The sequence below is a fragment of the Pyrus communis genome, chromosome 15, assembly GCF_041283825.1.
Source record: "Pyrus communis isolate YQ-2024b chromosome 15, ASM4128382v1, whole genome shotgun sequence".
NCBI lineage: Eukaryota > Viridiplantae > Streptophyta > Magnoliopsida > Rosales > Rosaceae > Pyrus > Pyrus communis.
The window spans coordinates 9725535-9797189 of record NC_142579.1 but is presented as its reverse complement, the minus strand read 5'-3'; the positions used below and the strand labels follow the sequence as shown (position 1 = coordinate 9797189).

At 36.0% G+C, this 71655-nt stretch overlaps 6 protein-coding genes and 1 long non-coding RNA gene across 22 annotated transcripts in view; 5 read left to right on the top strand and 2 right to left on the bottom strand.

Annotated features, from left to right (window-relative positions):
- Nucleotides 1–1662, top strand: part of LOC137736146 (uncharacterized) — a 1730-nt gene extending 68 nt beyond the window's left edge. Inside the window, exons 1-3 of the mRNA XM_088684933.1 lie at nt 1–228; nt 320–628; nt 936–1662. The exon at nt 1–228 is cut by the window's left edge and continues 68 nt beyond it. Coding sequence (XP_088541059.1) covers nt 1–228; nt 320–628; nt 936–1617 — 1219 coding nt within the window. The 3' untranslated portion in view covers nt 1618–1662. The remainder of the gene's footprint in view (nt 229–319; nt 629–935) is intronic.
- Nucleotides 1663–8513: 6851 nt separating this feature from the next.
- LOC137714420 (uncharacterized protein At4g08330, chloroplastic) lies at nt 8514–10648 on the top strand. Its single transcript, XM_068453645.2, has 2 exons — nt 8514–8935; nt 10065–10648. Exons 1-2 carry the CDS (start codon nt 8844–8846, stop codon nt 10465–10467), a joined length of 495 nt encoding a protein of 164 aa, XP_068309746.2. The 5' UTR covers nt 8514–8843; the 3' UTR covers nt 10468–10648.
- Nucleotides 10649–11571: 923 nt separating this feature from the next.
- On the top strand, nt 11572–20540 carry LOC137726108 (esterase-like). Its single transcript, XM_068464982.2, has 5 exons — nt 11572–11839; nt 16793–17002; nt 17423–17592; nt 19645–19909; nt 20275–20540. The coding sequence occupies exons 1-5, from the start codon at nt 11575–11577 to the stop codon at nt 20538–20540; spliced, it is 1176 nt and encodes a 391-aa protein (XP_068321083.2). The 5' UTR covers nt 11572–11574.
- A 5493-nt stretch (nt 20541–26033) lies between these two features.
- Nucleotides 26034–40556, top strand: LOC137745096 (esterase). Of its 2 annotated transcripts, none has more exons than XM_088685757.1 (7): nt 26034–27359; nt 28401–28898; nt 35676–36343; nt 38235–38444; nt 38893–39062; nt 39169–39433; nt 40076–40556. In XM_088685757.1, exons 3-7 carry the CDS (start codon nt 36073–36075, stop codon nt 40330–40332), a joined length of 1173 nt encoding a protein of 390 aa, XP_088541883.1. In that variant the 5' UTR covers nt 26034–27359; nt 28401–28898; nt 35676–36072; the 3' UTR covers nt 40333–40556. The 2 variants fall into 2 exon arrangements, with proteins under 2 accessions (XP_088541883.1, XP_088541884.1); XM_088685758.1 differs by having other exon boundaries at nt 26035–27359; nt 28401–28848.
- On the bottom strand, nt 33333–34943 carry LOC148690504 (uncharacterized). 15 transcript variants are annotated; one of them, XR_015956711.1, is made up of 6 exons: nt 34619–34943; nt 34142–34173; nt 33988–34050; nt 33720–33833; nt 33568–33611; nt 33333–33451 (listed from the first exon to the last, which is right to left on the bottom strand). XR_015956711.1 is itself a non-coding variant. In XM_088685763.1 (5 exons), the coding sequence occupies exons 1-5, from the start codon at nt 34699–34701 to the stop codon at nt 33422–33424; spliced, it is 252 nt and encodes an 83-aa protein (XP_088541889.1). In that variant the 5' UTR covers nt 34702–34942; the 3' UTR covers nt 33333–33421. The 15 variants fall into 15 exon arrangements, 6 of the variants coding, with proteins under 6 accessions (XP_088541889.1, XP_088541890.1, XP_088541888.1 ...); XR_015956712.1 differs by having other exon boundaries at nt 33333–33407; XR_015956713.1 differs by having other exon boundaries at nt 33742–33833.
- A 12938-nt stretch (nt 40557–53494) lies between the features above and the next one.
- LOC148690503 (esterase-like) lies at nt 53495–56776 on the top strand. The gene is made up of 5 exons (XM_088686687.1): nt 53495–54001; nt 54461–54670; nt 55119–55288; nt 55394–55658; nt 56296–56776. The coding sequence occupies exons 1-5, from the start codon at nt 53731–53733 to the stop codon at nt 56550–56552; spliced, it is 1173 nt and encodes a 390-aa protein (XP_088542813.1). The 5' UTR covers nt 53495–53730; the 3' UTR covers nt 56553–56776.
- Nucleotides 56777–70436: 13660 nt separating this feature from the next.
- Nucleotides 70437–71655, bottom strand: part of LOC137717283 (uncharacterized) — a 1733-nt gene continuing 514 nt past the window's right edge. The window contains exons 1-3 of the long non-coding RNA XR_011065768.2: nt 71181–71655; nt 70794–71027; nt 70437–70544 (exon numbers count right to left, since the gene is read on the bottom strand). The exon at nt 71181–71655 is cut by the window's right edge and continues 514 nt beyond it. This is a non-coding gene — a long non-coding RNA (uncharacterized LOC137717283). The remainder of the gene's footprint in view (nt 70545–70793; nt 71028–71180) is intronic.

Below are 71655 nucleotides of genomic sequence, written 5' to 3'. Positions count from 1 at the left end.
TATGGTTTTATTAGAGTTGAGTGCAATTTTCAGACAGTTATGTAGTAAGAAGGAGTCTGAGGAAGGATTTAAGCAACTGAATTCAAGAATTGCCTTGACATTATGTCAACTTGAAAAAATATTCCCTCCTGCATTTTTTGATATAATGGTGCACCTCCCAGTTCACTTGGCAGATGAAGCAGCTCTTGCAGGGCCTGTTCAATATAGATGGATGTATCCAATTGAACGGTAATGAATAAATTTTTATAATTTTTTTACAATTGTAGTCATAACTTTAATTAATAATTATAATAATTTGTATTTCGTTTTATAATTGTAGGTATTTGCAAACACTGAAGCGCTATGTTCGTAATAAGGGTCGTCCTGAAGGTTCTATTGCTGAAGCATATTTGGTGGATGAGTGCTTGTCATTTTGTTCCATGTATCTTAGAGACGTTGAGTCTCGTCGTACCCGTAGAGGCCGAAATGAAGATGGTATTGGACGTGGAGTATCTGGTGGGTTATCAATTTTTGACTCGAAAGGATGTTATATGGGTTCAGGAGAAAATGTGGAGCTCGATCTAAATGTTCTTGATCAATGCCATAGATACATTCTAAATAATTGTGATGAAGTTAGCCCATTTAGAAGGTAAGAACGTTTAATCATACATCTTAATGTTTTATTGGTTTTCTTAACTTTGAAAATATAATTATCTAAATTGGACATAATTGTGTAGGCAACATGAAGAATTCTTGAAAACTAAACATCGTCGAGAAAGGTTAACTATGCGACAAATTAAGGAGCTAAGCAAGAAAGAATTTCCAGAATGGTTCTAGCAACATGTGAGTTGATATAACAATCATATTATTTATTTATTGTTTTGCATTTTAATTATAACATGTTTATAGTTATTCTGTCAATTTTTATCTTCATACTTATTACAGATGAATTCAAGATATGATGCTAATGACACATTGATATCTCAAGACTTGCATTGGCTAGCTAATTATCCTAGTAGGGTTGTGAGTAGATACAAAAGTCACATTGTTCATGGATTTAGATTTCGTATAAAATCTGTGGATGATAAGCATAAGAATCAAAATTGTGGTGTCTTTGTCCCTGCAAATGTTCCTGGAGCAATTGGGCAAGTAAATTGTTATGGCAGAGTTGTAGATATGTTCGAGGTCAAATATTGTGGTCCTACTGAAGCAGGAGATAGGGGTCGAGCTGTGATGTTATTTAAGAGCGAATGGGTTAATAGTGAAAGTCCACGAGGAATGAAGACTGATCAATATGGATTTACTATGGTGAATTTCAATCAATTGGGATTTAAAGAGGATCCTTTCATACTAGCATCACAAGCATTACAGGCATTTTACGTGGAGGACACGATTGAAAAAGATTGGCATGTAGTTGTTCGAACTCAGCCAAGAGATTTATTTGACGTATTAGAGGATAGTGATGCTATTGATGATTATGCCATGCCGAACTTGGATGATCGAATTCTTGATAATGAAAATTTCCATACAAGGGTTGGCGTGGAAGAGACTCCCTTTCTTGAATCATTAGCGTTGCCTACCGGGTTCGTTAATCATGCCAATACCGACGATGAGCTAACAGATGATGACAGGGAATAAATATATTAATTATTTTTTGTATTAATTAGACTTTGTTTTATTTTGTATGCTATGATATCGTATCATAAAATTATATTTCTGTTTTTTTTTTTTTCCTTGTTTCCTGTCGCTTTTAACCGACGGCATATTTCATGTGTGTCAGAATTGGCGTCGGTTTTAACCGACGCAATATTAGACTATTTCGACGCAATGTTAACCTTATGTCATGTGGGTCAGACTTGGCGTCGGTTTTAACCGACGCAACCCTAGCCTATTTCGACGCAATGTTAACCTTATGACATGTGTGTCAGACTTGGCGTCGGTTTTAACCGACGCAACCTTAGCCTATTTCGACGCAATATGAGACTATTTCAACGCAAGGTACCTGTTGTGAATCATATGTATTAATGCGAAATAAGGACGATTATTTTTTATTATTTGCAGTTTTATACCCCTAATAATAATAATTATATATTAATTTAACTGTTTTACACCCCTAAAAACTATAATAATTATATATTAATTTAACAGTTTTACACCCCTAAAAACTATAATAATTATGACACACCCTGACCGAGATCAGGGAGTGCTGGCCGTCACACGGAGGTGACGTAACCATGTGCATGGTGCGGAAGCTAATAAAATAGTAATACAAATAGTACGAATAAATAAAAACTAGCAACATAAAGTAATAAAATCAAGTGCTAGCGTAAGTGAGACACAAGTTCAGAGCGTAAGCCTACAGCAGTCCAAAAGAAAATGATACGACAACAGTACACCCGAAGGTGACCCTACTCTGGTGATCGTCTGTCAGAAATGCCGGGAAAGCCCTCTGGGAAACCATCGAACCTGTTAGACAACTAGAACCTGGAGGGGCGCAAAACAAAAACGTGAGTGGGCAAAAACAAAGCTTTTCAAAAACCATTTCAAAAACAAGATTCTAACCCCTCGCCGTAAAACCTGTATACTTCCCAGAAAATGAACATATGTACGTATGTATATAGATATGCCAATCATGCTCAAGAATATGCCATGTCGAAACCCCAGAATGAAATGCAAGTGCTCAGGTATAAATCATATCAATAACATATAATCTGGCAGCCGGAGTCACCTAACGTGACCTGTACGGTTGCATCTAGAGCTCAAATCTCGATATCAATAACTAAACCTGCCCACGAGTCGGAACCACCTAAAGTGGTCTGTACGACAGGCCTGGGTGTAATACATATAAACGCTCTAGTGCTACGATCACGTGAAGGCTATGCGAATAATCGCGGGTCACCTACGAGTCGGAACCACCTAAAGTGGTCTGTACGACAGGACTGTGCACCTAACTTGGATCCAAGCTGAGCGTGTGGTGCAGGAGGTGAACATCACGTGAAGGACTGTGCCCTACTCTGGGCGGGAGCACTAACACCGGGGGTGCAGGTTAAGAGCTCTCTAAGCATCTCGAATCGCTACTGAAATATAAATATGAATAACACTTACCTGGCACTTACTTGTGCGTCCACAACACCCAATATGCATATGTATATGTATGCAACTAATAATGTGACTAATGGTGCATAAACAACGATAATATAATGCATGGCATGAAACAAATAACCCTTTCAATCAATTTCTGGGAAAATAAATGTATATAGGTATATACGGAAAACCAAAAGCCCACTCACTGGTATGTGGAAGGGTCGTAGCCCCCCTGCCTCGAGTGACCACGCTCGTCCTCGGAATACGTATCACCTATATGCGAAACAACTACAAAAACGTTAATTTTAAAGCACATAACCAACTTTTTGAAATAACTTCTCATACATTGCTCAAATTGGGCAAATGAATATACCAACGTGCTCTACTCGACCTCAGGAACACACACAAATTTTTAGAAAAATTTTCCACCGCCGCACGCGCCCCCACGCGCCGGCCAAGGCACGGCCACACGTGCCTGGCACGCTGAAGGCGTCAACTGACGCCGTAGGGAATATTCCGTCAGTTTTGACAGATTCCGTCAACGGCGTCAGGAATATTCCGTCAGACTTGACGGAATATTCCGTCTCCTTCTCCGGCGAGCCTCTGGCGCCGGAAAACTGGAAAATTTTCAAACTTCAATATCTCCTTCGTTTTTCACCCAAATTTGACAAAATTGGTACCAAATTGAAGCTTGGAACTAGAGGAACACAATTATACTACTTTTAAGGGTAAAAAATCACGAAATCTCACCTGTCAAAACAACTCAACTCCGGCAACTTCGAAACCAGTGATCCCGACGTCCAAAACCTTCAAACGAACTACTCCGAGCCTCCTTGGGACCTCACCAAGCTACCTACGAGCTTCAAATTTCCTAAAACGTGAGAAATCACGTGTGCATGAATAGTACCCAAATCGGACTTCGTGGAATCGACGTGAAAACGTTGATGTTCTTACTTGAAAATGGTATAGCTGCACTCCTCCCAGCCTCACGAGCTCGAAAATGGTCTTGGTTCCCTCGATCTGTAAAGGTTTGATAGGTTTTGGGTGTGTGTCCGTACGCTTTCAAGGAAAATGGGAGGAAAGGGGGCTCGGGACAATCACAGGGAAAGGGACAGAGGGGTAGGGAGAGTGAGAGTGTGAGTGTGTGGCCTAACACATGCCAACACAACACAAAAACAACCAATAGACGTAAAAGAACGAACTAGGGGCAAAATTGTCCTTTCACACGTGCGTTAAAATGTTTCCGGGACGGGCTGGCACAAATTATATATATAATTATTATACGCATTCTACAAAACTAATTTCAACGATGCAACCGTCAAACATGTTTGTATATAATTCGAGATCGTATTTCAACGATGCAACCGTCAACGAAAAATCTTTATACTAGTGGATACCAAAAAATCTTACGTTATACTTAATGAAAGTATGAATAAACTCTTAAGTGTTAGTGAATCTATCGTTTTGATGGGATACGCATTCTACGAAACTAATTTCAACGATCCAACCGTCAAACATGTTTGTATATAATTCGAGATCGTATACGAAAAAAATCGCAATAAACAAACATTCTGGGATGAAATAACGGGACAAAAAATTTCGACGATTATGTAGTCCCACTATAACTAAATTTTCTGTAGTTACTTATGTAAACATTGAGAAATTCTCTAAATACATTTAACTTGGTCGCAGAATCTCTACTATGATATCATTGTCAGCCATCACAATGCAAACTGGCTTACTATCTCCATTTTTGGACAAAAACGGTGCGTTTTTATATATAAGATAACAACATTTCTGTCTTCCACCCTTGCGTTCATGTCCTGAGGTCCTCATCTTATAATTAATTCGCTCGCACACAATTATATATATGTAGGTGGTCAAAATGTTACAAGTTCATGACCCTGACAATCTTTGAGTTAATTAATTGACTTGATTAAAAACTGATACAACAAGTATTTTATGATGATTGGAGTTCTATAAGGTAAACATGTGCTTTAGGTAGACATCTTATCTTACATATATCTTATAGAATAATTAACAATAACATAATTAGTACAAATGAATAGGCTGCGTTTCCTGAATGTTACATTGCACTTGATCAATATACGCACGCCTGTATAACATGCATGTAATAATCTGTCTCGAGATATGCAGACAACAATTAAACTGGTTTTATAATGTTCCATGCATCACCCACTCCTAGTTTGTTTCATTTGCCCTCTTTAATTAGTCATGATCAAGTACATTTCCTCATTGCATGTGCTACCTTCCAGTTTCGATCAAGGCTTCAACAACCACTATATATATATATATATATATATATATATATATATTAGTTATTATCAACTATATTAATTACAATGGCAACTGTAATTTAAATAGGAGGTTTCTTTGGGAAGCTCCAAAAGCAATTGATCAACGTTATATACGTCTTTGCAAGGTTTTTTTTTTTTTTTTTTAACTTTATAATACTAGGGACAATTTTTTAGATTATCAAACACACTCTTTCATGTGTGCCGAATATTCAAGCTTAAGACCTTGACAATTTAACAAGATAACATGAAGCACATGTGTTAGTATACATAGGAGAATCTGATTAGGATTCCAAGTCTTCTTGGGTTAGATTTTTCGTATTCCCTATGAACTTAGTTTACTTGTACGCCAAGTCACTATTATGCTCTAATATTATGAATAAAGTTGAAGCGATAAGTAACAAGAGAGTGACTCAACTCTTCTAAGCCTTCTAGGGTAATTAACTTTCCGATATGGAGCAACTCTACATATCACCACACTTCCAACTTTGATTTGGGTTCAATGGTGCTTAATCCATTCTAGTAAATAACAACCAAATGTTATCAAAGTTATCAAAATAACAACAAATTAAAATAACAATTAGAGTGCAAAAAAAATTAATTTAACATAATATATTCTTATATTCCTAAATATTATAAGTTTAGGTTATATTTAATATTGTTAATTTAACATAAATGCTTATAAATATTATTCATTCCATTTTCTCATAACAACTCAAATTATGTTCATCTAATCCATTCTAGTAAATAACAACAAAAAATTATCAAAATAACAACAAATTAAAATAACAATTACAGTGCAAAAAAAATTGATTCAACTTAATAAATTTATTTATTCAAATATTATATGAGATAACATAACTAATTATTTTTTAATTTTGGGTTAAACTTTTTTATTTTTTTTTTGTTTTTGTTTTTATTATATTAGATAACATAACTAATTGTTTTTGTAAGTTAAAACTTTTTTTTTATGTTGGGCGGGAATTTTCCCGGTTTTTTTGCACGGGGGAATGGGTTGGAAGAGTTTGTCAGTCATTGGCATGTCAAATCATGCTTATATTGGTTTTAACCGATGCAAAATTATACACTTTCGAGACTACTGCTACAATGGATTTTCTGTCAGAGACAATTCTTATTTCAACGCAAATTTTTTCATATTTCGACACAAACTTGCTCTTATTTCGACGTTATGAAAATCTGTCAGGCTAACGTCGGTTAAAACCGACGCAATGTGACCTTATTTCGACGCAATGTGACCTTTGAGTGAAAACTATGTCAGGCTTTCAGTCAAAACTATGTCAGGCTATAATGATAGGTCGAATCAGATATAGTGGCGGTTTTAAGCGACACAAACTTGTTCTTATTTCGACGCTATGCAAACTAACGTCGGTTTTAACCGACACACTAGGTCCTTATTTCGACGCTATGCAAGATAACGTCGGTTTTAACCGTCGGTTAAGACCGTTACTAGATTTTATATTTTATTTATTTAATTGTTATCTAACGTCGGTTTAAGGGATATTTTATTTATTTAATTTTATTATAATGTCGATTAAAAGCGACAGTAGGGATATTTTATTTATTTAATTTTATTCTAATGTCGATTAAAAGCGACAGTAGATTGTATACTTTACAATTAAATAGCTGATGCAGGTGTAAGTATGCGTCGCTTTAAACCGACGCTGTGTTAGTGTCGCTTTAAACCGACACTGTGTAGTGGCGGATTAAGCCCAAAAAGCGACACTGAAGCCCTTTCGCGACGCTAGCAATAGTGTCGCTATTCCAATGCGACATTACATTGTTTAATGTCGGATTTGTGCCAAATTTCCGACAGAAATTTGATTTCTCGTCGGTTTTTCCTCCGCCGGTGATAGCATATATTGTAGTAGTGTAAACACACACAACATAAAAATAAAAATAAAATTTGAAATGTTATTTCCCATTGTTGGAAATGTGCCCTAAACCTAATTTTATGATCATACATTACAGACATTTCACATGTTAAACTAAGCTAGTTTAATATAAGAGCACATATTATTGTTTAAAGCCGGCTCATATAAATGTTATACGCTTAAACAATAAGTCCAACGAATATGTAATTAGGAGAATGTGATTTAAAGAACTTAGGTTCATAAGACCATTCTCTTTCGTACACATATCCTAAACGTTTCTGATCATATGATTGCCAATTGGCATTGATGATCCTTTAAGATCAGTGCATGTTATGTCTTCTTTATTGGAGAGTGATTGGTCTCGACTCATTGCTATGATTGATATCAAGACAAGTATGTAGGTGTGAGTCCACTAAAACATAGAAACATACTTCCCCCATTTAATCGTTAAATGCATGTATTATGTTGCTTAATGAACTTAGTTTTTCAAGAATTTTCCTTCAATTTCCCCACCACTATTATTCCTAAAATTGAAATTCTCTTTCTCCCACAACGAAGTCTTTTCAAATGATAATCTACTGGTAAATGAATGACCTCCAATGTTTTGCTACTATGTGATTATGCACTCCAATAACTACCATCAATATCCCATTACCCTCAATTGCTAGCTTCTAATCCTTTAATTGGAAAAGGCATCCACACTTTATCATTCCATAATTCCTTCTATCCTCCTACTTTATGTCTTTTTTGCAAATTTGGCTTGCATATTGTTCATTCATTTCACAACCTAATGTTAGATTAATTGTCTTCACTTATAAGTGAGAATTCCTATTCACTTTCACGTGAGAGCTCTTCTATTCGATTATCATAAAAAACAAATTTAGAGCACATTATTATTAGTCCATTATAAAGCATAACTCACTTCTCCATCCCTCTAGAATAAATATTATCGTTTGTTAAAAAAACATCGTTTTATTCATTGCCTTGCAAATGCTCATTATCTGGCACTGCGCCATCATAGTCATGCCAACCTTTACAGAAAGGGCTGATAATTGATAGGCAATCAAACCCAGCCAAAAATAAATAAAATAAGGACACGTGCAACATAATTACGTACAAAAAATATTCGATAACCTGGAAAAATTCCACTGTTACTATTATTTTTAATTTAAATTGAGAAATAATTAATCATATAAATACAAGTGCCTCCTTGGTGCCGTTAGGGTACACGTCAGCACAAAGAAAACTATTCACAGAGAGAGAGAGAGAGAGAGAGAGAGAGCGCGTGGTCTCTTTAGTCTGGAATTCGTCCCTCTCAGCTTTCTTCTTTCTTCGTTCTTATTTCTGGACACGACACCTTTTTGATATCTACGCGGCATCGTTTCGGATCCAATCCCAGCTTCAACTGCCACTGTTGGCGGTAAAACTCCCCCGAATCAGGCGTGACACGTTCGTCACCAACCCACTTATCACATCTCTCTCTGCCCACAACCGTAGTAGTTTCAAAACGGTCGAATTTTCAGAAAATTCTCCCCCACCGCCACCGTGTCAGCCGTTGGTTTCATCGTCTTGGATGGAGAAATCGAATATTTACAGAGGCAGTTACACCAACGGAGCTTACCATCCAACCTTCTCTTCCTCTTCTCGTGCCGATGTCAGTTACAGGTGACATCTCTCTCTCTCTCTCTCTCTCTCTGAAACTATTCTTTTTATTTTTTATTGGTTTGAATTTGTCTTTGTATTTGATACGATCGCAATAGAAATTGGATCTTTGATCTCTTGGTGCTTTTAATAGTTGATTATATTTAGTTAATTAATAGAGGAGGAGTGAAAAATCGAAAGAATTGGCAGGATTTATTTTGTGTTTGTTGGCGTGGAATTGTTGAAATTGATTGGGACCAGAAATTCTTTAGACTAAACAAGTAAGGAAAGATTTTGAGATCTGTGAAAAGGGTCCTCAACAAAATTGCAAAAATGGTGTCAATTGGAAGAAAAGGGAAATTATCATAGACATTCTTTTATCCACAATATAAATGAAACATTCTTGCGGTTTTTGGTATTTAAATTTCAGTTCTTAGAGATTGCAATTGCTTAATTTGTTTCTTGTTGGGAATAGTCGAGTGCAGTTTTGCTCACTTGCCACCCATGGCCACCGCATTGATTCTAGTTACATGAGTGTGATTTAATCTCAAAATTTAAAATCAACTCATGACAATCTATGCGGTGGTATCGTCACCACGTAAGAGTGATGGCGAGCAACAATATTTTTGAAGGAGTGCAGGAAGTAAAGAGAAAAAAGTAGTGTTAAGATTACTGGCCAACATTTACGATCTACCTCTCGTTTGCTACTTTAAGTTTTGTTATAGTGGATTAGTGGTAGAGCAATTGCCTCAGCTTACTCCAACCTAAGCAGAGTTCTACATTCTAAGACATTGTTATTCATGATTAAATAAATAGAGTAACAATTGAGGATAATTCTTTGTGCGGGACACTCTTTTTCTCTTTGTCCCGGTTGAAATTCACGGCTAGGTTTTAATTGAGTCCCATGTATGCACTCTATCCTCATCATTTTTGTTTGTACGTATTCCCTCTCGTTTCAATGAATATCGTACTTTTCTCAAAAAAAGTCAGAAGTGCTAAGAGCATGACAAAATTTTGTTTTAAATGTTAAAAGGACTAAAATATTTCAAATTTCTTTCTCTCCAAAGTCTTTGGTCATTTCTATTTAGTTGTCTTTAAATCTTCATGAACCAATTTACAGAGCATATAATATGGAAATTGTTTTTTTGTGCAGCTGTGGCTCTTGTGGCTATGAGCTGAACCTAAGTTCCAACAACCGGAACACTTCTACAATTGGCTCTAATAAGTATGGAAAATCTATAAAGCGGGGGATCATATCGTTCTTTAACATCGATGAGAGCAGATTTACTCAGGTTGATGAACTTAAGTGTAAACCCCATTTCTCTAAGCGTTCATGGGGTTTGTTCAGCCGGAGAACTAAACTTCTTTGTCGCAAGTGTGGTAACCATATAGGAAACGCTTATGATGAGTACACTCCATCTTCTTACCCACTTGTGTTAGATGGATCAGATTCATCATCAGGCCATGAAGTTACCAAATGCAGAAAATTTGATGTTAGAATTCGTGCTTTGCAGCCTTCGAATTCTGAAGAATGTGGCACTTCGTTTTTAGAATGACATTTGCTGAGCAAGCATGCTTGTATGAGGTTATACTCTCTACGGATTGTATCGGTTTTGTGTTTTACCCTTTTGTTAGAAAGTTTGCCTGTATATATATAAAAGTTTAGTCAGCATTGAAGGAATTGTGGTGTGGAATTTTTGAAGTGCTTTGAATGATTGAGGAAAGTTTGTTAGAACATACCATTGCTAGTCTCTTCAATTTCTGGGAGAATATAATTTCTGAACAATTATTTTTACCGTTAACCTTATCAACGGATTTACTTAGTTTGTTAAGAGTTATCATTTGAAGTAAAAGAAGAACTCCTCATTGGACATGTAAACAATGATCCTTTCGTAACATACTATTCACGACTCTCGCCATCATTTATCCAGTGAAAGGTTTTATAAGGGTGCCCTATCCGGCAGCTCTCTCGCGCTATGGTTAGACTTGAGCGAGCTCCCGCCTAAGGCAGCCTTACTGAAAAATTCTCCTCCTCACTGAAAACAATTTACAAAATATAATAAATTATACAATATAGAACAAAATGGCATCTGAAGATTTTTTTGTTTTTTTGATGAGGGGAGGTTCAGAACATTGAGTGTCAAGAATCAAGACACTTACTATCTGAATTTTGATACCCAATCAATGCTTTTTTTACTAGGTTTGGACTATACAAGTCACGGACAAAAATGTTGAAAATGTCCACCGATTGGTCGGCTTACAGATTCTTCATCGAGAATATTGCAATTGTATTTACCTTGGAAATGGCATTTCTATAAAGGAGAATGTGGCTCCCTTTATGTAAGGATTCGTTTTTCTTTGCAAACAAATAACAATTTAACACGTTACTTATTTATATGTGTGACTATATTATTTATAGGTAAGGAAGAATATCTCTTTAGTTGTAAGGAGCTAAATGATGTTCTTCTACTAGTGCAATACTTTGGGTACTGACTTTCTGATATGATCTAATTAAAAAATGTCACGCGTTCTTTATTTATTAAAGCCGAAGAAAAATTCCATATCAGATGTTCTTTGCGCTATATAAAACAAAGAGTAGTTCCTTCTTGGATTTTCTTACATATCATCTATAAAAACCTTTTGGTATGATTATTTTCTCCATTATGGAGTCACCAAGAATTGCTATGAAAGTTATAATCACTCTGTTTTGCTCTTGCATGCTTTTGTCAGAGTCACATTTCACCACTTTTACTGCCTTGGCTTTGGAAGACTGTGAGTTTCCCGCCATCTTTAACTTTGGAGACTCTAATTCAGATACTGGTGGATTGGCCTCGTCCCTTTTGGAACCACCCCCTCCTTACGGCGAGACCTTTTTTCGTAGGCCGACTGGAAGGTTCTCCGATGGCCGCCTCATAATCGACTTCCTGGGTATGTATTCGGTCATCTCTTAATCTTCTCACACTAAGAGAAACTGCTTTTTGTGTTATTCCAACGCTCTTCCTATTGAACATGTTCACATAGGCAGCACACATCATATACTTTGTTCTGGATTGTAAATCATTATCTTTTTCTGATTTTAAGAAAGCCAAAATTATGTTTTTTTAATTGTTTCGAACTTGAAATCTCTTACTAACTGTAAATTAAGATTTCCAGGAGGAATGCTATCTTTATACATGTTTATAAAATTCAAAGTAGAACATTATGGTTTGAACCCGTGGAGCCAATTTCTTTTCTGTTGTTGAATCCCGTAAAATTCAAGGTAGAACTTTATGGTTTAAACCCTTGGAGCCGATTTCTTTTCTGTTGAATCCAACATCATAGTTTTCTTGGTGTGTTCCATGTTAAAAGGATCCAATGAACTTTGTATATGTTTTCCAATAGTTACTTCTCACGGATTGGGGAGCAATGCACTGGTACAATCACTATAAAAAAAATTCCCTTTCCAACGTAATAATTTCGTCGGGCCTACTAGGGTTCCATCGCCTTTTATTTTGCCCGACGAAATATCGTTGTGCAACGTCTGTTGTGTAAAACTCGTTGCTCAAATGCTTACCCGACAAAATATAATACTTGGTCAGGTACGTTATGTTTACTTGACAAACATCAAGTAAAGTACGTTGACTACTTAGCCCGAGACATCTTTTCCTCTGGCACATGGAGATAAAAAATATATATATATATTTTTCCTGACGGAAATTCATCGGGCAGCTAATTTAAAGAAAAATACAAAAAAATACAAATACATGCTCGACAAAATAATTCGTCGGGCAAAATTTTTATTTTTATATTCATAAATTAAAAAAAAAATAGTTTTAATTATATTAAAATAAAAAAAAATCACAAAAATAAAAAAAAATATGTTTAATTATATTAAAACTAAAATATTCGTACAAATGTATGTAAAATATCCTAAACTAACCACTCCTAGGGTGGCTGGACGGATGGCGGCTGAAGGTTGATTGGAGGATTGAGGAGGCGAATGCTAAAGGCTACCATTGCCTAGGCCATCCCAACAATGTAGCGCTTCAACTCCTCCTCTCTTTGGCCTTGTGCTTCATTTCGCAAGCGCATTTCTTCTCGAGCTTTTTCTTCTCGCTATTGCAGGGCCACTAACTCCATCTCCAACCATTGGAGTTTGGAAGATGCCCCGCTTGTAGTCTGAGAGCTAGTAGTACTTGTAGTACTTGTTCATTGCCCAAACTCTGAGGGTGGATCAGTAAAAGCCTCAACAGAAGATGCACAAGTCTAGTAGTACTCGTGCAACTTGTACTTCCACTCCTTTACTATCCAATCCACACCCGCTTTAAGTACCCGAACATACCCAGATGTTCCATGTCCATGGAGAAGTTGACATGAAATACACACCAAAAGACAAGTGTATAAGTTAAAAATATACATTAAATAAGTAAAAGTAATAAAAATAATAAATTAATAAAATTTCATACTTACCGAGATTTGTCTCATCATCTCATCCAACCTGGGGGAGAGCCACTCCCATTAAGGGGCGAGCAGGGGCAGGCCTGGCCCAACCTCGTGTCGTCCCGATCTGTGAACATGCCTAGCAGATGGGGGCACTCAGCATATGGAAGTAGATGTAATGGGGCCAGCCGTCAACTCCATCGCGGCCGCCTAGGTGCTACATCTGCAAGACATTTCACAGTATTCCTACAAATTAAATAATTTAAATCCTACAAAATTCACAAAACAATCCCCCCCACCCCCCAAAACCCCGCAACCCACCCTTTCCCCAAACCTACCCACCACCCCGCAATCCACTACCCCATTGTCCCCTAAACCCGACCCTTCTTCCCACCCCGCAACCCACTTTCCCCACACCTCATCCTCCACCCATCACACAATCACAATTTATAAAATTCCTACAATTAACCAAATCAAATTCGAAAAAGAGTGAGTGATCATGCCTTTGTGAGAGAGATAGGAGAGAGCAGAGAGAGATCAGATAGCAGAGAAAGGGAGTAGAGAGAGCATAGAGTTCAGGAAGCGCCGCGAGGATGAAGAAGAAGAAGGCTCTCAGTATTATAATACAACACACCCCTGCCCGACGGAAAGGTTCGTTGGGGGAAGTCTAAAAGTTATGACACATGTTCCTAAACCTTTAAAGCTCGTTGGGAACACTAAACAAATTAATCGGGGAAAGTCACTTAAACATGTCTGCGCATTTCAATTTTTGACGAAAAAAATAGTGGGAAATAAATTTTGCCTGACGAAATTTTCTAACACTTTAATTTGTGAGGAAATTTGATTTTGATTTTTTACGTTTGCCTCATGAATTTGGCAATGTAGCGTGACGAAATTGTGTATGTTTGCCTAGCGACCTATACATATTTCGTCAGGAAAACATAAAAAATTTAGGATTCTTTAGATTTAAATCCTTGCAACTTTTAAACTCTAGACAAAAACTCACATATATTATAACTTCTAAATAAAACCAAATTTTAAAGATGATATCATGTTAGATAAAAAGATGTCCATGAATTTGTGTTTATTTACAAAATCATGCCACCAAATCTCTTATACATTTCTTTTAGCTAGACATTTAATTTGTTTAGTATATTTTTTATATTGTGTGAACTCCTCCAATCCAAAATCTAATTAGATCAAATATATACGGACATATATTCTACATTTATGTATACTAATACCATAAAAAGAAGTAGGTAAATTAATTTTGTTACAAATTTAAAAAGTAGGCACATTAATTTTCATGTAATTATACAGTAGGTAAATTATTTTCATAAAATCAAACAATAATAGATATTGTTTTCAAAAAATTAATTTTCATAGTAGGTAATTTTTTTCATGCAATTATACAGTAGGTAAATTATTTTCATAAAATTAAACAATAAATATTGTTTTCAAAAAATTAATTTTCATAATAAGTAAACTATTTTCATGTAATTATACTGTAGGTATAAAATTAAACAATTGATATTGTTTTCATAAATTAATTTTCATAGTAGGTAAATTATTTTCATAAAATTAAACAATAGATATTGTTGAAAATAAACACTAAATTAGGTATATTCAAATTGAAATTTATTGTCGAAATTAAAAAAAAAAAAATCCACATTAATTCCTCTATCTAGAACCATATTTCATGGCTACAAGACCTTGCCAAATTCAATGCACGTGATCAATTAAAACAAAATTACAAGAACTTTCCATACTGGCTTAGATGGGGTATATTAGGGATCCAAAAAATATAAAAACGGACACACAAACTTAATTTGGTAAGTTGCTTAGTTGGATCCTAATCATTGGGTTTTATTCGAATAAATATTTTATGATGGGCTAGAGGCTAGGAAAAATGAGTTTGGAGGGGGAAAGTTAAATTTTCAGTAAAATTTATTTATTTTTCCATACTTTTTTGGTTTAATTTCAAACGGTTAAAAGATCATCGAATTTGATAATCAGGTCAATTCAATGCATGGTTAGACTTAAAAATTTCTTACACGACACGTTAACATGACATGAAAACGACCCAAAATAACGGATTTCGGGTTAACATGATAACTAATCGAATCGTTATCGGGTTAATCATTAAGAACTCGTTAATAACGAGTTTAAAAGCAGGTAACACATGGATAACTCGTTTTGACATGTTAAGAAAAAAATTATTTTGATGATTTTAAAGTTAAACTACTAAATAAACTTACTATAAAATACAATAGCCATAATGTATACATTGTAAATTAAATATGCATTATTGTATTATTATTCTATATAAGAAAATTTATTTTTTTATTTTTATTATAGAGTTTCTTATTATCATTAATGAGATGAATTTTACTTGACTTGTTGTCCGAATAAATATGTATTATTGTCCTAAACCCTAAACCCTAAATCATAAACTACACATTTGTGCGGCAAAACCTGAATGGTTTGTCGTGCAAAGGATGCTATACTATGCGCCAATTTTTTCCCTTGGCGCTAACCTGACGTAGGTAGCTTTGCCCATCATTTTTATTCTATCAGGTATAGTTTATTTGCCCGATTAAAGTTTGTTCGTTAGGCAAATGACATTTTCTAGTAGTGAACTCCATAACAACATCCCATAAATAATACAATATTATGTAGAGAGAAACTTGCACATGTTGTCGTATTGTTAACATGGGACACTAGAGAAGACAGGAATCCATGAACTTTAGGCTATATATCCATGCCCAAAATCAAGGTTTAAGTACAAATTTGCTTCTTAAAAGTTTTGAATTTTTTTTTTTCACTTTGGCCGTTGAGTTTTTTCACGATTCATTGTCTATTCCAGATGTTTAGCACAACGGTCCATTACGACAAATAAACCAAACTAGCCAAAGTGAATTGTGAAGAGCGCTAGTTTTGTCAACTTTTGTAACTAGTGTGAATGTTGCCCTTCGAACATAGCTAGATAAATAGATAATTGAGTATGTCATGACATTGTAAAGATCTCATATAGTCCTTTATAAGCCTCTGAAATATCTTGTATACCATGACCGATGCCCCAATTGGTCCAATACATGTGACCAGTTACCAAAAAAAAGAATTGCAATAGTTAAAAGATGGTGTGCAATATCTGTCAGCTATAGACCTCTAGTTATTAGATCTAATCCTCCACGAAAAGTAAGAAATTCCTCATATTTTGACCAATTCAAGGTGAAAAATGGGGTTGCTCCCTCAACAAAATTGGGATAAAGTTGAGTTGAATTTATTTTTAAAAGTTTATAAACAAAGTTACAAAAACCAGTTTCAAGGTAAACTATCCGTAAATTCAGAGGGTAAATTTATGATTAACCATTTCATAAATTCAAAAGGAAAATCAAACGTAGTCATTTAATTATCTCACTTGGTGTTGTAATTGTTGTCTGATAAAACTTTGTGATTAAGTAAAAAGTGTAGGTCACCCTTTTCTAAGCGCATATCTGGATTCTCTTGGGACCAACTTCTCCTATGGGGCAAACTTTGCCACTGCAGGTTCCACTATCAGACTGCCAAATCGCTTCATACCAGCTGGTGGATTTAGTCCCTTCTACCTCAATATACAGTACATGCACTTCCTGCAACTCAAATCCAGATCGCAACTCTTAAGGCATAAAGGTGATGTATAAATACCAATTCTACGCAATAACGTTCAACGAACGTTCAACAAACGTATCCTTTGTTATTGTTTGATAATGCATCAATACTATGTTAGTACATTAGTACAAAACCTTAGTGATATTGACACATTTTTTCTTTAATAGGTAACATTCATCTGTAATAGAGCCGGACTATACTCATAAAACTTTAGTGCTTCGCAATAATTGTGAAAAATGTTTTTATTTGTTACATGTAAAAATTTATTTTTTGTGCAAACAAATCATAGTTTGACATGCGTATGTAAACTTTTCTTTTCGCGTTTTGAATTAGTCATTTTTGTAACTATACCTCAGTCTGTAATTTACAACAAGGAATGAATTCTTAAGTGTAATGAAATAATAAATTGGGAATAATTGAGCTTAATTGATGAATTTGTAGGGGGAATATTTGCAAGTTTAATGCCCATGGAGGAGTACTTCTCTAAAGCTTTATACACATTTGACATTGGTCAGAATGATCTTGGGGAAGGGTTCTCTGATAACAAGACCATACATGAAGTCAATGCCTCTGTTCCTGATATAGTCAGTATGTTTTCAACAAATATTAAGGTAATCTTTTTGTCTTGTCATATTAAATGGGGTAAATTACACTTTACCAACTCAAGTTTGAAGTCTATTGCAACTTCATACAACATCTTTAAAAAATTTCACTTTCATACCTCAAATACTATTTTATTTCAATATAATACATCTGTTACATTTTCCATTCATTGGTCCGTTAAGAGCTGACGTGACTATCAAATATGTGCCACGTAGGAAAAATAATAATTTTTATGTATTTAAAATATTATAATAATTTATCTTATTTAAATAAATATTTTTTTTTTGTTTTTAAAAAAACTAAAACCCCATTCCCCCAACCCACCTCCATCTCCTTCACTCTCTTCACCTCCCTCCCATCCAAAAACCCACCCGATCTCATCCCACCCGCAACCTCCCCACCCCACCCCACCCGAATCGCCTGGAATGAGTGGCCTGGGTCGGAGTCGACGAAGAAGGCGTCGCTGGAGACGCGGATCGAGGCGTGCCAGGTTCTAAGATGGAAATTGGGTTCAATTTGTCCCCATTCAGGCCGACATTGTTCAGAAGTAGTTGGGTGAGGAGTTGCCACTCTCGCTGGAGTTCGAAACTGTGGAGTTAGGATGGTGGGTCAGGACCCTGCTACTGCGATGCGAGTCCACAAAATTTTATTTTGATCTTTTAATGTCAGAGTTCAGGAATGACAAAGGTGGTTCGCAATGGCGAGTGAGGGGAAAATTTTGGATATTTTTTATCATTTCTCAAAACATTTCTTAAGAATATTTCTTAAAAACAATTTTTTTAAGACTTAAAAATTTGATTGGTTTGCAATTTAAAAATTTTAAATCTTACGACTTAAACTAGACAAGGAGATCTAAAAAGAGGAGGTCGCAGGAGAGGAAGAAAGAGGAGAGATGAGAAAAGAAAGTAAGAGATGATTGAAGGAAAGAGAAAGAAGTGAGAGGATCGGATAGAAAGGAAGAGGAGAGAGAAAGACCCGAGAAAATGAAGAAAGTGGATTGGATGAGAGACGAGAAAAGTAAAAAAAAAAAAAAGGGAAGAGAAAGAAGAAAAGAGAGAGAGAGAGAGAGGGGAAGGAAGAGAAAAGAAATGAGTGAGTTTAAGTTTAAAAACTCTAAAAACTCACTTTTTATATTTTTACAGAATAACCTATATTTTTTAGTTAGTCTTGAATTCAGTTTTTTAAAATAGTCATACCAAACAAGTTTTTAATACCTAAAATTTGAAAATTGTTTTTGAGTTTAAAAAGTTGGATTCAAGTAGAGTACCAAACAGACCCTTAATTTTTTGGTTTTTTAGTTTTGCTGGGTTGTTGAGGATTTGAAATTGAATGGATAGGCTTTGCATATTCTTTCGAAAGATAACAGGGTGTGTTTGGTTAGAGGGAAATTGAAAAGAAAATGGGTAGGAAATGTTTGGATTTCTTTGTGTTCTGTTGAGTGTGGGAAATTTTGGAACTTTTTCAGTTTTTGACTTTTGGGATGGAGATTGACGAATCTGGAGCAAGATGGAGATTGAAGGTTGTGGGGGGGAGGGGGGGGGGGGGGGGGGGGGGGGTGGGGGTGGGTGATGGGGGATGGGAGATGGTGGGGAGAAGGGGTGGGGAAGACGAAAGGGACTTTTGGGTTTTATTTTATTTTATTTTATATTTATATTTTTCTTTAATTAATTATTTTAATATTTTAAAATTTTTATTAAGCGTTTAGCCACTTGGCACAAATATGGCAGTTACATCAGCATAAATGAAGACCTCATATTTGCCACATCATCACTTAACGGTTAACTTAACAGATTTTTTAACGGTTGTATGAAATTAAAATAAAATGATAAGTAAATGTATGAAATTGAAATGTTTTAAAATGTTGTAAGAAATTGAAATCGATCCCAAACGTGCAGGGTTAAAATATAATTTACCTTATTAACTTCGATCTCATACAATTTGGTGTGGCCATGCGTTCAACAACATAAGGATTTGACAAAATAAAATTTTCAATCTTTTCTTATTGCTGCTTAATTCTTTGTTCACTGATGATGCTAATTTTGTGATCTCACAAAATGTAGAAAATATATGATTTGGGAGCAAGATCATTTTGGATCCACAACACTGGGCCGACTGGCTGTCTCCCTTTCATTTTATCTAATTACCCATTGGCTCAAAAGGACGAGGTTGGCTGCGCAAAGTCTTTCAATGAAGTTTCTCAACATTTTAACCACAAACTGAAGGAGGCCACAATTCAACTCAGGAAGGGTCTGCCTTTGGCTGCATTCACTTATGTTGATATCTATTCTGTCAAATACTCTCTTTACAAGGAACACATAAAATATGGTTAGTCACTCAACCTGTCAATATCGCACAATGTATTAACGACCAACAATCATCTACACATTTATGCAAATTCAAGGGGATGATAGGAAATAGTATTCTTGTGTGCGTTGATTATCAATCACGTAAGGTTTATGCACATAGATTCCAAAATATATCTTATATGACATGTGATGTGTCGATTAAAAAATTATGACAATAATCTAGGATTCTACATCTCAACAATTGGCACTTAAAACGTAAAAATATAAATAGGGCTTAAAATTGTGATCCCTTGAGCACTATTCAAATGGAAATCAGCTTAAGTAGAGAAATTCCAGGATTGATATTTATTTTCACTTGTACTAATTGGTTGAATTCTTCTTTAGGGTTTGAGCTCCCTCTTGTTGCTTGTTGTGGCTATGGGGGCAAGTACAACTATAGCAATAGTGCTGAATGTGGAGCAACAATTAAAGTCAATGGAAGCCAAATATTTGTTGGTTCATGCAAACGGCCATCAGCTAGTGTAATTTGGGATGGCATTCATTATACTGAGGCAGCTGCCAAGTTTGTTTTTGATAAAATTTCAACTGGAGAATTTTCAGATCCACCCCTTGCCTTCAAACAAGCATGTCACAGAATTATTTTAGATTAACTGATTACAACAATGTTGGATGTTGAATGTTGTAACTTTTCTCTGGTCAATACAAACCTTGTACCGGGTCCTTCGATCATTTCAAGTAAAATTAAGAATTAAGGACATTAGATAAATAAATAACAATGGTCTTTTTTCTTCGAAAAAAAAAAACCATTGCTCTTTGATAGGGCCGAGAGGACTGAGGAGCACACCAGAATGATCTTCTAGTCCAATACGTGAAATAGCCTAATGTTAAAGCCATATATCCATGCTTCCTGAAAAAAACCCTTTCTAGCTAGGAGCTGACTTTAAAATAGCTTAAAATTCTCATTATAGCCGCCACGTGACCCTTATTTGGAGAGTGCATGAATTAAGTAACAACACTGACAACATAAACTATGTCTGGACGAGTAACGACAAATAGATCAATTTTCCAGCCAACCCCTAATATCTTCCCTTATCAGGATAAATACTCAAATATGTTTGTAATTTATGCACAATAGAAATCTCTGCTAGCTTGCAAGCTAACATACTAGTTTTAGACAACAAATCTAGTGCATATTTCCATTGAGACAAGTAAATACCTTGAATTGAGCCACCTCAATCCCTAGGAAATACTTCAAACCTCCAAGTCTTTCGTCTCATATTCGGAGGACAAATACGTTTGTAATTTCTCAATTTCTTAAACATCATCACCTGTAACAATCATATCATCCACATATATAATCAGTAAGGTCACTCTACCACCCTTAAGTTTGATAAACAAGGTGTGTTCAGTGTTCCCTTGGTGATAACCATATTTTTTCATGGCTTGAGAAAACGTTTTTTTCATGGCTTCAGTAAACGTTCATGTCTGAGGTGACTGTTCCAATCCATAAAGTGCCTCTTTGAGCTGACATACTTTCCCAAAAGAATTATGTATACCATACCCCGTCGAAATATCCAGATCGATGCACCTCCTCTTCTTGGTCTTCATGGAGAAAACCATTCTTAACATCAAATTGCTTCAATGGCCAATCAAGATTTGCTACAACAAAACTCGTACGGTGTTCATCTTTACAACCAACGCGAATGTCTCTTGATAGTCCACGTCAGATGTTTCTGTATACCCATTGGCAACCAACCTGGCCTTATATAGATTAATGATCCCGTCAGCTTTGTGTATAATAGTGAATATTTGCAACCCACTGGTCTCTTCCCTTTCGGCAAAGACTATTCCAAAAGTCCCATTTTTATGTAATGCATCCATCTCTATTTGCATATCGCGACCCATTTTGAATCTTCACAGAGCATCTTTAGCTTTTGTCGGAATCTGTATACTAGCCATTTGGTTCACCATAGCCTGGTGTTGTGGAAAGTGTCGGTATGTAGATACGTACTGCGTAATAACATACATAGGGTCTTCCGTTCTGTTAAGAGCCGTACTTGTGGCTTTCTGCGATTCCGTCTCAGAGGAAAACAATAAGGTTGTTAAAAAATATTAGGATTAGATGAGTAATAGTTTTTGTAGTACTTACCTCAAGGATATCCACGATGTCATGAACGAGAACAATTGAGTGGAGAAAAGGGGTTATTTCATGGACGTTCGATGGCTCATTGGATGGAGGTATCACTTTTGTTGATGCAACACAACAAAAAACACGTGGCGATAGGTGTAAGGCGAATGATAAAGAAACATGTTCCGCCAAAGTTGCTAGGGGAGTACAGTAGTCATGGATCCGAGACGGCATTCTCATGAATACGGCATACATAACCGCATTAGCCCAGTATGATTGAGGGGCCGATAAATCGATCAGGAGAGCTCGAAATGTCTCCAAAATGTGTTGGTTATTTCGCTTGACCACACCATTATGTTGTTGTTTTTGGACACGTAGTCTCATTAAAATTTTCATTTTCTTTGAAGAAATTGTGAAAGCTTCGAGTTAACATTTTGACCACCATTGCCAGAACAAAGGATTTTTTTGTTTTTTAATTTTTTTTTGGACAAAGGTAATTTTCATTATCAAAAGAGCACAATTACAAACAAAGGATCCAAATACATTGAAAACACAAAACAAAAAAAGAACCCCTAACACTAAACAAAAGCCCAACCCAAAAGAAAGGCCCAAAACAGAAAACCCTACAACACTAGCTTCCTCCACCACTGTCGAAGAGCCGACCACCGACCACAATCCAGAATCCTAGGCCAGAGATCTGACCAAACACAGAACAAAGGATCTTGATGGAGAGAGTTGAGTGTGATACAGTATAAGTTTTTGAAAGTTGTGCAAACATCACTCTTATTTTTCATCACATAGACCCAATTCAATTGTCTAACAAATATAACAATCCAACGCATTCCATGTTATGTAGTAATCAGAAAGGAACCTCAAACATCCGAATGAAACAAATCAAAAGGAAATTCTCTTTTACTAAAACTTAAAAGGATACGAAACACAGACTTTTAGCTAAAGTGCAAACATTACATTTTAACTCAGTCTTGAACACCATTAAATAAAGATGGAAGCAACTTGTGTAAATATTCAAAAGATGCATGCTCAAGTCGACGATGCCATAACCAAATCTTCTTAACCCGCTCACTATTACTACGACGAACTTGATGTACTTGACCGGATGCCACATCGTCAACATAATATAACCCCCTTTCTCTTAGTTCCACGTCGAATAATCGCCCGAATCTAGATATCCTTAAGTAGGTAAAATGTAAGAAACATTAATACAATATAATCGAATTGTTCAATAACTTGACCAACTGAAAATAAGTGGTTCAATAAAGTAAGAATTAACGACGTGCGGTGTAAAGATAAAGTGAGAGTTAAGGCAATAGAGTCGGCCCCTGTTATTGGGGCAACATCACCATTAGCCGTAACAACACTCTTTTTCGGAGGTATCGTCATATACCGAAATAGGGTTTTGTCATATGTCATGCGATCAATTGCACTGAAGTCAATAATCCCACCTACATCTCTATCAACAGATGCAATTGAAACTTTACCCAAGATTACATGTGTCATCCACAATATTAGAGAAAGAAGATAGTTGGTCAATAAGTGACAAGACCAGTTCAGGGGTCTTATGGCCAGTAGTGGTATTGACCGAAGTCATATTCGAACTACTGCTACCTCCAGTTGGTTCCTTTTTATTGCGGCCAGCAACTATTGTTGCGACTCTTGTACCTCTATCAGCTACTTTAGCTTGTCCTGTGCGACGAGAACTCTTTGCAACCTTCAGTTGTTTATGACTCTCCAAAAACCAATCCAAATAACCATGTTTTTTGAAATATGTTTCATTTGTATTTCGAGTATCATCGCTAAAATCATAATAAAGATTATCCTTCTCAATATCAGGTAGGCAAGTAGAGCGGGAAATTCTAGAAGCGAAGTTCTTGGCCACCATGGCGATGACATAATTAGGATTGAATCTTTGAAAAATATTGTATTGAAAGGTCAGGATAGAAAAGATGGGATCAAGCTTTGATTGATGTGATAAGGCGTGGACTTAGTGCACATGAGATAAAGTTTGAGAGCTTCATTTATTATTGTGATTATGCATAGGATAAGTGCGTGGTCAGCAGCAACGAATAAAGACTCAGAGTTAGTGCAATTGGGATTGGTTTTCACGATTTGTGCACACGGGTCTTTTTAAATACCAAGTGGTGGATGACGTAGAAACCCCTCCAAATCAACACACAAAACTGTTATGTGCAAACTCTCACTCTACGCAAAACCTCTCAAAGACCTTGAGATTTTTATTTTCTTTTTTCCCACCAACACACCTTCAGTTTGGATAAATAGCATTGTGGTGATAACCGGCAATATCTTCAGTTTGGATAAACAGCACTGCTTTGAGGCCGACTGGTTACCTATCTAAGTCTCGATCAGTAAGGATTTTCGAGTCCTTGTTGGAAGATGTCATCTCATCATCCTTCTCGGCGAAGTGAGGTGTTACTGCATTACTAACATTTAGCACATTGAAAGCCAAATTTGATATTGAACTTCGCAGAACTAGCAACCTTGTCTTCAGGCTCCAGAACACAAAGGCTGAGACATGTTCCTTCCTCGGCCGCAGTCAAAGTCAACAGCGCCCTCAACACCACATCAACATACATTTTAATTACTCCCTAGCTGAGCTTGGCCGACAAGTTGGCACACCCTTCATTTAACCAAAGGACATAATTAGCTTACTCACTATTCGGCCTACGCACCAAGTAGGCTAAGTAGTTTTTAGGATCAACAGTTTCAAGCATAGTTAATTACCTTTGGGCCTCCTGATGAACCACTATTAAAGCATTCTTCCACACTAGGAAGTGGCTTTGACCGAAGGTAATCACTATGGACGTTATCAAATACATCATCAAGTCTAGCAAGAAAGTCATAACCTCGCCCATTCATTAGCTCTACCTTGCGACTCTTTAGATCAGCGATACCGACTCTTTGCTAGGACGACACTTATCAAGTTCTTGCCAAATACATTTCAGTTTGTGATCTTGCTTTGTTTGGGTAGCCCTGCAGTGGAGTTAATAGATTTGAGACTTGTTAAACCCAATATTAAACATTTGGGTTGTGATGAGCCTATATTTTACTATATATTGTACCCTAATCTTAGTTTATTTTAGAAGAATTTTGATACTTTGAATTGTATTGTCAATATAGGACTTCCGACTTCCTCCACGAAAAAATGATCAAATGGACCAATTTCAGAGTGATTCTAATTGGAGGACGTTTGTGAGTTGCTTAGCTTGATCGTGTCAAAATATCATATTTTTCCACCAAGCAGTTATTTTCTAGTGATAGAATAAAGGAGCAGCGTCTAGTGTTGTCAAAATAACGTTTTAGGGTTAATTGAGCGTTTTGGCTTTCAAGATGGTATCTTTTGATAACGAACCCTTCTGCAAAGTTGTTCAGGACGTCCTAAACTTTAATTCAAATATTTTTGGGCTTGATTTGGAGCCCTAAAGGTCCAAAAAACGTGGGATTCTTTGTGTCTGCTCTGATTTCTCAAAGTTTGAATAAGAATATATTTTCTAGTTATTTTATTATATTATGTTTCCTAATTTTTATAAGACATTTTCTAGGTAAGGTTTTATTTTGTGTTATTATAAATAAGGCTATTTAGGCATTAGGGTACGAGGGGGGGGGGGTTGGGGTACGTGTTGTACCATACATTGGGCCTTAGTATTTGGGCTTCATGACCTAGCCCATGATGTATGTAGGAGGGGAAGGAAACCCTTATTTATATAAAAGGGATTCTTCACCCTCACTTGAAGAGAGAGCAAATGAGGGCAAATAATAGAAAAAGAGAGAAAACCCTAGCATCCATGATCTCTATGTACATTGTAACCCTTAATTTACATAGTTAAATTGAATCGACACCAGTGTGGATGTAGTCCCAACTTGGCTGAACCACGATATATTTTTATATTCTTGTACGTTTGTGTGATTTACGGTCAAATTTATGTTGATCCAAGATTGACCCGATTTTGTGCATCAATATTTAATGCTATCGGTGGGAATCGACACGAAAAACTATGTCAGTTCTCTCTCAATTTTTCATCCCTCCACCGTGAAACCGTCACAACCTCACCACACTCCACCGTGAATCTACAAACCCGAGAACCCAAAACCTCCCTCATTGGCTTTTCCAAAAACCCCAAATCCCCAATCTCTTCTTCCATCAATCAAGAACTCTAGAGAGAAGGTGATGCTTTTGGAGCGAGAAAGAAAATTCGAACTTCCATTTCCTCTCTCGGTTATTTGGTTCTCTCTTCGGTTGTGGGACTAGAGTTACAGCCATCGTAGAACTCCGGAGCCGACCCTTCTCCTCGAATCACAAGGAAATCTGAGAGCTTTTTCTCTTCTTCTCAATGGCATTTGAAAATTACATGAAAAATGGTGGATTCCTCAGAAGAATCAAATCGCAGCCGCTGCTTACCCAGGCTGCAGCTTGCAGCCGTGATCTTCAAAATCACGCAACTCACGATTATCGGCTTCCCTCCAGCCGCACCGCCATGGGTCGGTCTACGAAACCTAGACGAAACCGCCGTCATCTAACCCAGGTCGAGGTAGCTGCCATGCGCTATTGACGGAGTCCCCTTCGTCTACTCGAAAAGCCACCACAACCAATTGAATCGGGGGACTCGGACTGTCATCCCCACTCAACCCGAGAGACGCCACCGCCACAAACTCGCCGGAGGCATCCCTATGAAATTTTCGGCCATGCGCACTATACGGAGAAACCCCAGAAGGAGATAAGATCTTTTTCTTTTGTTATTTTATTACTTTATTATTATCATTTATGTCCTATTAACATAACAGCTCATTATTTAATAATATTATTATTGCTATATATGTATTCACTAGAAAGTTTGATCCGCGCGTTGCTGTGGGACTATGATACAGTATGGTGAAAACATATGAAAGATCATGTATCCAATGATTGTGGACCTAATAATCATGCATTCAACACCAAACACCAAAATGTCATCAAACCAAAGTATAACTTTCATTTAACTAAGTTCTTAGCACTTCAGTTCAATCTTAAGCTAAAAAGAGTAGTTCAATTGACCAAAATTACACAAAAGGGAGAAAGACATAACAAACAATTGTGGAAAGTTGTACAGTGACATTGATCCTGCAAGTTAAATATAAAAAATGTTCAAAAGAATGTAAAAGCTCAATTCAAATCATCCCTAGCATCAGTAGATTAACAATGAAAAAACAAAATTTGTATAAGTTTATATGCTTGTTGCTTGACAATTCAGCATGGGAAAAAAATGCAAGGAAAAAAATATTGTTAAATATCCGGTGAATAAGTGAATGACAGTGAACATTACATTTAGTATTAGGGGTGGAAAAAATTCCCAAAAATCCCGAACCGAACCGAAAAAATCCCGATCCCAAACCAAAAATTTCCCAAACCGAAATTCTCGAAATTTTCGGGATGCTATCCCGAACCGATCCCAAAATTTCGGTATGGGATTCGGGATTGGCTTCTCGATATTTCGGGAATCCCATACCGATATTGGATAAGTAGATTAACAATGAAAAAACGAAATTTGTATAAGTTTATATGCTTGTTGCTTGACAATTCATCATGGGAAAAAAATGCAAGGAAAAAAATATTGTTAAATATCCGGTGAATAAGTGAATGACAGTGAACATTACATTTAGTATTAGGGGTGGAAAAAATTCCCAAAAATCCCTAACCGAACCGAAAAAATCCCGATCCCAAACCAAAAATTTCCCAAACCGAAATTCCTGAAATTTTCGGGATGCTATCTCGAACCGATCCCAAAATTTCGGTATGGGATTCGGGATTGGCTTCTCGATATTGGCTTCTCGATATCTCGATATTATATATATATATATATATATTATTCTTTTATAATTGATGCTAGTAGTTTCTAATTCATGCTCTGCAATCTGGAATGCCCTACACCTTGCATATTTTTCATGTTTTGTTTGATATTCATGTGGATTTTATTATTGCTGCTGCCATGGCTGATGATTTTAGAAAGCTTGATTCTTTTGTTTCTCAACATATTGCAAAAAGGGTTTAATTAATTTGAATTTTGACTATGATAAAAACAGTCAGGCATGTCAGTGTTCAATTAAATGGTAGTGTGAATGAAATGAAATTCCTAGTTCATGAATGTGTTCTTGAATTATATATTTAAAGAACAATTCATAATTTCATATTTCAATTTGGGATTCCCGATTTGTCCCAAAATCCCGAAAATATTTCGGGATTCCCGAAATTTGGGATTCCCGAAAATTTGGTTTGGGATTGGTCTTCAAATTCCCGTTCCAAAAAATTTTGGTTTGGAATTCGGGATACTAGTTTCGGTATGGTATCCCATACCGAACCACCCCTATTTAGTATAACATGAATATGCATGTGGATAGTAAATACTAAGCAAGAACATGCATAGGTAAATAGTAACTATCAATTAACCATTTTAATTAACACTTTAAAAAAATTGTTTACGTATAAAAAATTCTAATACAAAGAATAAAACGCTCTGAATATTATAAAAAGAAATCCATATACTATACAAACACAGTCAGTATGAAAATATATGTCATTTGACAATACAAAATCAAGTAATGTCTAAAGATGATAAGCAGATCCTAGATAGTGTTTATTACAGAATAAACGTTATATCGTATGCATTAAAACAATTAACAAATTTTCAATGAGCAAAACTAAAGGTTTATTAATTAAAATCATTACATAATGATTGCTCACCTTTTGTCAACCAGTATACAGTGCAGACTTGTATTTTTATCAGTCGTTCCTAAAGTTCTCGGTTCCACATTCTACACGCGTGGACTTTAATCTTTATTGCTTTTTTATACGGTTGTACCTGATCGATAGGTGTTGGAATTGCGTCTTCTATTCAAGCTACTCAAATTTAACACAAATTTTGTAAATTTGCAAACAGTCATTGCAGTAAGTTTAAAATAAACGCCGGAACAACCTTTCAATCCCAAACAGTCATTGCATAGAAATCCCCACTAATGAAACCTTTATACACAAACCCTTCAATAAAATTAAGTGCAAAATAATATGAAAATATCCTCCAATGTAGAGGGAATTGCACGTATAGAGATTCAAAAAAGAATATTCTCTCTGAACCCATATGTGGCCTCTCCCAACCTTTCAATCCAAAACACCCTGTACTTGTCCAGGCAATCCTTTATAAAAGTCAGTCGAAAACAAAACATCGATTCCACGAAAAATTAAAAAATTCCTACTTTTAAACAGAAGAATCCTCACCGAAAGCTTCAAAGGTAGACCTGGCAATTTATTACACGACACGTTAACACGACACGTAAACGACACGAAAATAACGGGTTTCGGGTCAACACGATAACTAATCGGGTCATTATCGGGTCACACGATAATAACCCGTTAATAACGGGTCCTTAACAGGTTTACACGAGAGTGACACGCGGGTAACCTATTTCGACACGATAAGAAAAATGCTATTTTGATGATTTTAATTTTTTAAACTACTAAAAAAAACTTACTATAAAATGAAATAGATATAATGAATATGTATATATTGTTTATTAATTATTATTCTATTATTATTCTATATAAATTTTAAAATTTAAGTTTTATTTATTTATTTATTTTTATAGTATATTATAGGCAAAGATTGAGATTAAAAATCATAAAACACATTAAAAATAAAAATATCAAGTAATTTAAAAATACCAAAAACATAAAAAAATTATAATAATTAATTTCCCGCCTAATATATCAAGAGTTTCATCCATTTCCCACCTAATGTTTGGGAAATTTTGCAACCTATATCTATCCATTTCCCGCCTAATGTTTAACCCAAAGAAAAAAAATAACCAGCTTTTTTTTTTTTTTTTTTTATCTCTTATAACATTTTAACTTGAATAAAAATAAAATACGTAATAAAAAACATAAATGTAATTTTATTATTAAATATCATCACATACTAATTGAAACATAGTCTAATTAACACTTAAAATATATAAATAATTAATATATTTATTCCAAGCCATCAAAACGATAAGATTCACTAACGCTTAAAGTTTATTTATACTTTAATTAAGTATAACATTAATGCGTATCCCATCAAAATGATGAAAGTATGAATAAACTCTTACGTATTAGTGAATTTATCGTTTTCACAGGATACGTATCCTACAAAACTAATTTCAACAATCCAACCGCCAAATTTGTTTATACATGCTTCGAGATCGCATACTCCAAAAATTGCAAAAAACAAACATTCAGAGATGAAGTAATGAGACAAAACTTTTCAACGGTTATAAACGAAAAATCATTATTTAACGGTTATTTTAGCTCCGATTTTGATGACTTTTTACAGCTACACTCCTTGACCTTATATGAATACAATGAATGAATTCGATCTTTAATTTAAAATATTTACACTAGTGGATACCACAAATCTTATGTTATCCTTAATGAAAGTATAAATAAACTCTTAATGTTAGTTAATGTATCGTTTTGATGGGATATGCATCCTATCAAAACTAATTTCAATAATCCAACCGTCAAATTTGTTTATACATGCTTCGAGATCGCATACACCAAAAATTGCAAAAAACAAACATTCAGAGATCAAGTAACGAGACAAAACTTTTCGACGGTTATAAACGAAAAATCACGATTTAACGGTTATTTTAACTTTGATTTTGATGATTTTTTTACAGCTACACTCCTTGACCTTATATAAATACAATGAATGAATTCGATCTTTAATTTAAAATATTTACACTAGTGGATACCACAAAATCTTATGTTATACTTGATGAAAGTATAAATAAACTCTTAAGTGTTAGTGAATCTATTGTTTTGATGGGATACGCATCTTAGAAACTAATTTCAACGATCCAACCATCAAACTTGTTTATATATGCTTCAAGATCGCATACGCCAAAAATTGCAAAAAACAAACATTTAGAGATCAAGTAATAAGACAAAACTTTTCGACGGTTATAAACAAAAAATCACGATTTAACGGTTATTTTAACTCCGATTTTGATGATTTTTTACAGCTACACTCCTTGACCTTATATAAATACAATGAATGAATTCGATCTTCAATTTAAAATATTTACACTAGTGGATACCACAAAATCTTATGTTATACTTGATGAAAGTATAATTAAACTCTTAAGTGTTAGTGAATCTATTGTTTTGATGTGATACGCATCCTACGAAACTAATTTCAACGATCCAACCGTCAAACTTGTTTATATATGCTTCAAGATCGCATACGCCAAAAATTGTAAAAAACAAACATTCAGAGATAAAGTAATGAGACAAAACTTTTCGACGGTTATAAACGAAAAATCACAATTTAACGGTTATTGTAACTCCGATTTTGATGATTTTTTACAGCTACACTCCTTGACCCTAAATGAATACAATGAATGAATTCGATCTTCAATTTAAAATATTTACATTAGTGGATACCACAAAATCTTATGTTATACTTGATGAAAGTATAAATAAACTCTTAAGTGTTAGTGAATCTATCGTTTTGATGTGATACGCATCCTATGAAACTAATTTCAACGATCCAACCGTCAAACTTGTTTATATATGCTTCGAGATCGCATACGCCAAAAATTGCAAAAAACAAACATTCAGAGATAAAGTAATGAGACAAAACTTTTCGATGGTTATAAACGAAAAATCACGATTTAACGGTTATTGTAACTCCGATTTTGATGATTTTTTACAGCTACACTCCTTGACCCTAAATGAATACAATGAATGAATTCGATCTTCAATTTAAAATATTTACATAAGTGGATACCACAAAATCTTATGTTATACTTGATGAAAGTATAAATAAACTCTTAAGTGTTAGTGAATCTATCGTTTTGATGTGATACACATCCTACGAAACTAATTTCAACGATCCAACCGTCAAACTTGTTTATATATGCTTCGAGATCGCATACGCCAAAAATTGCAAAAAAAAAACATTCAGAGATCAAATAATGAGACAAAACTTTTCGACGGTTATAAACGAAAAATTACGATTTAACGGTTATTTTAACTCCGATTTTGATGATTTTTTTACAGCTACACTCCTTGACCCTAAACAAATACAATGAATGAATTCGATCTTCAATTTAAAATATTTACACTAGTGGATACCACAAAATCTTATGTTATACTTGATGAATGTATAAATAAACTCTTTAATTGTTAGTGAATCTATCGTTTTGATGTGATACGCATCCTACGAAACTAATTTCAACGATCTAACCGTCAAACTTGTTTATATATGTTTCGAGATCGCATACGCCAAAAATTGCAAAAAACAAACATTCAGAGATAAAGTAATGAGACAAAACTTTTCGATGGTTATAAACGAAAAATCATGATTTAACGGTTATTGTAACTCTGATTTTGATGATTTTTTACAGTTACACTCCTTGACCCTAAATGAATACAATGAATGAATTCGATCTTCAATTTAAAATATTTACACTAGTGGATACCACAAAATCTTATGTTATACTTGATGAAAGTATAAATAAACTCTTAAGTGTTAGTGAATCTATCGTTTTGATGTGATACGCATCCTACAAAACTAATTTCAACGATCCAACCGTCAAACTTGTTTATATATGCTTCGAGATCGCATATGCCAAAAATTGCAAAAAAAAAAAACATTCAGAGATCAAGTAATGAGACAAAACTTTTCGACGGTTATAAACGAAAATTTACGATTTAACGGTTATTTTAACTCTGATTTTGATGATTTTTTACAGCTACACTCATTGACCCTATATGAATACAATGAATGAATTCGATCTTTAATTTAAAATATTTACACTAGTGGATACCATAAAATCTTTTGTTATACTTGATGAAAGTATAAATAAGGGTAGATTTTTTAAAAATCTCTTGAACAATGTTATTTGTTTGAGTGAAAATTAATAATAATAAGTGTGAAAAATGTAATCACACGTAATGAAAAGCTTTACAACTTTCATTAAGGGGTCAACTCCGAAATTTAGTATGTATATACTAATTTAATATTATGTTTTACATTTTTTTGGGTCAAATTATGTTTTTCTTTTCAGTTTTATTGTTTTAAAATATAATTTTCTTAACGGGTAACGGGTCGGGTCATATTACCTGATAATATTAACGGGTTGATTTCGGGTCGGGTCATATTACCCGTTTACTTTAACAGGTATTACACGACACGACCCGTTAAGCTATCGGGTATGACACGAAAACGACACGAACACGAGAAACACGACACGAATGCCAGGTCTATTCAAAGGTGTTTTGTAAACCTCTCAGCATATCTTTCCCAATTGTATTTCTCACCTCCATCCTCTCCTACCTAACCTGAGCAATCCATGTTACCATACAAACAAAACCGAATTTGGTAGCTGGGCTAGCACTATTACATTCAAGTAAAATAAGGAATTTCAAAACATTATAGCAGAAAATCAATTACATACAATTTTTCTTTAAACGCTCTTTAAATGCAGAAAAGAAAACTAACCTCTTGTAGAAGTGATGAGAAGGAATGAAAAATCAAAACACCACCTGTTCAAAAATACAAAAATCAAAATGAAAAATGAAAAAAGAAAAGAAATCAACTTTCAAAACTCTGTGCAAAATAGTGAATTTCTGTTATGATCGTAGTATCCTCACCATTATCTTTATCACTACCCACCTGAAATTCCTTGCTCTCTGTTTTCAAATCACTCTAATTCTCATCCCGGTTAACGGTTTCAAATCGCCACTAACTTGTACAATTCCCAAATCCTAAAATTCCAATAAGGGTATGCCGAAACACAAAATTCAATTCCATTGTGTACAGACCAACATAGCGATTGAGACAGGTTTTAACTTCTACAATTGTACACATTTTCGAGCCCTAAATTTTCCCGAAAACAAAAGAAAATGAAAGAAGTTGTACCTGTTCGAAAGAGCGAATGCAAGTTTGGTGGAGCAGCGATGGCAAAGATCTCTAGTGAGAAAGCTAATAAGATGGAGCAAACCATTGAACAAAAAAACCCAGATTTTTAAAATTAAAATCACAAAAATTTCAACAAATATGTCGGAGAACTCACAAGGAAACCCAAGCTTTCGAATTGGCGATTTCCTGAAAATCAAGCTTTTCTAGGTTAAAATTTCTTCCCGAAGGCAACAGATCCAACATTCATGCAAAGAAAATTCGAATTGAAAAAAAATAATCTATATATATATATATATATATATATATAAAGTGAGAATGATTAAAAGGTGAAACATTCAAAATACCAAAAATTGTCATTCAAGAATTCTTAAAATTACAATTGAACCATAAGAATTTAAAGTAATTCACCATATTTTAATTTTGAATGAATTTTAAATTTAAAACTTTAATTAAAAAAAAAACTCCCATGTTAGTGGACGGTTTCATGGTTTTGCTTCATTTTTTTTATGAATAATTATAAAATAGTTATTTAAAAAAAAAATAAAAGACATAATCTAATATAAAAAGGCTAATTGCCACACGCGTATGCGTGTGACAAGAGGCTAGTAATAATAAAGTGAGAGAGACATACCTTCTTGCGGAGGCCAGCGATTCGGAGCTTGAGAGAGAGCTCGAGAAATATGTGGAAGCAAATGGAAGAGCCTGCTTTTCCATGTTTCTTCCCCTCCACGATGAGCAACACGTGTATAACACTATAGGAGGAAGAAAATCCAACGAAAAGGTGCACGATGAGGACGTGGGGAGGAGCAAGGGAAATCGATATAAAACGGAGGGGCAAAACAGTCCGCCCACTGGTCATCCACAGTACCCAACCCCTACGAATTTTAGTATATATGATATCACATGACCACTACCATAAAACACGGCACAGTCTGAACGCTTCACACATACTTACATTATTTGAATGTTTGTGGTGAAATACAACTGATTCGTGGCACAATATGCTTATATGTGTCCCCTATTGTCTTCATATTTATCTGTCACATGAGTTTTATTGTTGTTCGTAACTAGTTTCTTTTGCTAGGGCGAGGCCACGAGCTTAGCAAGAATATGTAATTTATTTTCAATTAACTTATGATATTATGCATGCATGTTTTGAATTTGATCACTGTGTTTTAAACTATCTAAGTGTATTAGTGATTCACGACCATTATGATATTTAGAAAAGTAATTTCATGCAATTTTGGTCCGAAGGTTCCTTGAAATTGGCGTGGGCTTGTTGTGGTTAATAATTGTAATTTCACTTAGGATGAACACCATGTCTTAAGGGTTGCATGGTTTTTCAAAGGGTTTTCATAAAACTTAATGAGTTTTTCGTGTTCATATTTGATCTGAATGTCCGGACAGGTTGCATGTTAGATATACGTTCTGTGTTGGAGGTTCCAAGGAAGACATATATTAGGAAAACTTAACCTTCAAAATGTGCATGGGTAATTCATAAGTGACTGGGAGAACTACGTAGGATTGTTAAGGTGACGGCGGAACCCTAGTATCTCTTTAAATTGGTTTTCTAGTTGATTTCTTAATTTGTTTTTTGTTGTTTTTTTGTTAAATTCGTTTTTATTAATTTTTTGTCACAAAATCAACATTTTCCAAAACTTTGTTTCAAGTAATTAATTAAGAATTAGTTTAAACATAAGTTATTCATTTGTAATACAATCACGACCGTTTAAGCTAGAAACTCTAATAATACATATTCCTTATTAGCTAACAAACATAGGTAATCGTAATCTCTAATAATCCCACGTGCATAACAAAAGCCAACCAAGTGTATGGCTCTCTGTGGAACTCACTTGCTGCCCTTGTAGAATTGGACAATACAACTCACGTGTCATGACTTAAACATGGACATGTGTCCTTTCATGGGTCAACTTTTAGTTTTAATTTGAAAATTCCACCTTCAATTCCTAGCTTGCGCTGTATAAATAGTAGTAGTGACATCTTAATTTTCATACATCGATCTCATCTTAATTTTCATACATCGATCTCATCTGCAATTATCATTGTTGTATTATTTTCTCCACCATGGAGTCCCCGATAATTACTATCAAAGTTATCATTTCATTCTTTTGCTCGTACATGCTTTTGTCGCACTTGCATCTCACCACTTTGAACCCTACTGCCTTTGCTTTGGAGGACTGTCAGTTTCCAGCCGTCTTTAACCTTGGGGACTCTAATTCAGATACTGGCGGATTGGCCTCATCCCTTATTGCACCAACCCCTCCTTATGGCGAGACATTTTTTGGTATGCCGGAGGGAAGATTCTCAGATGGCCGTCTCATAATCGATTTCCTCGGTATGTGTATTTGTTCTACCTTAATTCTTACTTATTTCATAGTTTTCTCTGCTTCTACTTATTTCTTATGTGGATGAAATTACTTCTTGTTTCCAAACTGTTTCATTGATGATCTTGAAACTTAAAACAGTTTATCTGAAACTACTTGGAATAGATACCTCCGTTGGATGAAGTAGCACACATCACTATATACTTTGTTCTAAATTATTAAATTAGTATTTCTTTTCTCATAGAAACGAAAGATTGTATACTTTTTTTTAAAATTAATGTAGGGTTTCTGACTTGGAATCTCTAATACACTCTAAGATTAAAGCTTGGAGAGGTATTCGTCAATTTACCCTCTGAACTTGTAAGGATTGGCCAATTTCTCCCCTCAACTTTAATTTTGGTCAATTTCCCCCCCCCTCAACTCTCATAATTAGTCAATTTCCCCTCTCAACTTTAATTTTGGTCAATTTCCCCCCTCAACTCTCATCATTAGTCAATTTGCACCCTACTGTTAATTTTTTTTAATTTTCCATCTATTCTTCCGTTAAGTAGGTATCCGCATGACTGCCTTTAAAGGGCAAAAAAGTCATTTTCCCTACACCTTTTATCTACTTCCTTTTCTGCGAACTTTCTCTTCTTCTTCCTTTTCTCTTTTTAATTTTCCATTTATTCTTCCGTTAATTATGATAGTTGAGGGAGGAAATTAGCCAAAATTAAAGTTGAGGAGGAAAATTAACCAATGATCACAAATTCAAGGGATAAATTGATGAATACCTCAAGTTTGGAAGAAGAAAGTCGAACTTCAACCATGCGTACATGTATAAAACGAATCCAAAAGCAGAATATTATTGTTTGAAACCGTGGAGCCGGTTGCATTTCTGTCGAATCCAAAAGCGTAGTTTTCTTGGTGTGGCCCATGTTAAAAGGAATCCATTGAAGTTTATACGCTTCTCAATTGTTTGTCACTTGCCATAATTTAACCTTGATGGGATGAAATTTTTTAGCATGTAGGTCACATTATAACATAATATTATTAACTCACATGTTATAGAATAAGTGTATAACATAATTTATATGTTATGAATTTATGAAATAATATTAATTAATAAATGTAACAAGAAATATTATATCAATAAGACAATTTCTTGGTGTATCAGTCGCTGAAAAAAATTTCATATATATTCATTACCAAATTTTTTATTAAAGGCTTCACTACAAAGTTGCCTTTTAAACTTATGAAGTTTTTTTTACTTTTTGTCTTTCAATTTTTTTTTTTCCAAAAAATGATCATCTGTGAACGTTTCTTAAAATGATAAGTGATTATTTTTTAAGGTTATTTCACTCAAAGCATTTGTGTTTACTTTGACGAAATACTGTCTATGTATTGACTACTTCTATCTAGAATCCTAACATCTATTTTTCTTCCCATCAAGTTGATAATTTGCATTTAGACTCAAAATATTAGCCAAATTGAATTGTAGTTCACCACTAGTTTTGTCAATTCTGGCAGCTAACCCCCAACGTGGGACCAACTTTATTGACTTAAGTGACACTACGCCTAAAATTCTCAAGTAGATAGTTTGCCTTCCAGTTTGAGTGTTATTTCTTTTATTTTTTTATTTTGTGCGGTCATGATTAAGTCATGTCAACATTTTATATTGATTTTTTTTATGAAGATAATAAGACAAAAAATAATAAGAATATGAAATATTAACATGACTTAACCGTCATCGCACAAATAAAAAAAAAGATGAGAATGACATCCAAACATGACGTAATCATCCCGATTATTCCTCAGATATAGTTGTAAAATTCTTTTCTTTTCGTTTTTGGAGTTTTATCTATTCAATAATTTTTATTTTTTGTGCTGTGGTGGTTGTCTGACAAAGCTTTTGTGGTTCAGCAAATAGTGTTGGCCACCCTTTTCTAAGCGCATATTTGGATTCGCTTGGGACCAACTTCTCGTACGGTGCAAATTTTGCCACTGCAGCTTCCACAATCAGGCTGCCCAATAGCGTTATACCAAATGGTGGATTTAGCCCTTTCTTTCTTGATATTCAGTACATGCAGTTCATGCAACTCAAATTCAGATCACGACTTATAAGGCAAAGAGGTAAACTACTAAAACTTGAATGTATTGATGTATCAATTGCAATGCGTGTTCCAATTTGGATTAATATCTACTGATCATAAAAGCAACATTTACATGGGTGGAACCCATATAAGTAGGATTCCCCTTTTTTGGTGGTTAGTATATGTCGTACAAACACAATTACAGATAATGACTAGGGTTTTGGAACGAAATTTTGTTTTTTGAGCTTTGGGCACGTTTACATATAGAGAATAAGAATTAAAATAATTTTTATGTTTATTAAAATATGAGTTTGAGAACCATTTCACTTTTTAATGCTCTCATGTGTTCAGTAGCACAAATATAATTAGATAACTGTGTGTTTCTTTTTGAAACCCATTATCAAATACCTAAACATCTAGAAGTAGAGCAACTAGAGGGGCTAGTTGTGATTATGTTAAGTAACCATGCCCTTCATCTTGATTTCCAGGAGGAATATTTGCAAGTTTACTGCCCAAGGATGAGTACTTCCCCAAAGCTTTATACACATTTGACATTGGTCAGAACGACCTTGGGGAAGGGTTCTTTGCAAACAAGACTATTAAGGAAGTGAATGCATCTGTTCCTGATATAATCACCAAGTTCTCAACAAATATTCAGGTAACCTTTGAAAATAATGACGTAATTGGTGGGTTTTTGATTATTGCCGTAATATGTTTACCAATCGATGATCATCGAGATAATGTTGTGATGTCACAAAATGTAGAAAATATATGACTTGGGAGCCAGATCGTTTTGGATCCACAACACTGGGCCAATTGGCTGTCTCCCTTACATTTTAGCTAATTTTCCATCAGCTCAAAAGGATGAGGTTGGCTGCGCAAAGTCTTACAATGAAGTGGCTCAGTATTTTAACCACCAATTGAAGGAAGCCACAGTTCAACTTAGGAAGGATCTTCCTTTGGCTGCATTTACTTACGTGGACATATATTCTGTCAAATACTCTCTTTACAAGGAGCCCAAAAAATATGGTAAGCCGCCCAAACTGTATGATATTTATACACAAAACATACCTGCATTTTAGAGGCCTCCCTTGTTAGAAAAACTTGAATTCACCATACGTTACGATACGCTGAGAGAAATATTGAGTGGAATAGGTGCATTCAAGTTTTTCTGTCAGTTACGTTGGATGGCTAGGACTTGAAATGTCCTATCAAAATGGTCGACTTAACAATGGTACGACTAGATTAAATCAAACATTTTCACATAGTATGAGGTAAAAAAAGTCACCTCTGCTAGGATGTAACTTTGTAAAACTTAGACGAGTAGTGCTATTTTTACCACCTAATTTAATGTACCACAATTCAGTACCATCTAATGTTACAACTGAGGTGAACAAACCACATCAATAAAAAATTATCTTGTGGAAAATGAGGTGTATAATCACATCACGAAAATTAAGAATCATTGTTTGACTCACAAGTCCTTAGGGTTTGGTTGGTTGGACTTGTATTTGCGTTAGTGTATTATATAATATGATAAGGGATGTGTTGATTATCAGTTTTTCATAACAATCGAGAGCACACCTAAAACGTAATTGTAGATTAGAGAAATTTAATTAATGTTAATTATTTATTTTCCGTTGTATGAATCTTTCTTGAAACTTTTTTCAGGGTTTGAGTTCCCACTTGTTGCTTGTTGTGGGTTTGGTGGGAAGTACAACTATAGCAGTAGTGCTGGATGTGGAACAACAGTTACAGTCAATGGAAGCCAAATATTTGTTGGTTCGTGCAAAAGCCCGTCGGTGAGAGTGAATTGGGATGGCATTCATTATACTGAGGCAGCTAACAAGTTTGTTTTTGACAAAATTTCAACTGGAGCATTTTCAGATCCACCCCTTCCTTTAAAACATGCATGTCACAGGATTTAGACTAATTACAAATTAATTAATCCATAAATAAGTACTCCTGCAGACGCATGCATGTGGAAAACTGGAAATCTTTTATTGCAATAATGTTCTACCTTGTGTCAGCTACTTTGAGTCGTTAAGGTAGTAGGTTAGAACCACACAAAAAATAAAGGCTCCAATATTCAGTACTGTTGTAACTATATTGGAAACTCTTATGATGAGTATATACTTGCCCACTTGTATAAGGTCTATCAGTTTCATCCTTAAGGCATGTAGTTTCCAAATGCAGATAATTTGATGTAACCATATGAGGAGTGTGGCACCACTTCACTTTTAGTTTGAAGTTTATTGAGAAAACGTATTCTACTTGAGGCTAAAGAAACATCTACCGGCTTATTCGCTTTGCACACGAGTGTAGGTGCAATTAAAGTATGAAAGATAGCAAAGTTATTTGCACACCTTAAAACATTCTGTCTCCAACATCTTCAACACTTTAAACCAAAAAACAAAAAAAAAACATCTTCAACACTTGTGTGAGGTGATCAGGATTTGCCTCAACATGACGTCGAATCAAACTTGATGTACTCTTATTTTTCATCACATAGACCCAAGTCAATTGTCTAACAAATGTAACAAACCAATGTATTCCATGTTATGTAGTAATCGGGAAGGGACCATAAACACCTGAATGAACCAAATCCGAAAGGAAATTCTCTTTTGTTAAAACTTAAAGGGTACGAAACACAATAACTTTTAGCTAAAGTGCAAACACTACATTTTAACTCTGAGTCTTGAGTACCATTAAATAAAGATGGATGCAACTTGTGCAAATATTCAAAAGATGCATGCCCAATTCGACAATGCCACTACCAAAATCTTCTTAACGCGCTCGTTGTTACTATTACAAACTTGATGTACTCGACTGGATGCCACATCTTCAACATAGTATAACCCCTTTCTCTTGGTGCGATGCTTAATGATTGCTCGAGTCTAGATATCTTGAAGTAGGCAAAATGTAGGAAACATTAATACAATACAATCCAATTGTTCAGTAACTTGACCAACTGAAAATAAGTGGTTCAAAAAAGCAATAATTAACAACCTACAATGTAAAGATAAAGTGAGATATAAGGCAATAGAATCGGGCCCTGTTACTGGGACAACATCACCATTAGCCGTAACAACACTCTCTTTAGGAGGTTTTGTCATATAATGAAACAGGGATTTGTCATATGTGGATCCGTTGCACCGAAGTCAACAATCCCACCGCATCTTTATCCACAGATCCAATTGAAACCTTACCAAGATTACCTGTGTCATCAACAATATCATAGAGAGAAGATAGTTGGTCAATAAGTGACAAGACCAGTTCAGGGGTCTTATGGCTAGTTGTGGTATCGACGAAAGTCGAATTGGAATCACTGTTACCGCCAGTTGGTTCCTCCTTATTACGGCCAACAATTATCGTTGCAACTCTAGTACCACTATATATCAGCTGCTTTGGCTTGTCCCGTACAAGAACTCGCCTTCAATTGTTTACGACTCTCCAAAAACATAATGGAGATTCCGGGTACCATTGTTTACGACTCTCCACTATATAACCATGTTTTTTAGACATGTTTCATCTGTATTCCGAGTACCATTGCAGAAAACATAATGGAGATTCTCCTACTCCATATCAGAGAGGCAAGTAGTGCGGGAAATTTTAGAAGCAGAGTTTTTGGCCACCGTGGCCATGGAAGAGTCACCAACCGATCCCTTAGTTTCAAGCATAGTTTATTATCTTTCGGCCTCTTGATGAACCACTTTTAAAGCATTCTCCCACACTAGGAAGTGGCTTCATCGAAAGGTAATCACTATGGACGCTATCAAATACATCATTGAATCTAGCAAGAAAGTCATAACCTCGTTCATTCTTCCACACTAGGAAGTGGCTTTGTCTGAAGGTAATCACTCTGGACGTTATTGAATACATCATTGAGGGTAACAAGAAAGTCATAACCTCATTCATTAATTAGCTTTGCCTTGCGACACTTCAGATCAGCAGTACATACCATTTTGCTAGGACGACACTTATCAAGTTCTCACCAGATACTTTTCAGTTTGGCAAAATACATGTTGATTGGATGACCTTCTTGCTTCGTTCGTGTAGCCCTGCAGCAGAGCTCGATAAATTTGAGACTCGTCAAACCAATCATAAAACATTGGGTTGCACTTTCCAAAATGTCTTTGGCCGTTGGAAATCAATAAACAAACCAAGCACATGGCGTTCCATGGTTTTCAACAACCATCCCCTGACAATTGCATCTTCGGTGATTCACTTGGTATAGTCGGGATCAGTTTTTTCAACTTTAGGGTTTTTATTCAGTGAAATAAGCAAGCTTTCCTAGCCACCGTAGCGTGTACTTCGATCATATTCGACTAGTCTTTGAAGTTTAAGTTACTTAACTTGAACCAAAATGTAGGCATTGATGTTGGCGGATCCCTTGGAGTTTGTCAAAGACTGGTTGGCGAAAATAATGAGCGGACCTGACTTATGTAGAGAGTTCACTCATATTGAGTGCACACTCACATTGATGCATACTCGCAACAAGGAATGCCACGAGCCGAGCCGTCTCACAACGAGCATTACCCTTAGTCAAGCGACCGCCTCGCTGAGAGCACCACCTCTAGCCGAGCAACCTCGCAACGTGTGCTACTTCTAGCTGAGTATTGCTTCACGTTGAGCACTGCCTCATGTCGATTACCGATTCTGGACGACATCTAGTCATTTTAGCCCGCACATGGATTGAATTTGAAGTCTTCAGCTAAAAGACTCTCTTGACTGAAGACTTGAGGGACTCCTGTTGTACCATACATTAGGCCTTAGTATTTGGGCTTCATGAAGGTGAACCCTCACTTGAAGACAACACAAATGAGGGCAAAGAATAGAAAAGAGAGAAAACCCTAGCCTCTAACCATAATATATCTTTGTGTTCTTGTTCATTTGTGTCATTCATGGTCGAATTTACGTTGGTCCAAGATCGACCCTATTTTGTGCATCAATAAGACGCACTACTTTGGACACACTCATTTAGAAAGCTTTTGATGATTGAAGTTTATTTACAAGCTGTTTTCATTCCATGTTCTTAATAATATTTTGTTTTATGGTTGTTCGTAACTAGTTTCTTTTGCCAGGGCGAGGCCACGAGTTTAGCAAGAATATGTAATTTATTTTCAATTAACTTATGATATTATGCATGTATGTTTTGAATTATTGATCACTGTGTTTTAAACTATCTAAGTGTCTTAGTGATTTGCGACCATTATGATATTTAGAAAAGTAATTTCATGCAATTTTGGTCCGAAGGTTCTTTGAAATTGGTGTGGGCTTCTTGTGGTTAATAATTGTAATTTCACTTAGGATGAACACCATGTCTTAAGGGTTGCATGGTTTTTCAAAGGGTTTTCATAAAACTTAATGAGTTTTTCGTGTTCATATTTGATCTAAATGTGACAACCCGTTCCAAATTTTACGTTTTTATTTTATTTTAAAAGCGTGAATTTACGAAATTGCCCTAGAGGCAAGGACTTTGACTTCTGTTGACCATCGTCTAGAGAGAGGTATGACTTATTCTTTTAACATATTCTCGTAATACTCGTGGATGTGAACGCATAGGCGAAAGCCGTTTGCGAGTCTGGATTATAACAGTATAGTTACGGACGTTCGAAATTGGTTATTCAAGGTTTAGTGTTAATTAAATTAAATCCCCAATCAGAAATTGGTTATTTAAGGTGAAGCCCAATCAGAAAAAGGAAAGAAAGAAAAAAAAAAAAAATCCCAGCTTTTCCCGTGGGTTTTCCCACTCGCGACCACCCATTTTCCAAGGCCGATTCCGGCCAACTCCGGTGGAGTTTTTCAATGCCGCCACCACCATCTTGAAGCTCTCATTCCCCTCTACAAAACCCACCCAAGAACCACCTTGATTAATCATGGGATGTGGAGGTTTGAGGCCACGAAAGTTGACGAAAATCAATGGTGCTCCGGCCACCCTTTTCGATTTTCCGGCAAATCGGCAAAGCAATGGCAGATGCCACCACTTGGGCTTTGTAGCCCATCATCCCAGGAGCAAAACCCAACCAACCTTGACCCCGTTGGACCACCGTAGACGATGAATCGACGTCGGGAAGTTTTAGGCACCCGCCGGCTTCGTGGGCAAAATTGACCATCTTCCGTCCACTTTTGGATTTCGTGGCAGGTATGAAAGTTGCTCCACTCACTGAGATCTTCATTTCTGTGAAGTTTGAGAATTGTTGGAAATAGTTGAATTTTCCGGCGAGTCGGGGCGGCCGACCGCCACCCGCGGCGGCGCGTGGCCAGTGGGCTGCCAATGCTATTTTTAGGCTATGTCGAATGTCTTGAATTCAGTTTTGTTATTTTAATGACATAGGTTGATCGTTGGAACCTAAATTCGTTACGATACATTGCTTGATGAAAATGTGAATCGACGATCCGACCGTTGGATCGTCACCAAACTTGGGTACATTATAATACGTAATATTGAAAGATCATTGGAATTTACGGATCAGGAATCCGACTTACGGATCTTCCTGAATTGGATTTGTAAGTTAGTAAAATAAATGTTCACGGCCACTTGTTTTAGGCAATTGGCGGAGATATGACCGTTGGATCGTAATGAAACTTTAATATGTTATTCTAGAAACATATTGTGGATCGTTGGGAGTTGCGGATTGGAAATCTGATATGCGGATCTTCCGGGTCAAGTTATACAGGGTTGTAAACCCTACCGTCGATCTTTGATCGACGGTTGACTTGTGGTCAATGGGTCTCAAACTATTTTAGAATGTCGTTGAGGTTGTGTTTTATGTGAATTACATATTCTACGGATAAGAGTTCTGAGATGTGATTTGATAATTGGTCACAGGGACCAATCATTCAGGACGCCTTGATGCGTGCGCTAGAGAATCATATCGTGGACTCCAGGTGAGTGCATCCTTTCCTTTTTATCGTACATATTATTGAGAGTTCTATCGACACCTTTAAATTGATTAGGCATATTACTTTCATATATAATTATTGTGAATGCTTGAAGTACTATGTGAACTACGAATGGCTTGATCCCTGTTTAGGGTACGTAGGCAGTCTAACGAGACGTTTGATGCAGCCATAAAATATTTGAGACAAAAGCCTTGCTTGGGAAATTGAGTAATGCGAAGGAAATTGGTAAAGACAAGTTTTAGTTTTGTGAATTAGTTAGTTAAATTAGAGTTAATTGGGTTGTCATGGATAATTATCCCTGAAAATAAGTAGTTTGGGAGTAGGGCGTTACTGATTGTACACTTCACACCATATTGTTTATAATTGAAAATGCTACGACATGGTTGAGTAGTAGATTGCATCATGATATATCCATATGTATATTACTTGCATATAATTATTGGGAATGCTTTCAAGTGCAAAGGTGAACTCAGGACACCCAGGTAAGTTCAGGTGAGTTTATGGTACTAGTTGAATCGATTGCGTTATAGCATGACTACAGTTATGAGTTAGGCAACTTCGATACTATCGTACTGGTTGCCATGAGTTGCACATGTTATATTGAGATGCATTGAGAGCTCATAAACCTGCACCCCGGTGTTAGTGCTCCCGCCCGTGGCCAGGGCACAGTCCTTCACGTGATGTTCACCTCCCGCACCTTACGCTCACCTTGGATCCAAGGTAGGTGCACAGTCCTGTCGTACAGACCACTTTAGGTGGTTCCGACTCGTAGGTGACCCGCGATTATTCGCCCAATCTTCACGTGATCGTAGCACTTGAGCGTATTTATTTACACCCAGTCCTGTCGTACAGACCACTTTAGGTGGTTCCGACTCGTGTGCAGGTATACTTATTGAGCTATTGGCTATCCAGGATTGATGAGATATGGATAAGTCGTACAGGTCATTATAGGTGACTCCGACTTATATGCTAGCCAGGATTGATATATGCTAGCCAGGATTGATGAGATATGGATAAGTCGTACAGGTCACTATAGGTGACTCCGACTTATATGCTAGCCAGGATTGACGAGATTTGGATAAGTCGTACAGGTCACTATAGGTGACTCCGACTTATATGCTAGCCAGGATTGACGAGATATGGATAAGTCGTACAGGTCACTATAGGTGACTCCGACTTATATGCTAGCCAGGATTGACGAGATATGGATAAGTCGTACAGGTCACTATAGGTGACTCCGACTTATATGCAAGCCAGGATTGATGAGATATGGATAAGTCGTACAGGTCACTAGAGGTGACTTCGACTTATATGCTAGCCATGATTGATGAGATACGGATAAGTTGTACATGTCATTTTAGATGATTCTAACTGATATATCACTTTGTATTGATTTAGTTCATTTGGCCCACTTATTAATGTATGGTGGATTTGATGGCAAACCGTGGTTTTGGTCATTTCTGAGTATGGTTTGGATATATGTATATATGTTGTACTGTCTTATGGAAAACGATACGGGTTTTACATTTAGGGCATTACTTTTAGAGAGGTAATAACTTTGGGAAGCTTGGTTTTATTGCTTACTCACACCTTCTGTTTGGTGCCCTCCAGGTTTTAGCTGCTATGTTTGTATCGACAAGAATCTGTGGTAAATCTTAGTATTAATGGATATTTCTGAGGGTATGATTCTTACCCACACTACTGTACCTTACTTATGCTCTGACATCGCGTGTGAAATGGGTTCGCTGCCACTCATAGCGCACTATGGTACTTAGACACTTTTAGATTCAAATTTATTCACTTTTTATACACTATCACATTTTATGGCTTCGTCACCTTCCAGGTGTCGGCCAGCACAGCTCGATTCAGGGTCCAAGTGGACTTTCTGGGTCGGGGTGTGTCACTGAATGTCCGGACAGGTTGGATGTTAGATATACGTTCTATGTTGGAGGTTTCAAGGAAGAAATATATTAGGAAAACTTAACCTTCAAAATATGCATGGGTAATTCATAAGTGATTGGGAGAACTACGTAGGATTGTTAAGGTGACGGCGGAACCCTAGTGTCTCTTTAAATTGGTTTTCTAGTTGATTTCTTAATTTGTTTTTTGTTGGTTTTTTTGTTAAATTCGTTTTTATTATTTTTTTGTCTCAAAATCAACATTTTCCAAAACTTTGTTTCAAGTAATTAATTAAGAATTGGTTTAAACACAAATTATTCATTTAATCCCTGTGGAAACGATATTGCTTGAGTTGTTCATACTACAACTATGTTGTACTCTTGCAAGTATTTTTAAGTATTTTTATCCTTACTTTTGCAGGTAGTAAAAATCCTATCAGGTAGCGCTTTCCAAAAGGTCTTTGGCCGTTGGAAAATCAATAAACAAACCAAGTAGATGGGGTTCCATGGTTTTCAACAACCATCCTCCTAACAATTTCATCTTCGGTGATTCACTTGGTATAGTCGGGATCAATTTTATCAACTTTGGGGTTTTTTTTTTCAGTGAAATAAGCAATATTTCCTAGCGCTGCAGCGTGTACTTCGATCATGTTCAATGAGTCTTTGAAGTTTCAGTAACTTGAACCAAATGGTAGGCATTGATGTTGGTGGATCCACTAGGGTTCTAGCCTTCATCTCTTCGGCCATCGATAGATTAGGATTTCGGTAGATTAGTTTGGGTTTGAGGATCAGTACGCAGACCAGAAAACATGGCCCGCTATGGTTTGTGTTTCAGCTAGGGTTTGTGTTTGGGAAGAGACAAGCCTAAATGAATGTACTCTGGTGCCAAGATAAAAATAATCGAGTAATTTGAGTTAATTCAATTGTATATTCTTCTCTATTGAAGGTGTGATTTATATACAAGTAGGTTTACAAGAAAACCATAATAAGAAGGGAATTATAATATTAAAAATACATACAAAAAATATTGACTCACGCAAACAAACAGTTGTTGGTCTAACATGTAAGTCCCATGTAATACTGCATGGAGCAGCTTTACTCAAGAATTCTTCTCCTCCCTTTCAGTTCTAGGATCAACCAAAATCAAATTACAGTGTAACAAATTATAAAAATGTAACTGAAACAAAATGACATCTAAACATGTGTTTTCTGATAAGGTGAGAATCTGGATCATGAGCGCCAAAATGCTTTACTATTAATGTCTACACATTATCTCATTATCTTGTTAAAATTTCAAGGTCTGGTAAGCAACCCATTACTAATTACATAATGCAACTTTGGAAACAAAATGAATGTAGTGTGAAACATATTATGTATAAGAATGAATAGTGGAATAATATAATCACATAGCTAGAATAATGACTTACCTGAAGGAGAAATCTTGCTACAGTTAAGGCTCTTCTACGGCTCAACTCCCTTTGTATGCAATATCTCAATAAATGGGGCCTGAGCTTTAGGGTTTCTTGCGAGTAATGGGGCATACCATACTTTTTCACTGGCGCAACTCAGTATTGTACAACTTTACCTTCGGGTGATGAATTTGGTGTGATGTTTATGCATATTGAAATAATTTATGACATACTTCCAACTTCACTGGCGAAACCATTGTCGAACAGCTTCACTAGTAACGGCTAGTGTAGGTGTATTATGTATTATATTTATTCACTGGTTCAATCCAGTATCTTACAACTTCACCTTCAAGTGATGGGGCCTACCATATTTCTTCATTGGCGTAACCCAGTGTCATATAGCTTCACCCTCGAGTGATGATTTTGCCTTCGGGCGACTATGATACTCCTATTTAAGTACATTGTTATATGATTTGCGAACGTTTTACGGATTTGCCTTTGGACGTTTACGATACCACTATTGAAGTACATAGGTATATGATATACGAAACGTTTTACGAATTTGGCTTTCGGCGACTATGATACCCCTATTTAAGTGCACGGTTATATGATTTATGAACGTTTTACAGATTTTCCTTTCAGTGATTATGATACCACTATTTGAATACATGGTTATATTATTTATGAACGTTTTATAGCATGCTAGAGTTTTCAAAAAAACCTATTATGTATTACTATATGAGTTTTCTAAAACTGGGGGTTAGTATGTTCAAATTAGTTTTACTTATTATTATTATAAACATTCTTCCACTCACCCTTTGTTTTGTGCATCCTTAAGGACTTAGAAACGAGGCGTACAACTCCTGCGTTGAGGCATTCCCATATTAGTAGCTTCGAGCCTTCCTTCCTTTTATGTAGGACCCTTTTCTTTGTAATCGCGCCTTTATATAATATTTCTCCCACTGTGTTCTTCCTTAGTGGTATGCTACATGTTCAAGCATTTCCCATGTTTTAACTATCAATGATCAGTACCTGACCAATGTCATGTTTAATTTATGAATTTTTAATTATGTTTACTTTATTTTGCAACAAATTTGCATCCATGTTTTACATGTTCTTAGCATAAGCATGTTAGAATGGCTTTCGTAACCCTCAGGTTTCGATTAGCACTTGCCAATCATGGTATGTAGATAATACCGATTAAGATCGGGTTGTGTCAGCAGGGAACCCTAATATTTACACCAAAGACGGTGGTTTAATAAGGATACTACGTACCCACTGTGTGATCGTTTTCAATCCAGACTTGTCACCATAAATATCCATAATTCATATCCTATACAAGCTTTGTAATACAATCACGACCGTTTAAGCTAGAAAATCTAATAATACATATTCCTTATTAGCTAACAAACATAGGTAATCGTAATCTCTAATAATCTCACGTGCATAACAAAAGCCAACTAAGTGTATGGCTCTCTGTGGAACTCACTTGCTGCCCTTGTAGAATTGGACAATACAACTCACGTGTCACGACTTAAACATGGACATGTGTCCTTTCATGGGTCAGCTTTTAGTTTTAATTTGAAAATTCCACCTTCAATTCCTAGCTTGCGCTGTATAAACAGTAGTAGTGGCATCTTAATTTTCATATATCGATCTCATCTGCAATTATCATTGTTGTATTATTTTCTCCACCATGGAGTCCCCGATAATTACTATCAAAGTTATCATTTCATTCTTTTGCTCGTACATGCTTTTGTCGCACTTGCATGTTACCACTTTGAACCCTACTGCCTTCGCTTTGGAGGACTGTCAGTTTCTAGCCATCTTTAACCTTGGGGACTCTAATTCAGATACTGGCGGATTGGCGGCCTCATCCCTTGTTGCACCAACTCCTCCTTATGGTGAGACATTTTTTGGTATGCCGGATGGAAGATTCTCAGATGGCCGTCTCATAATCGATTTCCTTGGTATGTGTATTTGTTCTTTAACTACCGTAATTCTTACTTATTTCATAGTTTTCTCTTGCTTATACTTATTTCTTATGTGGATGAAATTACTTCTTGTTTCCAAGCTGTTTCATTGATAATCTTGAAACTTAAAACAGTTTATCTGAAACTACTTGGAATAGATACCTCCGTTAGATGAAGTAGCACACGTCACTATATACTTTGTTCTAAATTATTAAATTAGTGTTTCTTTTCTCATAGAAACGAAAGATTGTATACTTCTTTTTAATTAATGTTGGGTTTCTGACTTGGAATCTCTTATACACTCTAAGATTAAAGCTTGGAGAGGTATTCGTCAATTTACCCTCTGAACTTGTAAGGATTGGCCAATTTCTCTCCTCAACTTTAATTTTAGCCAATTTCTCCCCTCAACTCTCATAATTAGTCAATTTCCCCTCTCAACTTTAATTTTGGTCAATTTCCCCCCTTAACTCTCATTATTAGTCAATTTGCACCCTATTATTAATTTTTTTAATTTTCCATATATTCTTCCGTTAAGTAGGTATCCGCATGACTGCTTTTAAAGGGCAAAAAAGTCATTTTCCCTACACCTTTTATCTTCTTCCTTTTCTTTGAACTTTCTCTTCTTCCTTTTCTCTTTTTAATTTTCCATCTATTCTTCCGTTAATTATGAGAGTTGAGGGAGGAAATTGGCCAAAATTAAAGTTGAGGGGGGAAATTAACTAATAATCACAAATTCAAGGGGTAAATTGATGAATACCTCAAGTTTGGAAGAAGAAAGTCAAACTTCAACCATGCGTACATGTATAAAACGAATCCAAAAGCAGAATATTATTGTTTGAAACCGTGGAGCCGGTTGCCCTTCTGTTGAATCCAAAAGCATAGTTTTCTTGGTGTGGCCCATGTTAAAAGGAATCCATTGAAGTTTATACGCTTCTCAATTGTTTGTCACTTGCCATAATTTAACCTTGATGGGATGAAATTTTTTAGCATGTAGGTCACATTATAACATAATATTATTAACTCACATGTTATAGAATAAGTGTATAACATAATTTATATGTTATGAATTTACGAAATAATATTAATTAATAAATGTAACAAGAAATATTATATCAATAATACAATTTCTTGGTGTATCAGTCGCCCAAAAAAATTTCATATATATTCATTACCAAAATTTTTATTAAAGGCTTCACTACAAAGTTGCCTTTTAAACTTTTGAAGTTTTTTTACTTTTTGTCTTTCAATTTTTTTTTTTTTTTTCCAAAAAATGATCATCTGTGAACGTTTCTTAAAATGATAAGTGATTATTTTTTAAGGTTATTTCACTCAAAGCATTTGTGTTTACTTTGATGAAATACTGTCCATGTATTGACTACTTCTATCTAGAATCCTAACATCTATTTTTCTTCCCATCAAGTTGATAATTTGAATTTAGAGATTTTTTTAATCTAATGCTGCTCATTTTATCCATTAAAAGAGGCCTTTGAGGTCTACAAAAAATGCACGGTCCTGTGTCGGGCCACAGTGGTCCATAAGGACACAAAATATTTGCCAAATTGAATTGTAGTTCACCACTAGTTTTGTCAATTCTGGCAGCTAACCCCCAACGTGGGACCAACTTTATTGACAAAAGTGACACTACTCCTAAAATTCTTGTTTGCCTTCCTGTTTGAGTGTCCTTCCCATTCTTTTTTATTTTGTACGATCACGGTAAAATCATGTTAATATTTTATATTGATTTTTTTATATAGATAATAAGATAAAAAACAATAGGAATATAAAATATTAATATAGCTTAATCGTGACTGTATAACTCCCTTTGTATGCAATATCTCAATATTTAAGTACATAGGTACATGATATACGAAACGTTTTACGTATTTGGCTCTCGACGACTATGATATCCCTATTTAAGTACACGGTTATATGATTTATGAACCTTTTACAGATTTGCCTTTCAGTGATTATGATACCACTATTTGAATACATGGTTATATTATTTATGAACGTTTTATAGCATGCTAAAGTTTTCAAAAAAAACCTATTATGTATTACTATATGAGTTTTCTAAAACTGGGGGTTAGTATGTTCAAATTAGTTTTACTTATTATTATTATTATAAACTTTCTTCCACTCACCCTTTGTTTTGTGCACCCTTAAGGACTTAGAAACAAGGCATACAACTCCTGCGTTGAGGCATTCCTATATTAGTAGCTTCGAGCCTTCCTCCCTTTTATGTAGGACCCTTTTCTTTGTAATCGCGCCTTTATATAATATTTCTCCCACTGTTTTCTTACTTAGTGGTATGCTTTGGACATGTTCAAGTATTTCTCATGTTTTAACTATCAATGATCAGTACCTGATCAATGTCATGTTTAATTTATGAATTTTTAATTATGTTTACTTTATTTTGCAACAAATTTGCATCCATGTTTTACATGTTGTTAGCATAAGCATGTTAGAATGGCTTTTGTAACCCTCAGGTTTCGGTTAGCACTTGCCAATCATGGTATGTAGATAATACCGATTGAGATCGGGTTGTGTCAGCAGGGAACCCTAATATTTACACCAAAGACGGTGGTTTAATAAGGATACTACGTACCCACTGTGTGATCGTTTTCAATCCAGACTTGTCACCATGAATATCCATAATTCATATCCTATACAAGCTTTGTAATACAATCACGATCGTTTAAGCTAGAAACTCTAATAATACATATTCCTTATTAGCTAACAAACATAGGTAATCGTAATCTCTAATAATCTCACGTGCATAACAAAAGCCAACCAAGTGTATGGCTCTCTGTGGAACTTACTTGCTGGCCTTGTAGAATTGGACAATACAACTCACGAGTCACGACTTAAACATGGACATGTGTTCTTTCAAGGGTTAGCTTTTAGTTTTATCTAGATGGATTGAAAAAGTAGTGCAATTTGAAAATTCCACCTTCAATTCCTAGCTGAGAATCTTCCACCTAGCTGAGAATCGTGCAATTTGCAATTTGAAAATTCCACCTGCAATTTGAAAATTCCACCTTCAATTCGACCTTCATATCCTATAAACAGTAATAGTTACATCTTAATTTTTATACATCGATCTCATCTGCAATTATCATTGTTATATTATTTTCTCAACCATGGAGTCACCGATAATTACTATCAAAGTTATCATTTCATTCTTTTTCTCGTACATGCTTTTGTCGCACTTGCATCTCACCACTTTGAACCCTACTGCCTTCGCTTTGGAGGACTGTCAGTTTCCAGCCGTCTTTAACCTTGGGGACTCTAATTCAGATACTGGCGGATTGGCTTCATCCCTTATTGCACCAACCCCTCCTTATGGCGAGACATTTTTTGGTATGCCGGAGGGAAGATTCTCAGATGGCCGTCTCATAATCGATTTCCTCGGTATGTGTATTTGTTCTTTAACTACCTTAATTCTTACTTATTTCATAGTTTTCTTTGCTTCTACTTATTTCTTATGTGGATGAAATTACTTCTTGTTTCCAAACTGTTTCATTGATGATCTTGAAACTTAAAACAGTTTACCTGAAACTACTTGGAATAGATACCTCCGTTAGATGAAGTAGCACACATCACTATATACATGTCAACATTTTATGTTGATTTTTTTTTATAGAAATAATAAGATAAAAAATAATAAGAATATAGAATATTAACGTGACTTAACCGTCATCGCACAAATAAAAAAAAATGGAAATGACATCCAAACATGACGTAATCATCCCGATTATTCCTCAGATATAGTTGTAAAATTCTTTTCTTTTCGTTTTTGGAGTTTTATCTATTCAATAATTTTTATTTTTTGTGCTGTGGTGGTTGTCTGACAAAGCTTTTGTGGTTCAGCAAATAGTGTTGGCCACCCTTTTCTAAGCGCATATTTGGATTCGCTTGGGACCAACTTCTCGTACGGTGCAAATTTTGCCACTGCAGCTTCCACAATCAGGCTGCCCAATAGCGTTATACCAAATGGTGGATTTAGCCCTTTCTTCCTTGATATTCAGTACATGCAGTTCATGCGACTCAAATTCAGATCACGACTTATAAGGCAAAGAGGTAAACTACTAAAACTTGAATGTATTGATGTATCAATTGCAATGCGTGTTCCAATTTGGATTAATATCTACTGATCATAAAAGCAACATTTACATGGGTGGAACCCATATAAGTAGGATTCCCCTTTTTTGGTGGTTAGTATATGTCGTACAAACACAATTACAGATAATGACTAGGGTTTTGGAACGAAATTTTGTTTTTTGAGCTTTGGGCACGTTTACATATAGAGAATAAGAATTAAAATAATTTTTATGTTTATTAAAATATGAGTTTGAGAACCATTTCACTTTTTAATGCTCTCATGTGTTCAGTAGCACAAATATAATTAGATAACTGTGTGTTTCTTTTTGAAACCCATTATCAAATACCTAAACATCTAGAAGTAGAGCAACTAGAGGGGCTAGTTGTGATTATGTTAAGTAACCATGCCCTTCATCTTGATTTCCAGGAGGAATATTTGCAAGTTTACTGCCCAAGGATGAGTACTTCCCCAAAGCTTTATACACATTTGACATTGGTCAGAACGACCTTGGGGAAGGGTTCTTTGCAAACAAGACTATTAAGGAAGTGAATGCATCTGTTCCTGATATAATCACCAAGTTCTCAACAAATATTCAGGTAACCTTTGAAAATAATGACGTAATTGGTGGGTTTTTGATTATTGCCGTAATATGTTTACCAATCGATGATCATCGAGATAATGTTGTGATGTCACAAATGTAGAAAATATATGACTTGGGAGCCAGATCGTTTTGGATCCACAACACTGGGCCAATTGGCTGTCTCCCTTACATTTTAGCTAATTTTCCATCAGCTCAAAAGGATGAGGTTGGCTGCGCAAAGTCTTACAATGAAGTGGCTCAGTATTTTAACCACCAATTGAAGGAAGCCACAGTTCAACTTAGGAAGGATCTTCCTTTGGCTGCATTTACTTACGTGGACATATATTCTGTCAAATACTCTCTTTACAAGGAGCCCAAAAAATATGGTAAGCCACCCAAACTGTATGATATTTATACACAAAACATACCTGCATTTTAGTGGCCTCCCTTGTTAGAAAAACTTGAATTCACCATACGTTACGATACGCTGAGAGAAATGTTGAGTGGAATAGGTTCATTCAAGTTTTTCTGTCAGTTACGTTGGATGGCTAGGACTTGAAATGTCCTATAAAAATGGTCGACTTAACAATGGTACGACTAGATTAAATCAAACATTTTCACATAGTAGGAGGTAAAAAAAGTCACCTCTGCTAAGATGTAACTTTATAAACTTAGACGACTAGTGCTATTTTTACCACTTAATATAATGTACCACAATTCAATACCATCTAATATTACAACTGAGGTGAACAAGCCAAATCAATAAAAAATTATCTTGTGGAAAATGAGGTGTATAATCACATCACGAAAATTAAGATTCATTGTTTGACTCACAAGTCCTTAGGGTTTGGTTGGTTGGACTTATATTTGCGTTAGTGTATTATATAATATGATAAATGATGTGTTGATTATCAGTTTTTCATAACAATCGAGAGCACACCTAAAACCTAATCGTAGATTAGTGAAATTTCATTAATGTTATATATTTTCCGTTGTATGAATCTTTCTTGAAACTTTTTTCAGGGTTTGAGTTCCCACTTGTCGCTTGTTGTGGGTTTGGTGGGAAGTACAACTATAGCAGTAGTGCTGGATGTGGAACAACAGTTACAGTCAATGGAAGCCAAATATTTGTTGGTTCGTGCAAAAACCCGTCAGTGAGAGTGAATTGGGATGGCGTTCATTATACTGAGGCAGCTAACAAGTTTGTTTTTGACAAAATTTCAACTGGAGCATTTTCAGATCCACCCCTTCCTTTAAAACATGCATGTCACAGGATTTAGACTAATTACAAATTAATTAATCCATAAATAAGTACTCCTGCAGACGCATGCATGTGGAAAACTGGAAATCTTTTATTGCAATAATGTTCCACCTTTTATCAGCTACTTTGAGTCGTTAAGGTGGTAGGTTAGAACCACACAAAAAATAAAGGCTCCAATATTCCGTACTGTTGTAACTATATTGGAAACTCTTATGATGAGTATATACTTGCCCACTTGTATAAGTTGTATCACTTTCATCCTTAAGGCATGTAGTTTCCAAATGCAGATAATTTGATGTAACCATATGAAGAGTGTGGCCCCACTTCATTTTTAGTTTGAAGTTTATTGAGAAAACGTATTCTACTTGAGGCTAAAGAAAGATCTACCGGCTTATTCGCTTTGCACACGAGTGTAGGCGCAATTAAAGTATGAAAGATAGCGCCTTAAAACAATCTGTCTCCAACATCTTCAACACTTTCAACCAAAAAAAAAAAAAAAAAAAAAAAAAAAAAAAAAAAAAAACATCTTCAACACTTGTGTGAGGTGATCAAGTTTTGCCTCAACATGAGGTCGAATCAAACTTGATGTACTCTTATTTTTCATCACATAGACCCAAGTCAATTGTCTAACAAATGTAACAAACCAACGTATTCCATGTCATGTAGTAATCGGGAAGGGACCATGAACAGCTGAATGAACCACATCCATAAGGAAATTCTCTTTTGTTAAAACTTAAAGGGTACGAAACACAATAACTTTTAGCTAAAGTGCAAACATTACATTTTAACTCTGAGTCTTGAATACCATTAAATAAAGATGGATGCAACTTGTGCAAATATTCAAAAGATGCATGCCCAATTCAACAATGCCACAACCAAAATCTTCTCAACGCACTCGTTATTACTATTACAAACTTGATGTACTCGACTGGATGATTGCTCGAGTCTAGATATCTTGAAGTAGGCAAAATGTAGAAAACATTAATACAATATAATCCAATTGTTCAGTAACTTGACCAACTAACAATAAGTGGTTCAAAAAAGCAAGAATTAACAACCTACGGTATAAAGATAAAGTGAGATATAAGGCAATAGAGTCGGGCCCTGTTACTGGGACAACATCACCATTGGCCATAACAACATTCTCTTTAGGAGGTGTTGTCATATAATGAAACAGGGATTTTTCATATGTGGATCAGTTGCACCAAAGTCAACAATCTCACCGCATCTCTATCCACAGATGTAATTGAAACCTTACCAAGAGTACCTGTGTCATCAACAATATCACGGAGAGAAGATAGTTGGTCAATAAGTGACAAGACCAGTTCAAGGGTCTTATGGCTAGTTGTGGTTTTGATGAAAGTCATATTGGAATCACTGTTACTGCCAGTTGGTTCCTACTTATTACGGCCAGCAGCTATCGCTGCAACTCTAGTACCATTGTTTACGACTCTCCACTATATATCAGCTACTTTGGCTTGTCCTGTACAAGAATTCCTTTCAGCCTTCAGTTGTTTACGACTCCCCAAAAACATAATGGAGATTTCGAGTACCATTGTTTACGACTCTCCACTATATAACCATGTTTTTTAGACATGTTTCATCTGTTTTCCGAGTACCATTGCAGAAAACATAATGGAGATTCTCCTACTCCATATCAGAGAGGCAAGTAGTGCGGGAAATTTTAAAAGCAGACTTCTTGGCCACCATGGCCATGGAAGAGTCACCAACTGATCCTTAGTTTCAAGCATAGTTGATTATCTCTCGGCCTCTTGATGAACCACTTTTAAAGCATTCTCCCACACTAGGAAGTGGCTTCGTCAGAAGGTAATCACTATGGACACTATCAAATACATCATTGAATCTAGCAAGAAAGTCATAACCTCGTTCATTCTTCCACATTAGGAAGTGGCTTTGTCTGAAGGTAATCACTCTAGACGCTATCGAATACATCATTGAGGGTAGCAAGAAAGTCATAACCTCATTCATTAATCATCTTTGCCTTGCGACTCTTCAGATTTGTTGTACATACCATTTTGCTAGGACGACGCTTATCAAGTTCTCACCAGATACTTTTTAGTTTGGCAAAATACATGTTGATCGGACGACCTTCTTGCTTCGTTCGTGTAGCCCTGCAGCAGAGTTCGATAGATTTGAAACTCGTCAAACCCATCATAAAACATTTGGGTTGCACTTTCCAAAATGTCATTGGCCATTGGAAATCAATAAACAAACCAATCACATGGGGTTCCATGGTTTTCAACAACCATCCCCTAACAATTGCATCTTCGGTGATTCACTTGGTATAGTCGGGATCAGTTTTTTCAACTTCAAGGTTTTTATTCAGTGAAATAAGCAAGCTTTCCTAGCCACTGCAGCGTGTACTTTGATCATATTCGACTAGTCCCTAAAGTTTGAGTTACTTAACTTGAACCAAAAGGTAGGCATTGATGTTGGCGGATCCACTGGAGTTTGTCGAGGGTTGGTTGGCGAAAATAACGACTCTAGCCTTCATCTTTCGGCCATCAATAGGTTAGGATTTCGGTAGACTAGTTTGGGTTTGAGTTCGGTACGCAAACCAGAAAATATGGTCAGCTATGGTTTGTGTTTCAGCTAGGGTTTGTGTTTGGGAAGAGACAAGCTCTGCTCTAGTGCCAAGATAAAAATAATTGAGTAATTTGAGTTAATTCAATTTTGTATTATTCTTTATTAAAGGTGTGATTTATATACAAGTAGGTATAAGATGTAAGTCCCATGTAATATCGCATAGAGCAGCTTTACATAGGAATTCCCCTCCTTCCGTTCATTTCTAGGATCAATCAAAATCAAATTACACAATGTAACAAATTATAAAAAAAAATGTACTTGAAATAAAATGACATCTAAACATGTGTTTTCTGATAAGGGAGAGTCTTTATCATGAGCGCCAAAGTGCTTTCCTATTAATGTCTACACACATTATTTGCTTTACTATTAATGTACACACATTATCACGTTATCCTGTTAAAATTTCAAAGTCGGGTCAGTAGCCCACTACTAATTACATATCGTAACTTTTGAAACAAAATGAATGCAGTGTGAAATATATTATGTATAAGAATGAACAGTAGAGTAATATAATCGCATAGCTAGAATAAGCACTTACCTAAAGAAGACATCTTGTTGTGGTTAGGGCTCTTCGACAGCTCACCTCCTTCTATATGCAATATCTCAGTAAATGGGGCCTGAGCTTTAGGGTTTCTTGCGTGTGAAGGAGTGTAGGGACCCCTAATATTTATACCAAAAATGGTCACTACCAAAAAAAATGGCCTTTTGGGACTGTCAAAACGTGTCACAAAAACAGTAAAAAGCGTTGCAACAACCCTTTTTACGATGGGCTTGCGACAGCCAATGACGGGTCACAATACATAGGTGTCGTAAATGTTGGTCGATTATGATGTGAAAATTAACTTAACACACAAATTAAACCCTCTTTTAACAATTGTAGTATATATGTAAGTAGGGATCGTTCTTAAACCGGAGATTAGAAGGGATTGCTAAAACACTTTAAACTGACTCAAATAGATAAACCTAAGCTTTAAAACACTTAGCTAATCTTAAAGACTCAAAACAAGTTCACAAAACTCAAAATAAGCTAAAAACACTCAAAACTGCCTAAAAACACAAACTGGGCAGATTTGACTCTAAACACAATTTTGGACGAATTTTAGTTTTAACTTGACTCAAAACACTTGAAAACACAATCTAAAATAGATTCTAACTAGTTAGACACTCCAAAATAAAGGGGGATTTGGTTTTGGACGAAAATAAAGTAAACAAAATAAGTACTAAAACGAGGCATATTTGCACGAATTTGGTGGAAATAGATGGATGGTGGGCTAGCTAGGAGGTCTTTCTCGACACATGACATACTTGCATACAAAACAATCTCCAGTTGCTTTTTCAATAAACCATGAACCTCAACACCCCAAATTAATTAGGTACACTTAAATTAACCCTCAGATTTTCCTTAAGTCATTGAATTGAATGGAATTAGCGCATCGCAATCGAATTATTCCTCAAAAGTTCTCTACATGAAAGCACATAATAGAGAAACAATCAAAGATCATTAAATTCTATGAAAATCATAAGTGTTGACAAGGTGTTCCTAACTATGAAAGCGCATGATACTTATGCCAGGAATTTACTTAACATGATTGTGACTAACAACCTTTACTACTTATGAATATAAGTTCACAATGATTAGGTGAAGCTCCCTTATATCATAGCATTAGATGTATGCATGCAAATGAAGTGTGCACTCTCAACCCACATACACAAACAAGTTTTAATTCAAACAGATAAGTAAATTGAATTCACAATTCATAAAATCACAACTGGAAGTAATCAAATCAATTGCAAATATAGCCATGGTTTCGAAATTCCCCCTAGCTAAGAGGGGATTAGTTCCTCATACTCACAAAACCAAGATTATTGAGTTTAAACATTGAAAACACAAGAAAAATTACACCTAAAACGTTCCAGCAACTCCAATTCGAATGGCATGCACATCTAAAGGCTCACCTCATTCTTCCTTGCTGCAGCACAAGGTGTGGTTGGTGGTTTTGGGGGTGATGAATGGTGTATTCTTGCTTAGGATGATGAATGATGGCTAAGGAGGGTGGAAAGTTGTGGCAGGTTGTAGATGGATGTGAATGGATTGAATGAATGACGTAGAATGGTGTCTAGGGCTTGTGGCAAGGGTTTTTCTGAATGGCATGAGGGTTCTCCTGAAATTGTGGCTGAAAATACGTATATATAGGTTCGGCCAACCCTAGGGTTAATTAGTTTAGGGTTACAACTTAGCAGATTTTAAGAATTAGGGCCCTAGGGTTCGGCACAAGTCATTAAATCCACTTAGGAGGGGGTTTGGCCCAATTAATTTCAGAAAAGGATTTGTATAACCCAAATCCACAAGGAATAAGGCCTAATAAATCATAATCCACAAGGGAAAAGGGATAGAGGGGTGCGGCAAATATTGGAGGGAAAAGAGAATGGGTTGCAAGGCAGGGCAAAGCTTTCTAGAAGGGAATAAGCGCCACCTTTGTAGGGTTTCTAGAAACAATGTGCTTTTGTGGCTGAGTTGGGACTTCTAGAAGAGAATGCTTCTAGAAATAGGTTCTAGAAATATATATATATTTAGGTCCCCTTGCAGCTAAGATTAAGGCATGATAATGTTAGGATAGGATAAGATAAGATAAGGTTAGATAAGGTTAGATAAGGTTAGAGAAGGTTTTGGATAATGTTTCCTCTTTTGAGCTGATTCCTTATCTTCTTTGTCTTTAATTTAATTTCTTCATCTTCTTATCAGATTCCTAGTCTTTTAAACTCCAAATTCGTCCATCCATTTTGGCCCATACATGTGCTATCCATTTAGTGCCCAAAATTGCTCCAAAATGAACCAAAATGCACTTTCTTACTACTTTAACCCTTTGAACCTACAAATACACGAAAATAACTTGAAATACTACATTAACTAAGAAATAACAACACAAATGCACAAGAACAAGCTAACTAAGTCGCATAAATATGCTCCTATCAAATTCCCCCACACTTAGCTTTTGCTAGTCCTCGAGCAAAACAAACAAACAAAAGAAGCAAAGCATACAATCTAAACCTTCCAACGTTTGCCTCAGGGATTTCCAATGAAACATAACCTGTCAAAGATCACCACTCACATAGATTTAAGCAATCCTTATTCTGAGCATACTTAATCATAGATTTATACTCTCCAAAGAACGTTTTAGAATCATAGATTTATACTCTCCAAAGAACGTTTTAGGCTCAAGTCTTTCAAGGATGTAGCTTTAGTTTGAGTACCTTCCTTCAAGCATGTTACAAAAACTGATTTTATCCTTTGTGATTACATGTGAATTCATAAATTATAACTACAACCACGCATAAACCAAAGAGCATATCAAACTTCCATCTATGCTTGTAACTCTCTTTAACAGTCATGCATTAAAAACCAAATCCTCATCATTGTGTTGGAAGGTACCCTAAGACACAAACAAACACACACAAACGACTCTTTTTGGCTTTTTCAAAACACTTATTTTTTCAATTTTTTTTTCAATTTTTCGGATTTTTACTTCAAAACACACCAAAACAGTTCAAAATGCACTAAAAACACTTAAAACAGTGAGAAACAACATTAGAAGTGATAGGTGATAGAATCCCACGAATTGAATTTGCATAAAAACACTTGTTTACCCCTCCCCCACCCCCCAACACTTAAATCAAACATTGTCCTCAATGTTTCACACGAAGACTCACACAGAAGTAAACAAATAACAAACAACTAAGCATGATAAAATAAAGCAGCAAAGAGAAGGGTTTAGAAACGCAAATATGGGTTTGGAGTGGAAGTTCCATCTTCTCCTTGTTGAATGCATGGGTTGCCTCCCAAGAAGCGCTTGCTTTAACGTCTTCCAGCCGGACGAATATGCCATATTAAGCTTCACTAGTACCCACGACATGGAGGGGTACATCATCCACAACACGCTCCTTGAAATTCTCATAGTAGGGCTTTAACCGATGGCCATTCACTTTGAATTCTTGTCCTGTTTTCAAGCTTTGAACTTGGACTACACCATAAGGAAATACATTAGTAATAAAAAACGGGCCAACCCACTTAGAACACAACTTACCACGAAACAAGCGAAGGTAGGAATTAAAGAGTAGCACTTTCTGCCCAATGGAGAATGATTTGCCTCGAATCATCTTATCATGGAAAGCCTTTGTCTTCTCCTTGTAAATTCGAGCGTTTTCATAAGCCTCATGCCTAATCTCTTCAAGTTCATTCAATTAGAGCTTCCTATGAATTTCAGCGGCATCAAGGTCCATGTTGAATGTTTTGACAGCCCAATGCGCCTTGTGCTCCAATTCTAGAGAAAGATGGCATGGTTTGCCGTAGATTAGCCGAAATGGGGACATGCCAAGGGGTGTTTTATATGTCGTGCGATATGCCCACAATGCATCCTCCAAACGTACGCTCCAATCCTTCCTTGTTGGTCCAACGATCTTCTCTAGAACTTGCTTGATCTCCCTATTTGAAACCTCGGCTTGCCCATTGGTTTGAGGATGATAAGGTGTTGAAACCTTATGCGTAACGTTGTACTTCTTGAGCAAAGCCTCAATGGTTCGATTGCAAAAGTGAGAACCTCCATCACTTAAGATTACTCGTGGCATTCCAAACCTTGCAAATAGGTTAGTTCTAATGAAATCTGCAACCACTCGAGAATCATTAGTTTGGGTGGCTTTTGCTTCCATCCATTTCGACACATAATCCATAGCAAGTAAGATATAAAGGAAACCATGTGAGGAAGGAAAATGACCCATAAAATCAATGCCCCAAACATCAAAAATTTCAATAGGAAGTATGACATTTTGCGGCATTTGATCCTTTGCACTTATAGTACCCATTATTTGGCAACGATCACAAGACATACAAAAGGTTCTAGCATCCTTAAATAAAGTTGGCCAATAAAATCCACATTCTAAAACCTTAAGGGCTGTGCGTTGTTTCCCAAAGTGTCCCCCACATTCATAAGTGTGACAGAATGTTAAAATAAAATTGAATTCCATGTCATGCACACACTTACGTATAATCTAATCTGAGCAATATTTCCACAAGTATGAATCATCCTAAACATAAAATCTAGCATCTTTTTTCAATTTATCACGTTGGGTTTTGTTTAAAGTGTTTGGAACTTGTTTAGCCACCAAATAATTCACCAAATCAGCATACCAAGGCTCACTTACCTTAATGGACAACAATTGCTTATCAGGGAATGTTTCTAAAATAGGTAAGGGCTCCTCCTCATGTAGCATACTGCTTAGGTGGTCAGCCACCACGTTTTCACTCCTCTTTTTGTCTCTAATTTCGATGTCAAACTCTTGAAGAAGTAGCATCCATCGAATTAACCTTGGTTTAGCTTCTTTCTTGGTGAACAAATACTTTAAAGTTGCATGATCAGTGAAAATAATAACCTTAATGCCAAGTAAATATCTTGATTATCTCCTTAAAGTTGCATGCTCATTTTCGGCATTTGTCACCACAGTTACTCCAAATTTCTTTGGAACACATTGAATCGGAGAAACCTAACGACTATCCGAAATTGGATAGATCACTCCATAATCCAATAGCTTGATTATCTCCTTCTTCACAACTTCCATCATTGGAGGGTTGAGTCGGCGTTGAGCCTCTCGAGATGCTTTAGACCCCTCCTCCAAAAGTATACGATGCATGCATGTGGGAGGGCTTATTCCCTTGATGTCGGCTAAGGTCCAACCAATTTCTGTTTTGTACTCCTTTAACACCCTCACTAGCTTACCTTCTTCTTGTGCCGTGACTGAGGATGAGATAATGACGGGCAAGGTCTTTTGGTCTCCCAAGAAAACATACTTCAAATGACTTGGCAATGGTTTAGGTTCCAGAGAAAGTGGCTGCACAACTGAAGGAAATGGCTTATTAGCGAAAAATTGAAATTGAAATTGCGTCCGAAGACTTACCAGATTGTAGTGGCAATGACTCAAGGATAGCCACTATCTCAATCATATGTACATTAGGAGGCACGACATGGTGTTCTCCATGCATGCTGTGGGTGGCCAATGTGGCTGATCCATTGTTTTTTACTTCCATTCCTCTTATAATGACCAATTCAAGTGCATCTTCATTCAATTGTTCAAAATGGTCCTGCGCCAAGGAATCAATTACATCAATAGAAAAACATGAATGATCATCACTAGGATACTTGTAGATTTAGAAAGATTAAAATTAATAACCTCCCCATCAAATTCCATTGTCAAAGTCCCATTAAACACATCAATCTTAGTGCGGGCAATTTTCATGAATGGGCGTCCAAGGAGGATTGGCAACGAAGGGGAATGGTCTGATTCTTCCATTTCAAGCATGTAGAAATCCGTTGGAAAGATTAAATGATTGACTTGCACTAAAACATCTTCCAAAACACCCTTTGGATAGGCATTAGATCTATCGGCCAATTGAATAATCACACCATCATTTTTTAACTCACCTAGGTTCATAGATGCATAAATTGAGTAAGGCAAGACATTAATAGATGCACCTAAGTCTAGCATGGCATGTTCAAAAGGATTATTCCCAATAATACAAGGAATTGTAAAACTACCCGAATCTTTGCATTTAGGGGGCATTTTACGTTGTAAGATGGCCGAGACATTTTCACTTACCTTGACAACCTCCTTGTTCGAAATTCTCTTCCTAGTGGTGCAAAGTTCTTTTAAAAACTTGGCATACCTTGGAACTTGCTTAATTGCATCCAAAAGTGGTATATTGACTTGTACTTTTCTAAATGTCTCCAAAATGTCCTTTTCAACCTCCTCCTTCTTCGATTGCATGAATCTACGAGGAAAGGGTACATTTGGGGGAATAATATTAGAAATAATCGAATTTGGAACCTCCTTACCTTTGGAAGACAAATGGGAATGTTTGGGTAGCTGTGGCATGGTTGGTGCTACCCTTGTCGTGGCTTGCTCTTGTTCCTCCTTCTCGAATTGCAACTTTTCGTCCTCAGTTGGGACTGATTTAGATGGTCGTGAGGCTGTTCCAACTTGTTTTCCACTTTGCAACATGATTGCTTTAGCAGATTTGAATCCTCATTTTGGGTTGATAACGGTTGAACTAGGCAACTTGCCTTGTTCTCTGAATTGGCCCATGAACTTCGCAATCTGCCCTACTTGCTTCTTTAATTCATCAACCTTTTTGTCCTTATTTTGCATTCCCTGCGCCATAGAAGTTAGTAATTGAAAATTTTGATCATTATCTATGGACGAACTGATTTGGATTGGGCAGGTTGTGCTTAGGGTTATGTGGGTGCATACGGCTTTTTGTAGAATCCCAGAGGTTGCTGCCTAAATGCACTTTGTTGTTGGGGTTGTTGGGGCTCCCTCCATTTGAAATTTGGATGATCTTTCCAACCAGGATTGTATATATTAGAGAAAGGATCACTAATTGGTTGGTTTTGGCTCCCATAACCCACAGCATTGGCAGATTCTCACCCTCCGTTCTCGATCAATTGAGGGCACTTATCTGTGAGATGTCCATTCATTGAGCACACGCCACAAACAGCCACACTTTGTACCTTTGGTATTTCAACCACCTGCGAAAGAAAAGAAGTAAGATTAGCCATTTGATTTTGAAGTTCAGAAGTAGCACTTACCTCATTAACTTGTTGCTGCTGTGGTATGTCTCTTTGACCAACGCCTTCATATTGTTGAGCATTTAAAGCTCGGTTGGCAATGAGAGTCTTGGCAGCCATGGGTGTTTTGTCCACTAAAGCTCCTCCCGCTGAGGTGTCTAGCATTTGACGTTCAATTGGTAGAAGCCCTTCGTAGAAATATTAAAGAAGAAGCTCCTCCTTCATTTGGTGTTGTGGACATGAAGCAACAAGAGTTTTAAAACGTTCATAATAAGTTGGAAATGATTCACCTTGGTTTTGCTAAATGCCACTAATCCTTTTACGTAAAAGAATGACTTGAGAAGTTGGGAAAAACTTCTCCAAAAACGCCCGTTTCATACTCTCCTATGATGTGACAGTTCCGGGGGCTAGTTCATACAACCAATCTTTAGCCTTTTCCAAGAGAGAAAAAGGAAAAACCTTCATCTTCAAAATGCTCCCATCAACATTCACCGGGGTCATGCTTGAGCAAACAACCTCAACCTCCTTCAAGTGTTTATTAGGATCTTCCATGGACAACCCATGGAACTTAGGAATATGGTGCAGTAAGCTAGACTTTAATTCGAACTCGTCGGTCTTGTCTGGGGCTGCCTTTGGATATTGAATGCATAAAGGCATGGCATTGTCCAATCCCGAAGCGGAAAGCTCCTTGATTGTTCGATTGTTTGCTGCCATAGCTTGTTCTTCCTCAAAAATCTGAGTCGTGATCTACTCTTCCACTTGTACTTCGTCTTCTTCAAGATCTGGTGCAGGTTGAAGTGGTTGGGGCTCTTGTTGATTCTTCTTCCTTCTCAAAGTTCACTCGAAATCGTCGTCAAAGTCTAAGATATGTGCACGAACCGGTTGAGAACTTCGAGTCATAAACTAGTACCTAAAAATAAGAAAACAAAACAAAGTCAGCAATTAAAACAAAAAACACACGAAATTAAACAAAAAGAAATAACAAAGGATTAGCAAAGTTGCTAATCCCCAGCAACGGCGCCAAAATTTGATGCGAAAATTAACTTAACACACAAATTAAACCCTCTTTTGACAATTATAGTATATATGTAAGTAGGGATCGTTCTTAAACCAGGGATTAGAAGGGATTGCTAAAACACTTTAAACTAACTCAAATAGATAAACCTAAGCTTTAAAACACTTAACTAAACTTAAAGACTCAAAACAAGTTCACAAAACTCAAAATAAGCTAAAAACACTCAAAACTGCCTAAAAACACAAACTGGGCAGATTTGACTCTAAACACAATTTTGGACGAATTTTAGTTTTAACTTGACTCAAAAAACTTGAAAACAAAATCTAAAATAGATTCTAACTAGTTAGACATTCCAAAATAAAGGGGGATTTGGTTTTGGACGAAAATAAAGTAAACAAAATAAGTACTGAACCTAGGCATATTTGCACGAATTTGGTGGAAATAGATGGATGGTGGGCTAACTAGGAGGTCTTTCTCCACACATGACATACTTGCATACAAAACAATCTCCAGTTGCTTTTTCAATGAACCATGAACCTCAACACCCTAAATTAATTAGGTACGCTTAAATTAACCCTCAGATTTTCCTTAAGTCATTGAATTGAATGGAATTAGCGCATCGTAATCAAATTATTCCTCAAAAGTTCTCTACATGAAAGCGCATAATAGAGAAACAATCAAAGATCATTAAATTCTATGAAAATCATAAGTGTTGACAAGGCGTTCCTAACTATGAAAGTGCATGATACTTATGCCAGGAATTTACTTAACATGATTGTGACTAACAACCTTTACTACTTATGAATATAAGTTCACAACGATTAGGTGAAGCTCCCTTATATCCTAGCATCAGATTTATGCATGCAAATTAAGTGTGCACTCTCAACCCACATACACAACAAGTTTTAATTCAAACAGATAAGTAAATTGAATTCAACAATTCATAAAATCACAACTGGAAGTAATCAAATCATATTGCAAATACAGCCATGGTTTCGAAATTCCCCCTAGCTAAGAGGGGATTAGTTCCTCATACTCACAAAACCAAGATTATTGAGTTTAAACATTGAAAACCAAGAAAGATTACACCTAAAATGTTCCCGCAACTTCAATTTGAATGGCATGCACGTCTAAGGCCTCTCCTTCTTCTTCATTGCTGCGGCACAAGGTGTGGTTGGTGGTTTTGGGGGTGATGAATGGTGTATTCTTGCTTAGGATGATGAATGATGGCTGAGAAGGGTGGAAAGTTGTGGCAGGTTGTAGATGGAAGTGAATGGATTGAATGAATGACGTAGAATGGTGTCTAGGGCTTGCGGCAAGGGTTTTTCTGAATGGCATTAGGGTTCTCCCGAAATTGTGGCTGAAAATACGTATATATAGGTTCGGCCAACCCTAGGGTTAATTAGATTAGGGTTACAACTTAACAGATTTTAAGGATTAGGGCCCTAGGGTTTGGCACAAGTCATTAAATCCACTTAGGAGGGGGTTTGGCCTAATTAATTTCAGAAAAGGATTTGTATAACCCAAATCCACAAGGAATAAGGCCTAATAAATCAAAATCCACAAGGGAAAAGGGATAGAGGGGTGTGGCAAATATTGGAGGGAAAGGAGAATGGGTTGCAAGGCAAGGCAAGGCTTTTTAGAAAGGAATAAGGGCCACCTTTGTAGGGTTTCTAGAAACAATATGCTTTTGTGGTTGATTTGGGACTTCTAGAAGAGAATGCTTCTAGATATAGGTTCTAGAAATATATATATTTAGGTCCATTTGCAGCTAAGATTAAGGCATGATAAGGTTACAATAGGATAAGATAAGATAAGGTTAGATAAGGTTAGATAAGGTTTTGGATAATGTTTCCTCTTTTGAGCTGATTCCTTATCTTCTTTGTCTTTAATTTAATTTCTTCATCTTCTTATCAGATTCCTAGCCTTTTGAACTCCAAATTTGTCCGTCCATCCATCTTGGCCCTATACATGTGCTATCCATTTAGTGCCCAAAACTGCTCCAAAATGCACTTGCTTGCTGTTTTAACCCTTTGGACCTACAAATACGCGAAAATAACTTGAAATACTACATTAACTAAGAAATAACAACAAAAATGCACAAGAACAAGCTAACTAAGTCGCATAAATATGCTCCTATCAGATTATATGCGACGTTTTCAACACGTCGCAAATACTATTTGCTACGGTTTTGAGATGGCAAGTAACGCGTTGCAAATAATTGGCACTAGGTATAAAAAAAATATTGGGCGTCAAATGGGACGCCACAATTACATTATTTTTAACAGTTTCACCATAATTGTTTCGTGTGAATTATTACTACATATTTCGAACTAAAATAAAATCCAATACCAATACAATTCATAATTCACAAAAGGAGAAACACTCAGATATCAAAGAATGTATTTCACTTACATTAATGAAACATATATGCATGATCAAAACGTTTATAGGTTCTATATTCCTATGTCAAAGTTCTCATGCTAGTACAAACCATGTAGAATTGTCTTCAAACTCTTGCTTCCACCTCTCGTCATAAACCTCCTCAAATATGTCCTTAAACTTGGGGCAATCAAATAACTCAACATTTGTAATCATTTCCTTATAGAATTATAGAATTGATAGTTGAATGTTGAATAATTCTTCCAACAATGGTAAATTTACCTGCCATCGTACTTCACTATTTCTTCATAATAGTGCTTTTGGTTCTTAAGTATAGTGGTCACTTCTTGGAATGAGCCAACGACATCTACAAGTTGGCAAACGCTTGAATAGACTACCAAAAAACCAAGGTTTTCTTAGTAAAGTTTATCAGCACATTTGCCTAAACGAACAAAAAGGTATGCGATGCCCATAGAAAGGGCCACACTAAGCCCTTTGAAATTGTAAACATCAAGTGCAATAGGAGAGACTCCTTTTCGGACTTAGCATTACAAACAGATAGATGCGTAGCAGAAAACCATATTCAAGGGGAAATTACTTCACCAGCACAATCATATGATTTAGAATGTTGAGATTTACTTACCAAAAACCATTTCAAGTTTTCATGGCCCTTTGACACCTGTATCAGGCTCGATACTGATCGCCAAAGGCATGCCTACGAATACACATGGCTTTCTTCCAACGTGTAAATTGGACACATATTGAGCACTTCCCACATCATTTTACTTACATTCAAGATTAGAAATGACTTCGAGCCATTAACAGGAACTATTCTAGGGATGTTTTTACATAGAATAGGTTCCTGAAAAAATAGCACCTGTAAAATAAAGCATTACATTTCAAATAGAGATTGTTCAAACAGTTAGGTAATCTTTCAGATGCCAACTTAAGTTGTAACTTATTAACGAAAACGAGTAAGTCACAACATTGACAACAAATGACATAAACCAAGAATTTACAAATTACTTACTTTCTTGGAATGCTTATTTACTTTTCTTTCTTCCTGCTTCGTATGATCCTTTATGGCCCCAAGAAAATAACCTACTCTCTTGCTTCTTTGCAAACCTTTCCCTATATTGATGTCATCAGAATGCCCCACTTCACCTTCTACCTTTAAACTACACCCTATTCTCACTTTTCTTAGAGGCCCACTTTCCATTTTCTCCTCCGTCTTGCTCTCATTTCTACTCATCATTCACCATTCCTTTCCAAAGAGTTCTTCCCTTTTCCTATACAAATCTCACCTTTTTCTGACCACTCTGTGCTTCTTCACAAAAGCACTGCCATTGTCTCTGCATTCAACAATGCTTTATTCCTCATCCTTCTCCAATTAATCCACCCCCAAATTTTTGCTTCTCTTGCTCATTGAGTCACTAGTGCCAATAAAGAATAAATAAACAAAACCAAGCTAGCATACTTCTTTGACTAGCTTGAATTACAAAAAA

Coding starts and splice junctions, on each gene's coding strand:
- LOC148690504 (XM_088685759.1), bottom strand. CDS start 34,846: ATGACCAGTGGGCGGACTGTTTTGCCCCTCCGTTTTATATCGATTTCC. Junction 34,051..34,141: donor TCGAAAGCTTGGGTTTCCTT/GTGAGTTCTCCG, acceptor CCATCTTATTAG/CTTTCTCACTAGAGATCTTT. Junction 33,612..33,987: donor GCATTCGCTCTTTCGAACAG/GTACAACTTCTT, acceptor ATTTTTGAACAG/GTGGTGTTTTGATTTTTCAT.
- LOC148690503 (XM_088686687.1), top strand. CDS start 53,731: ATGGAGTCACCGATAATTACTATCAAAGTTATCATTTCATTCTTTTTC. Junction 54,002..54,460: donor TCTCATAATCGATTTCCTCG/GTATGTGTATTT, acceptor TTTGTGGTTCAG/CAAATAGTGTTGGCCACCCT. Junction 55,659..56,295: donor CAAGGAGCCCAAAAAATATG/GTAAGCCACCCA, acceptor AACTTTTTTCAG/GGTTTGAGTTCCCACTTGTC.
- LOC137726108 (XM_068464982.2), top strand. CDS start 11,575: ATGGAGTCACCAAGAATTGCTATGAAAGTTATAATCACTCTGTTTTGC. Junction 17,593..19,644: donor TGTTTTCAACAAATATTAAG/GTAATCTTTTTG, acceptor CACAAAATGTAG/AAAATATATGATTTGGGAGC. Junction 19,910..20,274: donor CAAGGAACACATAAAATATG/GTTAGTCACTCA, acceptor ATTCTTCTTTAG/GGTTTGAGCTCCCTCTTGTT.
- LOC137745096 (XM_088685757.1), top strand. CDS start 36,073: ATGGAGTCCCCGATAATTACTATCAAAGTTATCATTTCATTCTTTTGC. Junction 36,344..38,234: donor TCTCATAATCGATTTCCTCG/GTATGTGTATTT, acceptor TTTGTGGTTCAG/CAAATAGTGTTGGCCACCCT. Junction 38,445..38,892: donor ACGACTTATAAGGCAAAGAG/GTAAACTACTAA, acceptor CTTGATTTCCAG/GAGGAATATTTGCAAGTTTA.
- LOC137714420 (XM_068453645.2), top strand. CDS start 8,844: ATGGAGAAATCGAATATTTACAGAGGCAGTTACACCAACGGAGCTTAC. Junction 8,936..10,064: donor CGTGCCGATGTCAGTTACAG/GTGACATCTCTC, acceptor TTTTTTGTGCAG/CTGTGGCTCTTGTGGCTATG.